The 72,089-nt window shown below is 38.1% G+C and overlaps 1 pseudogene; it reads left to right on the top strand.

The window, feature by feature from the left end:
- Positions 1 to 30,632: 30,632 nt before the first annotated feature.
- On the top strand, positions 30,633 to 58,924 carry LOC103718985 (annotated as a pseudogene).
- Positions 58,925 to 72,089: the final 13,165 nt, after the last annotated feature.

Here is a 72,089-nt window from a genome sequence, read left to right as displayed (position 1 = left end):
ATTTGATTTAGAACAAGCACCAAGAGCATGATATGAAAGACTAAGTAACTTTTTGATAGAAAGTAATAGTGATAAAACTATGTATCAAAAAAAAATTCTGATATCATAATTGCTCAAATATATATTGATGACATTATTTGTGGTGCTACTGATGAAGCTTTATGTAAAGTTTTTACTAAGCTCATGCAGGGTGAGTTCGAAATGAGTAAAATGGATGAACTAACCTTTCCTCTCGAACTCCAAACTAAGACAAATAAGAAAGGGGATCTTCATTGGCCAAAGTAAGTTCACAAGAATATTCTTACAGAAGTTTGGCATGAAGAAAGGTATATCTATGACCCCATATTGTAGAGTTTAAAAATGATGAGTAAGGTAATTTTATTGTTTGAAGCTGTATTACTATATCATACAGCTTGTAGGCCAAATTGTATACTCATTTTATGCTTATATGCAAAGATATCAAACTAATTCTAATGAATCATATTTAATTGATATCAAAAGACTCATAAAAATCTGTTAAGATAATAAAACTAAGTAAGTACTCCAATCTTAAGTAAAAGCAAAACAAGCATAATATATTCAGCACATTTGTAAGAATTATGTGAGCATTCCTTTGGAAGGGATAAAATCTGTAATAAACTATATTTAAATAGTGAGAGTTTGGAGTGAACATTTTTAAAGGGAACGGTTTAACCTTTCTATATTGCTCATCATAGGGATGGTGCCAATGGAGAGGCTGGTGGTAGTACCCGGTACTATTTGACCCAACTATTCGGTGTAGGACATATTAGGGACGGCACAAGAGGGAGGCTAGTAGTAGTACCTCGTGCCCCTTCCAACTCTACCGGATAGGGAGCAAATAGAGTATAGAGCATAGAAAAGTAAAACCAAAAAGAAATGAAGATCAGAATGTTACTGAGTGCTTAAAGGAAGAAATTCAAAAATGAGGAAATGAATGACAAGATAAATGAAAGTATATAAGAAGTTTGTGAAAAGCCAAATGAAGTTTCGATCACTTGAAAACACACCTTAAGGATAAAATCAGTGTAGAATTATATAAATAGGGAGAATTTATTTGAAAAGAATTAATTTTAATCGTTGACATACTTGTTCTTAATGCTTTAATGGTATGCATACTATATTTCACATGTAGCATGATGTTTTGAATTGTGAGTTTTCAATATTCAAAAAAAAAATGGAGGATTTTGTTCAAATATAATTTGTAATGCTCTATGCCTAGATAATTTGATTGAAACATGTTTCTATCAACAACAACATCATTTTATTTTAGTGAATATCTTTTGAAAAATAAAAGAAAAGAATAATCTGAATTTGCAAATTAGGCAGAATGAATTAATTCGGATTTATCTTCCATTTTGCCTAACATTGGTACATAATGTTCTGATACATGTTAAAATGTCCTCCAATTTGTACCAAAACTCAATATTAAAAATAAAGATTCTGAATGTGCTCTGATGTGCTTGAAATACGTATTTTCAGTCTTAATAACTTAAGATGAGCTACAATGTAGAAGATACATATCTCAAATTATGAATTTTGAAAGCCTCCTTGAAAATTCTTATGAAATTCAGAATATGACCTAGTATAAAAGTTTAAACTCCATATAAAATGCTTATATCTTTATATTTTTGTAATTTTTATTATATGCTTCAAAGATTGCATCATGCTGGAGAATAATTTACTATGATTCTTAGATAAAAACTACAGCTTAAGAAAAATAGAATTAATTTTGATACCTTAGTTGTTTGCTCCGATACGCATCTGAAACATATCATTTTTTATCTTATAAGTGTACTGGAATTGGTCTAAATGATGTGTTTTTCAATGATCTTGATTGCGAACAAATGTTTCTAAACATATGATGTTGTTTTGATATTAAAAAGATTTATCATGCTTCATATATACATTGCTGAAAAACTATGATTAAGAAATTAATATTTTGAATATACACTCCTGCATAATTAAATGCTTCTATCATTAAAAAGAAAAGCTATTTTTAAGAAGAGAGTTAATGATCCTAAAGCTTAAAATATTTCAACTTACTTCAATAATTCTTATAGGAAAGAAAATGTAATTACTTTTGAAAGAAATTTGAGCTTCAAAAGAATTATTTTCTGATTAATATTTCCATACATATTAAAAAAAATAAGAGAAAATATAATTTATTCTTGAAAGATTAAAAAGAGTGATTGCTATAAATTTTGAAAAATTCTGGATCACTCTACATGCTTGATATTATAGAAGAACAAAAAAAAGTTTGAAAGAAAATGCATCTTTTGAGGGGGAGCTTTAAATACTCAATCTCTTTATTGAAAATTGTCTTCAAACTCTAAACTCTTAAATGGAATGATTAATTAAGGGGGAGAAAGAAAATTTCAGAGGGAGAGATCATATAGAACTTAATCGTGTAAATTTACAACTAAAGATGAGAGAAAGAATACTAAATGTAAAGTGGTATTAAACTTTGTGCTTCATTGAATATCTTTTGAAAGTTGGATTTCCATCTATATTCATCGGTAAATCATTTGTTTCTGAAAATTAATTGAAAAGAATTCCATCTGTTTTAGTATCGAAAATTTATCTTGGAATCTACTTATGAGTTCTTATTGGGTTGCACTTTAGTGTTTCAATCCTGAACCAATTCATTTTAATTGATTTTGATGCTATGATCTTTAAAGGAGTAAAATAAAGTCTCTAAAAGAGTTCTAAAGGAACTTTCAAAGCCTTGAATTTTATGTATCCTACATTGCATAAATTCATGTTTTGGTATCTATGCCCCAATATTTTTATATCATGAAAGAACTTTGAAGTCATTAAGAATTAAGGATTCAACATAATCTTATGTTTTTCGAGTATATAAGTTTTGATCTTTATCTGCTCTTATACTATACTCTGAAAATTAATTAGATTGCTCTCATCTTGCTATATACTTAATATATTAAAAAAAAAGAGGTGTTGAATTTTCATTCGTGCCTTCTTTGAATATTATTCTTGATACTCCTTGAAATAACTTGAAAAAGTTTCCATCTACACTTAATTTGAAAACTATCTTAGGAATCTACATTTAGAGATCTCATCTGGCTCACATCTTAAATGTCTCATTTTTAAAGCCAAACTTTTCATCCTTGATTTTGATGTGATCCAATCATAATTTTAAAACTATCTTAATTGGCTCTGATCTATACTCATTATCTTGTCCTGACAGTATTGCCTTGAGTCACATAATTTATATTCTTGCAATAATTTGGCATGCATGAATGAAATATTGTCCTGTGCTTAATATTTCATTATTTTGCAATTTTTTTGATATTGTCAAAAAGAAAAAGAAATATCTGAGTATATGCTCATAATGCTTTATGTTTTGAATTGAATATCAATCAGCTTAGATTAAAATATGTTGATTATGTTAAAGCTGATTAACTCTAAAGCATTATCATGAAGTATGTTCTTAAAGTATCTCCCAGACTTTGTATTTGTTTTAACTTATATTTGCTCTTTGTGGTAGTTTGTATTTCTTCTCTAAAACATAGTGCTTTTGGCATAGACAATGTTTCTCTTGAGTTATGATCTTTGTGATTGTCATTACAATGCTATCCATTTCATTGTTATTCATTCTTTTTGATGATAACAAAAAGGGGGAGAAAATATAAGGGAGAAACTAGAAGCAAATTCTATATGAAAAACAGTATAGAGGAGAAAATATAATAGGGAAGAAAATATAAAAGGTATATATTGCATACTTAAGGGGGAGACATGTATTATACACTTAAGGGGGAGACATTTGACAAAGAGAAAATCTGAATCTGGCACATAATCATAGAGATTTTTTTTGCCTCGATACATAGCTTGAAACTCTTGCTTTAAGGGAGAGCAAAGCTAAAATTCATTAGGCATTCTACTTGGATAAGATAGGGGGAGCTTTTGGTTCATTAATACATTCTCTAAATTGGACTATTTGAAACTTTTACACCAAAAGCATTTTCTATACATTAAACTTTCTTCTCACATGAATATCAATTTGCTTACACTCAATATTTTGTAATCATCAAAAAGAAGGAGATTGAGGATCCTAGTGTTATTGTTGCCCAGATAGACAACCCAAGAGGGGGGGTGAATTGGGTTTTAAAATAATTTTACAATTAAAACTTTTGTAGATGACTAATTAATACTTTTGCAAGGTGATTAATTAGTTGCTATATGCTATGAGTGAAATGAAAATGAGAGAAAGAGAGAAAAGCAATCACAAATACGATGTTTATAGTGGTTCGGAGCTAACCCTTGCTCCTACGTCCATTCCCCAAGTCTCACTTGGGAATTCACTATAATCCCTTGGATTACAGCCGGTTGTTTTCCAAGCTCACAACCAAACTTGTTGTTTTACGAGCTCACAACGAACTCGGTCGGTTTTCCCAGGCTCACCGACTAGAACCAACCCCGATTGTTTTTCCGGGATCACAATCGAACCCTTACACGTTGGTTTTACACTCGGCTCACCAACCAACCTCTACACCCTTGATTCAATCCCCCGATTGAATCAAGCAAAGACAATATGGAAAGAATAAGAAACAAACAGAAAAACTGAGCTTCTTAAAAAGCAGATTTGCTACAATATAAACTAGAGAGAAGTTAAGAGCCCTCAAACACTTTTGCGTTGGAGTAGAATAAGGCTTCTTGAACTTTGAGTCTCCTCTGGAACGTCTGATCGACTTGAATGCAGGAGGAGACTTCTTTCAATGCTGGAAAGAGGTTGTTGGATGGAGTTAATGGTGCTCTTCCTTCTTTTTCGTTGAAAGCAAGTTTGCAGAGAATAAATACTTGATCTCTTTGAATGGAATGGTAGTTCTCTGCCTTGCTACAGTCCTCTGTGGCTATTTAAGCCATTCCCCACGGAAACTAGCCGTTAGACACCTTTTTCTGCCCGTTCTGCACACTCTGCACAACCTGACAATGTGTCCGTTGGGGTCGGAGTCGACTCGCACGATCAGGAGTCGACTCGGCTGTAGCGGGAGTCGACTCATGCTTTTCTGGAGTCGACTCGGCAACTGTTTCGGATTTGAATTAAAGTAGCTTCTTCGACTGGGAGTCGACTCGTCTTGACCCGGAGTCGACTCGCCAACTTCTGGAGCTGACTTGGCATTTTCGGAGTCGGCTCCTCCCATGAAATCCGTAGATCAACTTTTCAATTTGGTCCGCTCGAGTCGACTCGACAGTCCTGGGAGTCGACTCGGCGCTCAGAGCCCGAACTTCCGATCTTCTGTCTTTTGGCTCGTCCAGTCTTGGAGTCGACTCGAACTTCCCCGGAGTCGACTCGGCTCTCAGTTTCCGAAACTTAGTCTTCTGCCTTTTTGGTGTACCACTGCCTTGGAGTCGACTCGGCTCTCAGAGACAACAAATTGATCTTCTGTCTTTTTGGGTCGCGCTGTCTTGGAGTCGACTCGCGTATTGCGGGAGTCGACTCGAATCTCAAAGTCCGAAAACGGTTCTCTGACTTTTGCCTTGTGTTCCACTGAGAGTCGACTCTCACTTTCTTTGGAGTCGACCTGCCAACCATCGGAGTCGACTCGCGTTCCACAGGAGTCGACTCGAATCTCAGAGTCGAAAAAACGCTCTCTGACTTTTCTGTCTGTAGCTTCTTGGAGTCGACTCATATTACTCCGGAGTCGACTCGGTAAGCATCGGAGTCGACTCGCGCACTTCAGGAGTCGACTCGCTGACAGGTTTTGAGTTGATGCTTTCTGTTCGTCTGTCTGTTCTCAGTCGGAGTCGACTCGTACTGGTCTGGAGTCGACTCGAGCCCGTGCCAGTGATTCTGATACGCTTGGAGTCGACTCGTAATATCCTGGAGTCGACTCAAGTCTCAGACTTTGGTTCAAACTGACTTCATACCTTATCCAAAATATCTTGAACCAAGTCTAGAAACACTTAGACACGATTTTCACTGAAACACTTAATTGAATTCATTAGTAAACATAAGATATACTCAAATGTTTTGAGCTCATCAAAATCAAATAGGGGTTTTAATCAATCACTCCACAATCTCTCCCTTTTTGATGATGACAAAACTTTAAGTATATGTAAAGTGAATTGCTCAATAAACAAGGAAATAAAATCCATAAATGAATTCAAATGTCTGGTAATTTAATATATCCAAGCTTGAAAGGTGTGAAGCAATAAATTTTGGAGTTAAAGCTCCCCCTTTCATTTGGAATTATATAAGCCTTCATATTATGCAATCAATTGTTTGGCTTATATATATAATTAATGATTTAGCGTTCTTAAAAATTCAGATTCTCCCCCTCAACATATGCATTCTACTTTGTTTTGATTCTTTGAATTTTCTTTTAATGCATTGAAGTTTTTGAACTGAATTTTTGGTTTTTAGAGGAAAAATCTGTCAATTTGTTCTTGAGTTGGATTCAACTAATCTCCGAATATCCCTTGAATAGATTCTGGAGATTACTCCATTAGGAGCCCCAACAGAGAGATAATGAGCCTCGAGGTACCAAATCCACTAAGAACAAATTATATTTTAATTTTCATTTTGATTCCTTTTATGTTGATTCCATTTACATATCTATTAAATATTTCTCCCCCTTTTTGTCATCGTATCAAAAAGGAGGTAATCAGAACACACAATCAATCATAGATCAAATGGCACAGAATTGCAGAAAATATGGCTACTCATTGTATTGATTTGTATGTAAATACATTTGAGAATACAATAAGTAAAGCAAAACAATACATGTCAACACAAAAACAGCTAAGGTCTCCTCGAGGATGTAACTCCTCCTCTCGAGGATGTGTCTCCTCCTCTCGAGGATGTGGCTCCTCCTCTCAATCTGTTCTGCTCCATGAGGAGGGTGACCGCATCTGTAACATGCCCTAGCTGAGAGATAATGGACGAAGTGGCCCTGCTATGTGTAGTGGAGAGCTCGGTCACCGACTTCTGAAGTGCGTCCAGCTTGTCGATGAGCACATTCGACAAGCACTCGGCCCCCTGAGTAGTGGTGCTCATGTCCTTCCGGATGTCATCGCGCATCGTCCGAGTGGTGCTCGTGACCTCGCTCATACTGGAGAACTGGGCCTGGATCAAGCTTCGGACATTGTAGATCTCTTCCCGTACATGGGCCGTCATGTCTGTCACGGCTGTCAAGGAAGGGACCAACTCAGAAGATGTGGGTGCAGGAGAGGGAGCAGGCACTGAACCTCGGAGCTCCCTAAGCAGATCATCTCGCAGGTCTCGGACAATCTCCTGCCGCAACTCCAGGAGCTGCTCAGGAGCGATCCGGACCTCCATGGGTGGTGGAGCTGAGGAGGAGGGTCCGGCTGAGGTGGTAGGAGCAGAAGTGGAGGGAAAGTCAGGATAGTCAGAATCTGGCTCAGGACTAGGGGAATGTCTGGTGGTATGTGTGGAGGTGGAAGACTTCCTAACCCAGGTCCCCTCTACCTTCCGAAACCCCATCCTGTGTAGGGTCCCTGGACGCATGCGATCAGTCCATCGCAATGCCTTAGAGGGTTCCTTCTCAGGAATGGGAATCTCGGCCTCCCTAAACAAAAGAGTGAACATCATACCGTAGGGTAGGGTGAGCCTAGGTCTATCTAGTGGCTCACATAGATACCTATACATCATCTTGGGAAAGTTGATTGGGGTGTCCTGGAGGATGTAGAACATGAGAGCTAGGTCTCTCTCAGATACAAAATCAAATCTCCCGGTCTTAGGGAACAAGGACCTAGACAGGATGCTCAGGAGGATCCGCACCTCAACTGGAAGTGAGCTAGCGGATACCTCGTCTAAGGGGGACTGAGGAGGATATCCTAGTATGGCCGTAAGGGCCTCAGTCCTATCCTCGGGGTGTGTGGGAGCCACCCCTACTTGTGGAAGGTAGAGGATGTGGGCAATGATATCCTCCGAAATGAACAAAGGGACACCGGCTACCGTGCCCTCTATACCCCCATCTCCCCGATGGACGGTACCGTAAAACTCTCTAACTAATCCAGGGTAAGTGGGGAGATCTAATGTAAGGAAATACTCTAAGCCCTGGACACGCAATCTCTCACCTATGGTGAAGCCCTCCCGGGAGAGATAGTCGAAATCGACGTATCTTCCGGTGGAGACCGCCTTCCCGGCGCACGGCCTCGCGGGAACTGCCCTCGGCGGGGAACGAGCCGAAGGTTGTGACCTCGCGGGATCGTGCCGAGCCTTGGAGCGCCTCTCGGGACCGGCCTCGGGTTGGGACCTCTTCCGGACAACGGCTTTACGAGGCATAGTGACCTAGAATGGGAGGAAAAGCCCTAATGGACGGTGAAAAGGTCGACGGAAAAAGCTTGGGGACGACCGGGGACGATCTAGGAGTCGGCTCTAGGGCTTGTGAACAGTGGCGGCGGAGAATAAAAATGTTTTGAAAACGATGGAGTTAGGGTTAAAAAGTCGGATCCCGACTGCGAGTCGACTCCTCTGAGTCGCGAGTCGACTCGACCTCGAGTCGACTCCAAAGTATGTGCGAGTCGACTCTCCTTATGCGCCTATTGACCTTGAGTCGACTCCCGACTGTATGCGAGTCGACTCACCCTCTGCGGCCATTGATCTCGAGTCGACTCCCGTAAATGTCCGAGTCGACTCCCCCTTACGAGCCGACTCTAAAACTTACTCGAGTCGTCTCGAACTTTGGCACGCACCTAAAAATCATGCTATGTTCGTGCCGAATGAGGAAAAATCACTAAATTATGATCTGATTTGATGATCATTGAAAAGAAACTCTATTTTAACCACAATCTAATCATCAAAATCAATGAATCTAGTGGAAACTACCATTAGGATGGATCAATCACTCCTAATCCCCTCCTAAGCACACTAAATCTCTCTTCACTTAAGGGTTTTGTAAAAATGTCTGCTAATTGATCATCAGTACAAACAAATTGAAGTGTCACATCACCATTCAGTACATGATCTCTTATGAAGTGATGTCTTATCTCAATATGTTTAGTTCTTGAATGCTGAATTGGATTTTTAGTTAGATTAATGGCACTTGTATTATCACAATTAATGGGAATTTTGTCTTGTTTAATGCCATAATCTTCTAATTGTTGTTTGATCCACAAGATTTGAGCACAACAACTCCCGGCTGCAACATATTCAGCTTCAGCAGTAGATAAAGCAACCGAGTTTTGTTTCTTGCTAAACGATGAGATTAGGTTTTCTCCTAGAAATTGACAAGACCCGCTGGTACTTTTTCTATCAAGTTTACATCCAGCAAAGTCTGAATCTGTGTATCCTATTAATTTTAGGCTAGATTCTTTAGAATACCATAAACCTATATTCTTGGTTCCTATTAGGTATTTAAAGATTCTTTTGACTGCAATTAGATGAGATTCTTTAGGATTAGACTGATATCTTGCACACATGCAAACACTAAACATGATATCAGGTCTACTTGCAGTTAAATACAACAAAGATCCTATCATACCTCTATATAGCTTCTAATCTACAGATTTACCTGATTCATCTTGGTCTAATTTGCATGATGAGCTCATGGGGGTGCTGATTGATTTGTTTTCCTCCATATCAAACTTCTTGAGCATCTCCTTGATGTATTTGGCTTGACTGATGAAGATGCCTTCTTCAGATTGTTTGATTTGAAGTCCAAGGAAGTAATTCAGCTCTCCCATCATGCTCATTTCAAATTCACTCTGCATCAAATCAGCAAATTCTTCGCAGAGGCGATTGTTAGTAGCACCAAAAATAATATCATCAACATAAATCTGTACTAATAACATATCTTTGTTTTGCCTTTTCAGAAACAGTGTTGTATCTACATTACCCCTAGAGAACTCATGTTCTAATAGGAATTTGCTAAGTCTCTCATACCATGCTCTAGGTGCTTGTTTCAAACTATAAAGTGCTTTGTTCAATTTATAAACATGATTAGGGTATTGATAATTTTCAAAACCAGGAGATTGTTCTACATATACCTCCTCATTAATATACCCATTTAAAAATGCACTTTTTACATCCATTTGAAATAATTTAAAGTCCTTAGAGCATGCAAAAGCTAGTAAAAGTCTAATTGCTTCAAGTCTAGCTACCGGAGCAAATGTTTCATCAAAATCTATACCTTCTTCTTGATTATAACCCTTTGCTACTAGTCTAGCCTTATTCCTTATTACAATACCATTTTCATCAAATTTATTTTTATAAATCCATTTGGTACCTATAATTGAATATTCAGTAGGTCTTTCAACTAGATTCCATACTTTGTTTCTAGTAAATTGGTTTAATTCTTCTTGCATTGCATTTATCCAATTTACATCTTTTTCAGCTTCTTCTATGTGTTGGGGCTCAAAATGTGAAACGAAAGCTAGATGATTGTTTAAGTTCCTAAGGGATGCTCTAGTCCTAATAGGTTGAGATGGATCATCTAGAATTAATTCCTTAGGATGCCCGTGAGTATACCTCCAAGCTTTAGTTAGCCCATGATCCACAATAGCCTCTTGGCTTGATGATGCACCTTCAATTAATTTTTGATTATCATCTTGTAATGTCATCTCATCTATCTTTTCTTCAAGAATTTCAGCATCATCATCAAAATTAACTCTCTTGCTAGAAGAGATGTCACTAGAATCATCAAATACAACATGTATAGATTCTTTTATAACTAAGGTTCTTTTATTAAAGACTCTATAGGCTTTGCTAGTTGTAGAGTACCCCAAGAATATAGCCTCATCAGATTTTGAGTCAAATTTTCCTAGATTATCTTTCCCATTATTATGAACAAAACACCTACATCCAAAGACATGAAAACAGTTTACCTTTGGTTTTCTGTTTTTTCAAAGTTCATAAGGTGTTTTCTTTATAATAGGTCTCAATAAAACTCTATTTAGTATATGACAGGAAGTATTAATGGCTTCTCCCCATAAGTACTTAGGGAGGTTACTTTCACATAACATAGTTCTAGCCATTTCCTCTAGAGTTCTATTTTTCCTCTCCACAACTCCATTTTGTTGTGGTGTCCTAGGTGCAGAAAAGTTGTGTGTTATCCCCTTTTTACTACAAAATTCTTCAAATAAATAATTTTCAAATTTGGTACCATGGTCATTTCTAATAGCTATTACTGAAGTATCCCTAGCATTGGTTACTTCTTTATGAAATTTCTTGAAAACTGAAAAAGCTTGATCCTTATGAGTTAAGAACATGACCCAAGTGTATCTAGAATAATCATCTACAATAACTAGACCATATTTATTTCCACCTAGGCTTGTGGTTCTAGTTGGTCCGAATAGGTCCATGTGTAGTAGTTCTAGAGGTCTAGAAGTTGAGACACAATTTATAGATTTAAAGGAGTTCTTTGATTGTTTGCCAAATTGACATGCTTCACAAATTTTATTCTTTTCAAACTTTAATTTTGGCAAACCTATCACAGAATCTCTTTTAACTAGTTTGGATATTGTGTCCATGCTTGCATGACCTAACTTACGGTGCCATAACCAACTAGCATCATTGTCTTTAGTTTCATTAACAACTAAGCATGGGTTGTGTTTGGCAAGATCCTCAAGGTCTACAACATACACATTCCCACGTCTTATTCCTTTAAAAACTAAACTATTGTCATTTGGGTTTGTTACGATGCATAGTGATGGTTTAAACATAACATCATAGCCTCTATCACATAATTGACTAATGCTTAATAAATTATGCTTAAGACCATCAACATATCGAACATTATCAATAAAAGTAGAAGGGGTAATTTGTATTTTACCTATACTAATGATGTGACCTTGGTTGTTGTCTCCAAAAGTCACAGCACCTCCCTTCTTAGCTTCAAGGGTGAAGAATTGATCCTTGTCACCCGTCATGTGTCTTGAGCAGCCACTGTCCAAATACCAGCAATTTTTGTTGACCTTGGCTGCAAGACACTCCTACACAAGCAGATCATATAATCTTAGGTACCCAAGTTTTCTTGGGTCCTTCATGGTTAGTCATATTGGTTCCTTTTGGAACCCATACCCTTTTAATTTTTCTTTTAGTTTTCCCTTTCCTATAGTCACATATGTTTGCTTTATGTCCTACAGTTCCACAACAAAAGCAGGTTACTTTCTTAGTTTTGCTTTCTCCAGCTTTAACAAAGAAGTTACTAAGAAGTTTTTGCTTATTTTTAGGTTTATATCCTAAACCCGCTCTATTAAATACGGCTCGTTGACTATTAAGTATCATATTCAGTTTTTCTGAACTATATGTAAATTTTTCAACCAAAGGTTTGTACTTTTCAAGTTCTTTAGTTAGAGTTTGTTTTTCGGTTTTTAGAATGTTTAAATCTTTTATGACATTCTCGTTTAAGATTTGTTTATTGTTTTTAAGTTCTGAAATTTTCTTAGTTAGTTTTTCAATATCTTTACTCAAGGTATTAGTCTTTTGAGTTAAGAGTTGATTGCTTGTCTTAAGTTCTAAATTTTCTTTGGTGATAGAGTCCTTATCCTTAACTAATTTATCGTATTTATGTAAGTAAGATTGATTAGCTAGCTTTAGCTCTTTGTTCTTAAGGTTTATAGCCTTATATTCTATCATTAATTCATTAAATGCATCATACAATTCATCAAATGTAAAATCTAGATGCGTTTCGGACGTTACCTCATTTTCATTGGCCATGAAGCAGAAATTGGCCTTTTCTTCTTGTTCTTCATCCGATGATGAAGATGATGCGTCGGAGTCCGATAAGGTGGTGACAAGGGCTTTCTTCTTCTTGTACTTGCTGCTCTTCTTTAGTAAGGGACACTCAGCTCTGATGTGTCCCGGCTTTTTGCACTCATAGCAACCAATCCCCTCATTTTTCCTTTTCTTACCTTTATCCTTGCGATAGGAATTTGAGGGGCCTCTCCTTTGATGATAGGACTTCTTGTGGTTGATGAATTTTCTGAATTTGCGCACAAGAAGAGCCTCATCATCATCTCCCTCATGATCCTCTTCTTCACTGCTGCTACTGCAAGATAAGTCCTTGTTAGATGATGTAGATTTAAGAGCTATTATCTTTTTCTTATGGGAGGACTCTTCTTCGCTGTGCTGCTTCATTGTTAGCTCGTGAGTCATTAGGGATCCAAGGAGCTCTTCAAGTGGAAGTTTGTTCAAGTCCTTAGCTTCTTGGATTGCCGTCACCTTGGCTTCCCATGACCTTGGTAGACAGCGAAGAATTTTTCTGACAAGATCACTGTTAGTATAGTTTTTGCCAAGGCTTTTTAGGCCATTGACAATGTCAGTAAACCTAGTGAACATGCTAGTGATTGTCTCATTAGAGTCCATCTTAAATAGTTCATACTTATGAACTAATATATTTATTTTGGATTCTTTGACTTGATTCGTGCCCTCATGGGTCACTTCAAGTCTGTTCCAAATCTCTTTTGCAGAATTACAAATAGAGACTCTATTGAATTCATTCCTATCTAATGCACAGTAAAGCACATTCATTGCTTTAGAATTGAGTTGTGCCTTTCTCATGTCATGTTCATCCCAATCCTTTTCTAGTTTGGGTACAGTGACCCCCTCTACATAGATGGATGGGATGTATGGTCCATTTGATACAATGGTCCACATCTCATAGTCTTGGGCTTGGATGAATATTCTCATCCTAGCCTTCCAATATGAGTAATCGGATCCATTAAAGAATGGGGGTCTTTGGGTGGACTGACCCTCAATGTGGGAAGATCCAAATGGGGTTGTCATTTCGATCTTTTACTCTTAGGGTAGAAGAGTTTAGGCTCTGATACCACTTATTGCCCAGATAGACAACCCAAGAGGGGGGGTGAATTGGGTTTTAAAATAATTTTACAATTAAAACTTTTGTAGATGACTAATTAATACTTTTGCAAGGTGATTAATTAGTTGCTATGTGCTGTGAGTGAAATGAGAATGAGAGAAAGAGAGACAAGCAATCACAAACACGATGTTTATAGTGGTTCGGAGCTAACCCTTGCTCCTACGTCCACTCCCCAAGTCTCACTTGGGAATTCACTATAACCCCTTGGATTACAGCCGGTTGTTTTCCAAGCTCACAACCAAACTTGTTGTTTTACGAGCTCACAACGAACTCGGTCGGTTTTCCCAGGCTCACCGACTAGAACCAACCCCGATTGTTTTCCCGGGATCACAATCGAACCCTTACACGTTGGTTTTACACTCGGCTCACCAACCAACCTCTACACCCTTGATTCAATCCCCCGATTGAATCAAGCAAAGACAATATGGAAAGAATAAGAAACAAACAGAAAAACTGAGCTTCTTAAAAAGCAGATTTGCTACAATATAAACTAGAGAGAAGTTAAGAGCCCTCAAACACTTTTGCGTTGGAGTAGAATAAGGCTTCTTGAACTTTGAGTCTCCTCTGGAACGTCTGATCGACTTGAATGCAGGAGGAGACTTCTTTCAATGCTAGGAAGAGGTTGTTGGATGGAGTTAATGGCGCTCTTCCTTCTTTTTCGTTGAAAGCAAGTTTGCAGAGAATAAATGCTTGATCTCTTTGAATGGAATGGTAGTTCTCTGCCTTGCTACAGTCCTCTGTGGCTATTTAAGCCATCCCCCACGGAAACTAGCCGTTAGACACCTTTTTCTGCCCGTTCTGCACACTCTGCACAACCTGACAATGTGTCCGTTGGGGTCGGAGTCGACTCGCGCGATCAGGAGTCGACTCGGCTGTAGCGGGAGTCGACTCATGCTTTTCTAGAGTCGACTCGGCAACTGTTCCGGATTTGAATTAAAGTAGCTTCTTCGACTGGGAGTCGACTCGTCTTGACCCGGAGTCGACTCGCCAACTTCTAGAGCTGACTTGGCATTTTCGGAGTCGGCTCCTCCCATGAAATCCGTAGATCAACTTTTCAATTTGGTCCGCTCGAGTCGACTCGACAGTCCTGGGAGTCGACTCGGCGCTCAGAGCCCGAACTCCCGATCTTCTGTCTTTTGGCTCGTCCAGTCTTGGAGTCGACTCGAACTTTCCCGGAGTCGACTCGGCTCTCAGTTTCCGAAACTTAGTCTTCTGCCTTTTTGGTGTACCGCTGCCTTGGAGTCGACTCGAGCTGTCTGGGAGTCGACTCGGCTCTCAGAGACAACAAATTGATCTTCTGTCTTTTTGGGTCGCGCTGTCTTGGAGTCGACTCGCGTATTGCGGAAGTCGACTTGAATCTCAGAGTCCGAAAACGGTTCTCTGACTTTTGCCTTGTGTTCCACTGAGAGTCGACTCTCACTTTCTTTGGAGTCGACCTGCCAACCATCGGAGTTGACTCGCGTTCCACAGGAGTCGACTCGAATCTCAGGGTCGAAAAAACGCTCTCTGACTTTTCTGTCTGTAGCTTCTTGGAGTCGACTCATATTACTCCGGAGTCGACTCGGTAAGCATCGGAGTCGACTCGCGCACTTCAGGAGTCGACTCGCTGACAGGTTTTGAGTTGATGCTTTCTGTTCGTCTGTCTGTTCTCAGTCGGAGTCGACTCGTACTGGTCTGGAGTCGACTCGAGCCCGTGCCAGTGATTCTGATACGCTTGGAGTCGACTCGTAATATCCTGGAGTCGACTCAAGTCTCAGACTTTGGTTCAAACTGACTTCATACCTTATCCAAAATATCTTGAACCAAGTCTAGAAACACTTAGACACGATTTTCACTGAAACACTTAATTGAATTCATTAGTAAACATAAGATATACTCAAATGCTTTGAGCTCATCAAAATCAAATAGGGATTTTAATCAATCACTCCACAGTTATTTTGATGCTTACAAAGCCATTGAGGCCATATGGAAGTGCTAATGTTATTAACTCAATTAATCCAGTACAAAAGTGAGTAAGGAAGAAAGATTTGATACATCCTTGATACGTTTTGCTTGATACATTTAAAAGAACCTTCAAGAACACATCTAAAACAAATTATATTGGAAGAACTTGAGGAAAGAACTAATGTAGAGTTTAATATACCTTAGAGTCAAGTTCTTTTAATTGAAGCTTAACTCTATCATTTACATGCTTAATGAGCTTAAACTTTAATGTGCCAAGCATCCTAAGGAGAAAGAAATGATTTGCAATGTTGTTACTTCTTTTATATGTTAATGTGCAAATCTAACATAAAGATGCAGAAAAACAGGGTTAGAGTCGACCCCATAAGAGATGGAGTCGACCTTGGCACAATTTGGCACACTTTGGTACATTCTGGCACAAATGGCACAAATGACACAGATCTTGGGTCGACCCCAGAAAAAGCTTGAGCCGACCCCAATGGAACTTGAGTCGACCCCAAAAAGTGTTGAGTCGACCCCAGTGAAAAACGGCTGAAATATAAGGTTCCGTGTTTTCTGAGAGGGTCGACCCCAATGTACCAGGAGTCAACCCCAGTGAGAGTTGGGTCGACCCCAGTGAAAGTTGAGTCGACCCCAATGATGAGAGCACAAAAGTGCGATCTACACATCACTCAAATTAGTATTATTGCTAACAAATGATGATAGAAATGCTATATTAATATTATATTTTTGTGGGGTGCAGGTGATCGTAAATCAAAGTTAAAATACGCATTGGGTCCAAAAAGATGCAGTTAACTGAATGGGTTCAACCCTAGTTGCACACTAGAAGGAACCTAAGTTCAGCCAGCCAGTTCACTGCAACCAATTCCCAGAAGCCCGTGCATCTCAGCCCGATGGAGCCCACCGTGAGTGATCCACAGCATCCAAAGCCATGCTATCAGCTCCCATCCGAGTCCAAAGCCACGCATCCCATGCTTCCGAATTGGCTCTTCAAATGCCCTGCCACCAGCTCTACCGTGATCCCAGGACCCGTGAATCTTCCGCGTATTTCTCACATTCCTCGCATCCATCTGAGTCCCGGCCGTTCGTGAAGCCTTCCAGCGTCCGTGAAGCATCCTCCCACGCGTTCCAGCTCCAGCTTCGGTTCACAGCGCCTCCCAGCTTCGTGTTCGTGCGATCGAATCCCTCATCCAGCGTCCGAGATCAATCCAAGCATCCAGTTTCTCCTAGATTCGGCCTCATCCGCGAATCTCCCATCGCGTCCGCGTGCGAACCTTCCGCGTCCCAGCTTCCGTGATCTAAGCGCCAGCGTCCCAGCTCATCATCCCGCGAGCTTCCCGCATCCTAGTGTCCAACGCCCTGCGATCATTCCGTGCGTATCATCCGAATCTCATGGCGCCTCTCAGCATCCCGCATTCACAGCCTCATCCAGCCGTCCGCGTCCAGCATTTTCGCCCGAGGATGCATCTCGTCCGGCCATCTCCACCGCGTGCGAGAAAGGTGGAGGAGCAGGGCTGGTTATCTTGGCCATTCGGGGAGAAACGGGGGATAGTTCATTCGGAAACAGAGCCTCATTCTTTCCCATTCGGCAGGAAAACAGAGGAGCCCTCTGTCAAAAAAAAAAAAAAGAAAGGGAAACAGGGCCTCCCCTGTTTCCGAAAAAGAAAAAGAAAAAGAAAAAAATGAAAGGGGGATTAATGTTTTCAATGAGTGGCTGATTTCTTAGGGAGGGAGATGGATGAACCTTTGATGTATTGCTCTTTGAAGTAAACTCTAAACTTTTGCTTTGAATGACTTATATTTATTGATATGTTCTTGATGCATGCATAGTTATTTCGTAGATAGCTTTTTAATGGATTATGATTATTGATATATGGATTGCTTTAGTATTTGATTCGTCGTAGACGTAGAAAGCACGATGAATGCTTAGAAATTGAGTTCATATGTTCATGAAACATATACCACGATTAGATCTATCCTACAATTAATTTTTAATCAAGAATCTTAGAGTTTATTTCTTGGATGCAATATCATCAAGGGGGATTCCAGATCCCAACCATCTTTATTTCATTGAACTTTGTTTATTTGCATATCATCTTTGTTTTTAATTTCTGAAAATCAAAACATCATCTTAATCCACATATTTATTCAACTAAAGTACTAATTATATCTAAAAATTACGCTAATAATCTATAGATCGTTCCCTGAGGATTCGACCTCGGACTCCCGAGATTTTACTACTTGTGCGATTCTCCTGCACTTGGGAGAACAATTTTATTTTTGCATCACCCAAGTCTGATGAACAGTGGTTTGAGTCGACCCCAGAAAAGTTTGAGTCGACCCCAGTACGGGCAGAGGTATAACGGCTAGTTCTGCAGAAGTACTTTTTGAGCTCCCAACGGCTATAAACGGCTAGTTTCTCCATTCCAACGGCTAGGAAGTCATCTTTGGAGGTTGGAGAAGTATTTAAGAGTCACTATTCATCAAAGGAAATGATCTTGGTGGGAATCTAAGTGTGCATTCAAGAGAAAGAGGAAATCCAAGAAAGTTAAGGTTATTGCTTCAAGTTCAAACCCAAAAGAAGTGTGTTGAGCAGAATTCAAGTGCCTTCAAGAGATCAACCAATTCATTGAAGAGTGAAGCAACCTTGGGAAAGAAGAGAAGAGCAATCTACAAAGCGATAATTATTTTCTACTCTCTTTTTTTGTGCATATTTGTTATATTTGCTCAATTAGGAGCTTTATACCTTTGATTTCTTATTCATTGTAAGGTTTGTTGGTGAGCCCGTAAAACCAACGGTGAAGGTTTGTTGGTGAGCCCGTAAAACCAACTATGTAGGTTGTTGGTAAGCCCGTAAAACCAACATAGGTTATTGGTAAGCCCGTAAAACCAACGTAGGTTGTTGGTAAGCCCGTAAAACCATCGTAGGTTGTTGGTGAGCCCGTAAAACCATCGTAGGTTGTTGGTGAGCCCGTAAAACCAATAATTAGGTTTATTGTTGATCCCGGAAAACCAATTGTAAGAGTTTTGGATTGTGAGCCCGAAAGACAATCCTACTGTAATCCGAGGAATTATAGTAAAATTCCCAAGGGGACGCTTGGGGAGTGGACGTAGGTGCCTTGGGGTGCACCGAACCACTATACATCGTAGTGTTTGTGTTGTGGCTTCACTTGTGATTATTCTTGCATTATCTTTCATCTTTGCTATAGTTTAATTCATTAAAGTAATTTAAGAAAGCATCCACCGCACTCAACTAAGGAAGTTTTTTAAAGCACCAAAAATTAGGAAAAATCCAATTCACCCCCCTCTTGGGTTGTCACCTTGGGCAAACACTTCCCGAATCCGCGCCCATCCGCCCTCTCCTTCCTCGCATCTGCCATCATTCACGCCCGAGTCATCAGGATCCATCGCCGGCTGCAAGGGGTGGGGGCGATCTATAAAAGAGGAAGAGGAGGAGGGGAGCTGGAAGGGGTGGTGGCTGGCGGGTCCTAGAAAGAAACAAGGGAGCTTTGCCATAGGGAGAGCAATCAAAAAGAAATGCTCTGTTTTGGGGAGAGAAGAGAGAAAGAAATGCTCTATTTTGGGGAGAGAGAAAGAATAAAAAAATAGAGGAGGGAAGAAAGAGGAGTTTTCTAATTTCGTTTATTCCTTCCTTTGATTTTTATGTTTTATTTTGTAGAAGGAGGAGGCACTAGGCTTTCAAACTTCATTTTATTTCTTTTGTAATTGTTCTTTTTATGCAATCAATAAATTTTCTTTTATGCAATTCTTGTTCTAGGTTCAAGTTAATTTCTGCTTTTTATGCAATCTTTTAATTTCTTTTATGCAATACATGTCTAAGTTTTAATTTAATATTCTACAATTTATTATATGCATTCTAAAATTCTTAACCTTGGAATGAATCTTTGCAGTTCGATTGACGATTTTGATTTATATTCTGTCTTTCGAAATCGAATCCTACTCTGCATCAAATTTCAATTGCAAGTTTTCTTTCTTTTCTTTGTTTATTTTCAAATAGAAACCATTCTCTAATAGACTTGAGAATCATTCCACATCCCCGAAATAATGTTTTTCCTTTATCATTCAAAAATCGATTTTGAATCCGAGTGAATGTTCTAATTTTTATGCTACTCCAACCGTCTCCCTGTGGATCGACCTCGTACAACCACTATTCTTCAAGTAGGAAAGGTAAGAGTAAAATTAAATTAAACTTTGTTTGTCGGTTCTAACAACGATCTGTTTAGCATATTTTTAGGTAAATAGGAATCGGACGAACAAAAGCCATGATGAGAGGGAGATAAGATTAACACAGGGATCAGTGGAGAGAAGCAAGGGCATGAGAATAAGGTAGTTTGTGCTCTTAATAATTATTGTTTGAAGAAGTTCAACTATTAAAATCTTTAGTTCTTAACTTGTTTATTTAACTATTCATACTATATTGAAAGATTTAATGCAAGTTAAGGTGCATTTAGCACTTCCTCAACTAGTAGACTCTAATTGGATGTGTGGGTCTTTGGACTATTTACCGCAAATGTATTGCTATACTTAGCTTGACCAGTCATGTTGTACGTATGTTGAACACATTTTGAACCTGATAACTTAGGTTAGCCACGCAAATGCAGAGACATTTTTGTTCTTTTTGACTTTTAATATAATTATTTCAAGTTTTAAACTGGGCGTAGTGCCGGAATTATTGAGCTAGCTATTAGAGAGGCTTTTATATCTAGTCGTTAGGGTGGCTTTATTAACCCCCAATGACTAGCAAGCCTAAGCGTTTCTCGCATCCTTTATTTTATAGGCATGGTAACTAGTCATTGGAGATGTTACTAGATTGGCCATAATATGATGATTAAAGTCTAGGTACTCCATAAATCTCATAGATCAAAGCTCTTTTCCTCATTGTTTACAATTTCCATCACCTTCTTGCTATTTTTTTATGTGCCAGGGTGGAGGTAGGCTAAGCCAAGAATCAATTGTACTTTTAGAGTATCAGATCCATATATCCTTTACGAGATAGAAGATAATGGTATTAAGGCAGTGCCTAGCACATATCCAATCTAAGTTTAGCTAATTTTATTTGAGTTAAAAAATTGTTTCAACAAAATCTATAGATACCCCTAGAAAATGGGTCATGGCATCATATATCGACGATTTGGAGTTGCCACTGCTTCTTTAAGTCAAGAAAAACCAAAAAACCTAGAAAAAAGATAAGGATACTATAAAGAAAGGCTTGAAGTTTGGGGCATCCCCATTAGACTTAGGTACGAGGACCTAGGTCCCTACATGGTATGGGCCTATGGTGCACTGACCATGCACCTAGTAGATAGGTAGGGCATGGTCGAGGTCTAGAAATAGCAAGTTGTAGTCCCCAAGCACATTCTAGGATGCTATGATATAAGGCCTTTGATGGTGATAGGGCTTTTTAGGGGGATAGATCAATGGATCTTGGACCTTTTTATCTATCAAATATGCAAAAATTAAGCTAAAATGGCAAAAGAAAAGAGATACTGGTTAGATCATTATCAAGCACCCGAAGAATTTGATCATGGAGAAGGAAGGTTTTCCTTCAACCTAGTCAACTTGAATCACTTAAAAAAAATTAGCAAAAGGGGATCTAGATCTCCTTTTTTATTAATCACTATAAAATTGAATTAAAATTTAAAATAGTTACAGCTTTCCAAAAACGACATCAATAGTGTAAATAATTGTGCAAAGCTAAAATCTTATTGGAGGTAGATTTTGACTTTTACATCACTTTGTCTTCAACCGCCTTGCCTAATTCTTCACCAATTGCAAGATATTCCTGACTAAAAAATTTTAACTAAAAAAATTGTTTTAATCTATTTGTTTCAAGCTTCAAATGATAGAATTCAACCTCTGCTTGGTACCCTTTACTTTTATGAGGGCCGCCACATTGTAGAGCTCAAAAAGTTATCGATTAAAAAAAAAAAAAGAAAACTTGAATCTAATAACGTATGAGCAAATTAAGATATTCAAAAGTTTAGTACATGATTCATTTTTGGATATTATGTATCTTGCTCTCAATTCCTATCCAATCCTTTCCATAGTGGTCACAATAGGAGCATCGAGATTGGTAATCCTTTTGGATCATAGAATTTTCATTGGTCCAAGAGCAATCATATGTATGTATCAGAGATGAAAGATAAATAGAAAAGAAAAAAGAGATGCCTCTCCAATAATGTCTCAACTTGGTTTCTACATGCCTCCTCCTCCTTAAAAAAAATGCCTAAAGAGATCTCTCCGAGCTTGAACTCCTATTAGTTTTTAGGCCTCTTGGATCTGAAGCAGACACTTTTCCTTGGGTTGGAAGGATGCAGATATATGAGAACTAGGAAAGAAGATGAGGAAGAGAAGAGAGCTAAAGGAGCCTAATTTTAAGGCAAGAGAACTAAAGAACCAAAGGAGTAAAAGATCCAAGAAAAGGATCTAACTCTTATCATGGGGGTTATTTGTAGATAGCGAAAAGATGTATCAATGGCTAAACTTGAAATTTTTCAATTGGAGAAGAGTTGAGATAATGTCAAGTAGCACCTATTCATTAGTTTAAGAAGAGACCCATGGATTAAGAATTCAAGTTTTCATCATTCGATAGTGTGGATGCTTGATGGCTAGGAATTTTCCTCTCTTTTATCATGGAATGGAAAATTAGAGAAAAAATATTTGATCTATTTGATATTCTCACCCTTTATTCATTGTTTTGATATTTTTTGGATGGATTTTTAGGCATTGTTGGGGTTATTTTAATTGATTGGGATAGATATGACCAAAAAATATGAAATTTTGATTATGATACCTCGATTAGGAAGGAGGACGGTTCAAATTTTAGCCGAATCTAAGAATATTTGATATGATTTCAAAAATTATCAAATTTAGACCCAAAATTAAATTGTTGGGTCTAATGAACTTGAACGTGTGGAATTTAGTCAATTTGAGCAAGCATTACCCCTAATTGCCCCCATAAAATACTAATTACAGCAAAGAGAAGTTATAATTTGAATAGAATTGGATTGAGTTAGTGAATTGTGCTAGATCGGGTGAGTCAAGTTATCTAGTTCAACTAAAATTAGTGAAACTAGGATAGGTTTTGCTCAATAAGCTTAAAATTGGTTAATTAAATGTAGAATTAAGTTGGGGAGTGAATGATTACGTTCAGAATGGAGATGAGGTCAATTAGATTGAAATGGGGTAATTAATATTTAAAATTGGGGAAATTAATCAATTGATGTAATTGGTTGTAATTGGACTCAATTAAACATACAACTGATCAATTAAAGGTGGATACATGTGAGATGTTTACAAATCTAGGGTTAAATTGAAGCATGAAAGAGAGTTTAGTGGAATTAAAATCCAACAAAACCAAAGAGCTTAGTTTAAAAGCTTGATCACATTGATTTTCAGACCAAAAAGTTTGAGAGAGGATGCCCAGGATGTCTACAAAATTAATTTTGAATTTACACATAATTTTAGTCATGTAATTTTTTGTTTCTCCTATTTATTGTGTTTTACTCCAACTATTTCTCTAAACATTAAATAGTAAGTGTATAGAGAGGAGGTGAAATCAATGTGGAGAATATAGAATGACAATTACCTTTTATTAAAGGAAAAGAAAAAATAGATTGGCGTGCTGCCCTTAGAGCCATACGAATTTGCATTAAAAACATACTCTCAAACTATAATTTTTACTAATTTTAGTAGTACCAAACCTTCTACTCCAACAAAACTCCAGTCTAGTAAGCTATAGTGTGAGGCTTTAATTGAATAGCGAACTATAATACAATCTAACTTTGGAGAATGTATAAATAAAGTGACGTAGTTGGCCGGACTTGCCGGGCCTTTCTTTGGTAGCATGGTTGAATGTAACTCAAGGTAGATAGGTTCAAATTAAGCAAGGAGAGGGTGATGAATGATGAATATCTAATTTTCCACTCAAATAGGATGGAAATGGGGGTTTTTGTTTTGCAAAGTTTTAGATCATATAAGAGAAGGAAACCTCATATTAGTATAGTTCTCTTACGAGTAGGATAAGCTCATATGAGATATATTCTTGGCTCGATTAGAAAAATGAGACGAGAATTCTAAGTTAACTTTCTTTTAATCCTAAATAGGCATAATTAGTTTTAAATGTAATGCAAGTCCTTATTTGCATTTAGACAATATGATCTTATCCCTATCTAATAATTACATTGCATCTTATTACAACCGAATATATATTGGTCATTTTTAGGTTAGAAATATAAGTATTTCAACACTTTTTTAATTTTTAATATAGGTAGTGGCCTATGTCATTGCAAATTATGAGAAACTTGACATCCATAATAATGTATGACACCACATGTAACAAACTTGATTAAAGACCAAAATTTTAATAGAGATGTTTGAACAAAATTGAACTCCATATTGACTTGCATAATGATGTTGGAGCTTCATCAAATGTGTTGAAGCTTTAAATTATATTTTTGAATTTTAAATTATTTGTGAATCAAATCTTATATTACTTTATAATTTATTTTATGTTATATTGTTCTTGGGGGATGTATCTAAGAGATGCATCTCTTACAAATATGGTTGTTATACTCCATAAGAAACATCCTTTCTTCTTGAGATAACTCTTGCTGAAAAGGCATATTCTTTCATTATTAAAAAACTAAATAGAGGGGTTTACAGGGCTACCTAAGTGACATAAATAAGATGTGAAGATTGTGAAAATGCCTATTATTTTCATCCTTCAAACTTAGCTTAGATTAGTTTAGCTTCATCCTAAGGTGGAGCAAACCTTAAAACAATCATGAGGAATATATTGTGTGTTAGGATAAACCATAGTCAACCATTTGTATTAGGATTAAGTGAAATTCTACTCTAAAAGAAACACCATCTATAGTATGTCTTGAACCAAGCTACATTTTATTATTTTTTTTATATTTATATTGATTATTTTTTATATATGATAACAAAAATGAATTTTTAAGAATTTAAAGCTAGAATTTCCTGCAATATTCATGTTAGCATGGTCATAATGTCATATGAATATTTATTGATGATAAGGTCTATAGTTTATGAGGAGGTAATTTATTTCTTGAATTACTTTATCTATTTATATATAGTGATTTATATCATATTCTATATTATTTTAGCTAAGAATTGGTATTGCTGGTTGATTTTATCGGGTTGCCCCTACACGCGTTGCGACAATCGCAGTGAAAATAGACGCACAAGGTCGTTCATCACATGAACATCCTAGAGAAGGTAGATTTTAAAAAAATTCTGAGTTCTCTAACTCAAAAAATTATGAAATCTAAGAAAAGATTAAAATTAATTACTTGATTAATTTCAGATTTACAATTAAAATTGTAAAGATCAAATCTTTATCTTTGAGTGGGTAGATCTTCACCGCTATCTGATGATCGTAGAAATTAGGTTCGCTTGAAGCCGCATAAGTGTCCGGCCTCTACAGGTATCCACACGAAGATATGGATCGATCAAGGTCGTGATTTCACCGGGGTGCTACCTCCCTTGCAGAGATCCCGTTTGATGGTTGAAATTCCTCTAAGCGATCAACTCTTGATTGCTTCCAAGAGGAGGAAGAAGGAGAAGGAGGGAAACGCTTTCTTCTTTTCTTGGAGGAAGAAGGAGGGAAGAGAGAAACACCTTCCACTCTATGTTTTCTTCCATGCAGCTGATGAAAAGGAGGAAGAAGACTCCAACTTGCTGCCCTTTCTTTTCCCTCGCGGATGGATGAAGGAAGAGAGGGATGGAGGCCGCCAACACCAAGAAAAGAACCATGAAACCCCAGGGGGGCCGGCCCCGTTTTATTTCCTCTTTTCACGAAGCCCTAGGCGTGGGCCTCCTCCTTAAAATTAGGAGGAGCCATGCCCCAAAATGGGTCTCACGTCCCGGAATAGCCGGGACGCGCGTCCCCGAAAGTATCCAGGGAAAAGGAGGGACTCTTGCCCCTCCCTTCTAATTTTAAACAAATTAGGATTTATGTAGCCCTTGGTTCATTGAATCCTAATCTAATTAGGACCTAATTAGTCTCCCTATTTGTTTCAAGATCCTTATCCATAAGATTAAATCAATTATGACTCTTGGAGTCCTAATCGAATTAGGATCTAATTGGATCATGACTCAATTGAACTCTTTAATCCTAATCCAATTAGGAGTCATCCTCATCTATTAGACTAATAATTAATTAGGATTCTAAAAGTCCTAATCCAATTAGGACTCATATAATTTTAGTCCTAATCCAATTAGGACTTTAGGAATCCTACTTCAAGTAGGACTCTAATAATTTGAAGTCCTAATCCAATTAGAACTCTAGGAGTCCTACTCCAAGTACGAACTCTTGAACCTTATCAAATAAGATCGAGCCCAATTAATTAAGTCCAATTTGATCAATCAAATTGCAAACCAATTGCAATTAATTTCTTCTTCAACTCACAAACTCTTAGTGGGTTAAACCAATTGGCAATTTCAAACTATTGTGATTCCAAATCACAATCCAACCATCAGATCGATTAGATCCTCTATTGTGTGTGATCCCATTAGTTCTATTATGTCTGGTAGTGAGATATATTGTAATCCCTATCACAATATCATTGAAACTCCTTTTAATGGATTGGAACAATTCCAACTCTTCTCATTTGGGTTCAATCATCAAGTGAATGCCTTTAAGTCTCACAATCCACTAGGACAGCATAGCAGCATGTAGTGGCTATCTAGCAGAATGGAATAGAATGAACCTCCTATGTGCAGTTAGCGTATGATACAATCCCTCTATCGTGGATTCCTGGACAAGATGGAGGTCATGGATAACTCGTCAAACTCCATCATCTGTCATATGTCAAGATTTATTCGACTCTAGTTCGAGATTGAAAAACTCTTTTCCAAAAACTATCTTGGCCAAGGATTTACGAACTCAGTCTCATAAATCACATAGGATCTCTCCTAATCTATCAAGGCCGATAGATTTCATCTAGATGCACCCCTACTTCTACAATGAACCTACTGCAGCCAATCTGCACCACAAGGATCAAATGGATAGGGGCCCATATTACGTGCTCGTCAAACTACAGTAATCTCACTATGAATAGCCGAGGTATCGCAGGTCAAAGGACCAGTCATACAACTGCAGCATCAAGTAAGTTACTGACGAGTGGGATAGACATCCAAGTGGACTACTTACTATGATCACGCTTAGTATTCTTGTTCTCTAACAAGCACTTGCACAATCACTCAGTGTCCCCACACTGTTGGACTCAAGACCTCGTCCCATCAAAGATAGTAATCTATGAACTAATCTCAGCGGGATTGTGATGACCGTCCTGCGGTGATTGAATCCATCGAATCAGGAGCAATTTAGGAATTAATCACCAAGGACACATATCTCAAATTCTCAACTCTTGAGAAAACGCGTCATCATCTTATTAATTTCTTGAACGATTCATGGATACATAAGAACATGAATGAAAAGAATGCCCAACTTAATAAATTCATAATTAGGTCAAGTATAAATTTATATCCCAGACTAAATAATGCGTCAGCCAAATTAGCTTCTAGGGCATACTTCTAACATATTTATATTATACATTGTTTTTCATGAACCATCACTTTTAAAGAGACATTTTCTAATAGTCTTTTTTGGAGATAAAACTCTACATATATTTCATACTTTATTTAATGAAGAGACACTTTTAAAGAGATATCATTTCGACTCTAATCAAAACCATGACTTGAGGATCTCTAATTAGTGTCCATTGGTGATCTTACATGAGCAGTGTCCATTGGCTATCAAATCACTATTTCCAATATTTTACAATGTTTTATCAAACCCCTATTTCTCATATTGTATGGACTATATAAATTTTCATGTTTCTTCTCTTAATGAAAGGGATTGAGATTCTATGTTTATACTTTCTTCCTTGCTATTTATGGGACACTAATTTTAGAGATAGAAATCATTTCTAATTTTTTGATTTCTACTTGCTATTTTTCTTACTATAGTATAATAAAATTTTTATGTAGATGAGGGTGGTCTAACCTATTCTTTGTCACATTATTTTGTGATACATAAAGATTTTTAAAAGCAATATCATTTAATTAGATATTAGAGAGATTTGAATCTTGGTCTATTATATATATATATATATATATATTTAATATTTTAATTCTTTATGTTAAGTTGATGATTTTATTGAATTTAATATTCAAAAATTATTTTATATTTCTTGTAATGCTTCTGTGATAAATAAAGGATAGCTAGTGTTTATATATAATCCAATTTAGTTTGCTTTGTGTCTATGCACTTTATTTTACTACAAGAAATATTATGAATCCAAGATTAGGCTATCTTTAGAGCATTTATGAAATCCCAAGCTACTAGTGCAAGGTTGTGACTTGCTTACCTAAATGAATCCGATGAAATCTATATCATGTGAAATATGCAGCAAAAAGCCTAGTTTAAGATTTGCTCACTGCAGACTTTGGAGATGGTAATGTTTAAAGCTATATGTACATTTACCTGTTCGTATATTATAGCCCAAATACATACAAGTATTTTATTATAGTTTTTAAATTTTTAATCATATGAGGAATTGTTAAAGTTTTAAATTATATTTTTATTTTTAAATTTTGTTAGAATTCAAAATTTTGTATTACTTTACTTTGTTTATATTTTTAAGGGATGTCCCGAAAAGCTGCGTTCTTTGGGAAATATTGTAATTATATTTAAAAAGAAATTCCTTTCTTCTTAAGACACTCTAGGTGTACTTTCATTAAAGAGTTGAACAAAAGGATTGCTTCTAAAACATCACCTCAATGGATTTGTACCATTTAAAATTTCATAAGGCTATCGAAGTACAAATAGTAAGAGATGACAAGATTGTAAGAAATCCTATTTTTCCATCTCTCCCAAATTTAGAGTTTTGCACCATGCATTTCCATCAAACATTTGGGCTTAGACTAGTTCAGATTCACTCTTGTATTGTTCTTATTTAGGGGTGCATTTTAAAACGATTATAAATTGTTTCATTTGTATCTTGAAAGTGGCTTTGTCATCGGTATTTGCATCAAGATAGGATGAATTCTATTCTAAAGAGAGTGCCATCAATTAATTTGCCTCAAGTATGCTTTCTAACTTATCTTCATATTTTATATTAATTAATTTATTTTATGTGATAAATACATAATGCTTATTATGGTGGCAATATTTTCCAAAATATGACATGAATTCTTTATAAATAAAGACTCCTTTTGTTATATATATATATATATATTATATATATATTATATATATAATATATATATATTATATATATATATATATATGAATATAATGGTTTGATATCCAATATATGGTTTGAATCTAAGATCTCGTTCTTGATGAGGGAAGGAACCAACCAGAGGATTTTATGGACTATACCCCAACAATAATGAGTTTGGCATCAACGGAGCTCAATTAAATATATCATTGAGTGCACCCAAAATATTAAATTTATAAGTTGGAAACCCCAAATTTGGTTTGCCTGTAGGGCATGATAGTTGTTTGAAGAGCTCGAGCATGTTGAAAGCAATCTTAAATCTAGCTTAAATTGAATGAACTGTAATTCAATTTTAAACTTAGTTCATAGGCTCAAAATCAATTTAAAACCAAGCTTAGAAAAATCTAGCTCTATCGGAGCTTGGGTGACAAGGGCTCAAAAGTAATAATACATTATGATATATGTTAATGAATATATAATTAAATAGTAGATTCATCCCATGGTTCACTCTTGGTATAGTCAGCATTAACTATCAATTCAATCTTGAATCAAGTTTGAAGTGAGCTTGTATCAAGCTTAAATTGGAGTTTCTTGAATCTTAAATTAGATTTTAACAACAATCCATGTTCAATATCGTTGCCGCTGAAATCCAGCCCGACCACTTGGCACTGAGACGACAATTTGTTGATGCTTGATGAAGCTTCTGATGAACTCAGAGAAACAAAAAAGATCTGAGAGCGTTGTGGATCAGGCATCAGATTGGCGTATCTAGAGGTCCCTTGGCCAATTTGTATTTATAGATGGAATTTGTTGAATCCGTTGAGAGTTGGAGAATTTTCAACTAACCTCAGATCTTAATCTGTTTAACTTCAAATCTAATGCTAAAATCGTTGAGAAGTGGGCCGAGCTACAACATTCTTCTATTTGGCAATTTTAGACCACCTATGGAGTGGTGGGCCATGTGATGAGCTTTGGTAGGTCGGTTCCGACCAAGTTAGTTAGACTCGCATGATTTGGGGTGAAGTAGTGGCTACATGGGTGAACTTTTATTGGGTCGGCTTTGTAACAGCTGAAGTAGTTAGCCACATAATGATTATTATGTGGTCGACCTCTAAATTAGGCATAACAAATATAAGCTTTGAGTTGACCTCAACTTAGATGAATCTGTATCGCGCTACCAAAAATAGGCTCAGATTTAGCTTCGGTTCAAATTTAAACTGGAATCCACTCAAATAAAATAATAAACAAGCCAAGCTTCATTCTTAATTTTTTAAAACTCAAATTAATTTTAAATCAAGATTAACTAAATCTAAGCTTGATCAAGTCTGGTTTAGTTGCACCCCTACTTGATTTTGATTTTGATAAAGTGCGTAAGCTTGCAATAGTACTAGCACTAATACATCAAGATCCCATGCACGGCCAACTCTTAGGAAGTCCTGCGGGTACAGGTAATTCCTTCCTCCTCCTCCCCTCGCACACGCAGGAAAAAAAAAAAAAAAAAGTTGAGAGACCGAAATCCGCATTGACTTACAAACCCGACTATTTCAGACGGGTTTGGATCCGTTAGCAGGTCCCGCCCGACCTTCTTTGCATTCCTTCGCCAAAAAGAAACCCTTCTTGGCATTCGTTCTCCCTCAGAGCCCGATGGGTGGTTCTATATACACCCCCCCTATTGCTAAGGACACCCCCCAAAAACCAAAAAAAATATACCCAAACTAACCTTTAGTGTAATTACCATATTGCCCTTGAAATTTTCTCAGTACACCCCCCCCTTCCTCCTCCTCCGTTTCGTTTTGAAAAGAAAAAGAAAAAACACCCCTCAAACCCCCCTTAAACCCCTCGATCCATTTACATCGTTTAGGCGATCTTTGAAGGAGATTTAAGCCCCATTCGAAGCATGGACAAGCAACTAGTGATTTGGAACGAAGAATCGGCCGCAAAGGTACGTGTTCCACCTTGTTTCGAAATTTTTTTTTTTTCACGGTTCGTGCTCCGTTCGGCACTGGATCGCCAAACAAAAGCCTTCTGTTCGGCTGAACAGTGCCGAACAGAAGCCTTCTGTTCGGCAACCCTCAACCGAACAGAAGCCTTCTGTTCGGCTGCACAGTGCCGGACAGAAGGCTTCTGTCCGGCACTGTGCAGCCGAACAGAAGGGCCGAAGACCTGCCGTCTCTTCTTCTCCAATTCCCTGCTTTCCCACTACGCAGTCTCTCTCTCTCTCTCTCCCCATCCGCATCTTTCTTCCTCTGGGTCGCTTTCTGATCAGTGAAGAGAAGCTATAGAAGCGGCAAAATCGGATTTTTTTTTTTCGCCACCCGTTTCTTCTTCTCAGTGCTCCTCTTTGGAGATTGGAGAGTTCTCGGATGGGTCTCTGATTTTTTCGGCGGAGGCGGCCATGGGCAATTGCTTGGTCTCGCCGTCGTCGCGAGTGGAGAACGCTCACATCACTCAGCACGCTTCCTGTGAGTGTTTCTTCTGAGCTTTTGATGGGTTTTGTTGCTTAAAGGTTTCATCTTGCTGCGGTTCCTGTTTGGGTTTCGGATTGGGTTCGGGTTTTTTTTCCTTTTGTTCCTTTCGGGGTTTCTTTAGTTCTGGGTGTTTGGTGGTGGTAGTAAGTTTAAAGCTTTGAGGCGAGGTTTTTTGGGCGGAAGGGAGAAGCCGGCGGGTGTTTTGGAGGGGAAGAGCGGGGTGGGGGGGTTTGGGGGGTGTAGAGAGCAATTTAGGTGAGGGGGTGGGGAGGGTGGGGGGTAATTTAGGAATTTTTAATTTTTTAGGGGTGTCCTTAGCAAATGGGGGGGTGTAGAGAGTATTTAATTTTTTTTTAATTTTTGGGGGGTGTCCTGAGCAATAGGGGGGGTGTATATAGAACCGCCCGAGCCCGATCAGCGTCTTTCCCGATCTCTACTCGTCCCAAACTATTTCGTGCTGCAAGGTTGTGACGATGAAGCTCGATACCAGCGGTTTCGAATCATTTGCCCCTCGAAGCGGGCTGATCGACGACGTCTGCTCTGATCTCTCCGCGCAACAATTTTTCGATCTCCCCAACTGTTCCGATGTGATTTCTTGAACATTTTTTACTTGTTTTAACTTTTTTTTAATAGAACAGTTTTGAGTGGAAGATGCTAAGAATTTGTTCTTTCTTGGTTGCTTTTGGCTTCAGTTTGATGGGTTTCAGAAGAACGCGATTCAGATGGTGAAGCCGGCGAAAGGGACGACTACTCTTGCTTTCATCTTCAAGGAAGGAGTCATCGTCGCAGCCGATTCTCGAGCTAGCATGGGTGGATATATCTGTGAGTATTACTTTTTTGTAGGCTTTCCTCTTCGTTTTTTTTTCTTTTTTCTTTTTTTACTTTTTGGTGCATAATATTCTTAGTTTTATATTGTTGGTGGATGAAACTGAATATTGTGTGTTATCATAGAAAGTTTAATAAAACATTTTAAATGGTTTGGAGTGGCATCCAGAAACTGAAGATGAATGTTTTCTTCAAATTATTGTCAGGAGATGAGGAACTTAAAATTCAGCTGTAATGTCAACAAGAATGGATAATGTTAGTTTATTGTTCAAAATTTCAGGAGAAATTGTGTGTTCAGATGGAAGGATTAATAGGACATGGAGAGCATATGATGAATAGATAATTTTTCTTGGCGTGGAAAAAGGAGTTCTTCATATTGGGTTTTAATATCATCCAAAATAAAATCATTATCTTGCTAATTGGATTATTCTTTTTTTTAAGATACTGCAGAAAGTATAAGCAGATATTTGCCTTCTGCATGCTGTTGCTTATTATTGAATGGATTTCTGTTTGTTGTCCTTGCTTCTCCTGTCTTGATCTTGTAAAATCTGTTAATCTTACTTGATTTCTCGTTTCTTGTTCTATTTGTCTTCAAATGGGGCTGCAATATGGTTGTGGGCCTTGTGACATTAAAATGTGATGGAACTTGGGATAGGGGGCATTAAAGGAGATGATTGTGGGGTCTGTGATGGAGAGTAGGCTAGATCATGGTGCTGATTTGCTTGGTTCAATTAGGAAGAGGCTGGGGCGCAGAGAATAAGCAGCAAGAATATATTGTTTTCTGAAATGTGAGGAGGAAAAACCTTAGTTTGTGTGTGGTTGGAGGTGTGAGGGCTAATATGGTTTCTGAAGAACAGATACTTGCAAGGTAGTGGTCAGTCATTGTTACTGTCAAACTAAAGATGCAAGGTAAAGTTGAGAGATCATCGTAAAGGGCACTTGGCTTGCCAAAAAGTGTTAAAATTTTCCTTTGTTATTTGATAGGAAAGAGCCAAGAATATCTTTAGTACCAATGGGGTGCAAGAGGTGATTTGTTTCAGTGCAAGCAAGATACGTTAATTATAGTTGGTAATGGTAAAGGACACATCGATGGAACTGGAAAAACATTTCTTATGGAGATTATTTTTTGGATAAACATAATGAGAAAAATATGGTGTACATTAATGAAGAAAACTGACTAGATATAATTTGTTAACAATTTCAAATATGGGGATAGTTAGATATAGGTATTAAAATAAATGAAATTTTCTGTTCAGGCGGTCTTGTCATTTTTACAGTAACAGATCATGAGGGAGGAATTATCACCAATATTGGTAGGCATTCCCTACATAGGTATAATAAACTATTCGTTTGTCTATCAAGGCATGATGGAGTAGTAGTCAAAACCAAGCATGGTAGCTTATTTTTTATAATGATGTGGTACTGACTCAGAGTCAAATGTTATAAGTTGAATGGTATTTATAAAGGGGTGCAATCTGCAAAAGACTTTAACAGGTCTTGATAGCATTATATCCAAGTATGGGGTAAGGGGTAATGGTATGCTGAATGACTATCAATAGGAGGAACTTGTATGGCTATCTCACTTGTCATCAACCTCAAAGTCAACTACAACATGTTATTTAACCAGTATGTATATACACCAAGGTTCAAGCATTAATTTGTTTGAAGCCGTGCATTTTCCTTGTTAAGATTCTCGTAGGTTAGTGAAAGTCTCCATGTTTGGTTGATTGGTGGGCTCAAACTTTGTGAAAATTTGTCACATGCCTATCTTCTCTTGCAATATGTAATTGGATGAGCTAGGAAGGAAACTCCAACAACTCCCAAATGTCTAGCACAAATGGACCTCTCAACATGAGAGTGCAACCCCTTTGACCATAGAACTCCTCAAAGAAAGACAGAAATCATCATCCGAGTCATATAGAATATGAAAGCTATTGGCAGCCATCAACGTTCATGACTGACATTTAAAATGTTCGCAATGCTTCCAACTGCGTGAGGTACTCTATAATTTTTAACACTTTTAAGCAACTCTTTGGCACAATAATGTTCTAGAGCTCTTTGCGATATAAATTGTTGCCATCAAATCTAGGAGATATACTACTACATGGAAGGTCTCGAATATGTAAAGCTAAAAATTTGGTGTAATGGTCCCCATGGGCGCATGCAACTTGCTATTGAAAGGTCTTAAATATAATCAAACAGCCATACATGGTGGATTCTAGAATGCTCGCACATTTATATGGATGGTGAAAGTGCTACTAGGACCTTTCAACATAAAAGTAGTCTAAAGGACAAGTGGAGGATGGAATTTAGCTCTCTAACAATGAAGATATATGATGTAGAAATTCACAAAGTTGATAAGGTCCATCTCCTAGTTATCAAGAGCAAAATATAGATAAAAATTTTGTACAGATTGAACTGGAAGCCATGTTTCAACAGTCTGGAATTTGCTACTTAATGAGCTCCTTCTCTGTTCTCTCCCAGTGTAGGATATTCAACATTTCAAAGGAAGTTAGCTTACATAATATGTCCAAGAGAACATCACAGGGAGCTACAAAAGCTGCTGAATGATTGCATAGTTTAGGGGAGGTCAAAAAAGTATGGGGATGTGTGCATTTCAACTCTTGTAGCAGACATGTCTATATGCACATGGAAGGAGCTATTAAATCAAATTGCTACAAAGTACTAATTTCATATCCATGCCTTGACGAGATGCTTGATCAATTGTTGGTTTCTCAAGTCTTTTCCAAGCTAAATTAGAGAATTGGATGCCATCAAACTTGGGTATGGCTTAAAATGAATGCCAAGCTGCACTAAAAGTGCAAGATGATCTTTGTGAGTAGCTTGTTACAAGACATTATGTAGGTCAGGAGTTAAGTGTTCAAGTCCTTTAATTTAATACCAGTTGTGGTAGATTATTTTGATAACATGCTACTCTTTGGCCACAATCATGGGCGAGCTAACGATCACCTCCGCCAATAGTGAATTTGTGAGGGAAATCCATGTCCTGTCTTGCTATATTATCTTATTTGAAGGCATCAAAGTTGCTCAAGAGAAAGTAGAAGCTATCTCCAGTTGGCTATAAAGAAAAGATAATTTGTCAGAAGTTCACGTTATCACTGGTCAGCTAATAAAAAGATATACGTTATGTCATCAATTTTCATGGATCCGCAAACTTCTTTTGTATGTCTATAAAGCAGAATAGCTACCTCTTATCTCCACATTCTGATTGCTTTGAGGGTAGGAGCAGTAATATAGAGTTTGAAGTTTATTAAGAGTGATCAAATCACTTGGTATTCCATCATGCAACTTTGAGCGGGTCTTTGAGGACAATTTTGATCCTTTTAATACCAAAATTTAATGCTGTCTATTGAAAAACAAAACTCTCTGTAATCATCTAATGTGTGGAGACTTTGACAACACTATCTCATAGATTAGTTTGTTTATTTCCTTGATCCAGAACCATTGAAACATTTAATGACACAGTAATTAGAGCCACGTTAATGAGTTATTTCCTTAAGCTTTTCGCTAGCACTATTATTGCCACAAAGTGGGAATCATCAAGCAAGTGGCAGCAGATGCTTCTGTAAAAAGGCCATTATTTGGCACAAGACTACTTGGGGATGGCCGGCGATAATGGTGATATCTATACTATATAGAGGCATCAATGATTTCTATCCATAATCATTCTAGACCCTTGAATCTAATAAAACAAAGTTTGTACATCTAAAAGATTGTCTCTTCTTAACAATAAACAAAAATAGTTCAATTTTCAAAAGGATTCCCTGATGTAGACTGCCAAATTGTAGCTTATCTTTTACGATAAGACCTTGGTTTTTGTCAACTTAATCTTGGTTGAAGCCCCACTATATAGTCTTCAAATTTAACAAATCTTTGTTGAAAAGTGTTTTTGACCTTTAGATTGAATTAGAAGTATCACGACCATCCAAGGCTATCCCATTTCTCCTCTCACAAGTTGTCTAACCTCCTTTTAGAGTTGCAATCCACTCAACAAGTGCTTTTCCATAGAAATCTCTCTCTCAATCATGGGGCTGTTTATGCTAGGTGATAAAGAAACCTAAAGTTTAGAGTCAGAAGTATCATTTCCATTTAAAGTGAATCCAATTTTACCACCACAAGCTGTGAAATTTCCTTTCTGAACTCTGATGCTTTACCTCTTAATATCCAATTTCCCTTCCTCCCTCCCTCTTTTAATCATGGTTTTGTCTTGTTTTTGCCTCCCATGATAAACCAAGCTAAGACAATGAAAACAGGGACTTGAAAGGATCTTGGAAACACGTAGGTTTTTATGGCTCTTAAATATCAACTGAGCATGGTATTGGTGGATAAGATGTATAATGATTATTACCAAAAAAAAATGTATGATAGAATACTGCAAAGTCTATCTAAAAGAGAATCTTTAGATAGGCATGATATGATTTGGCCTATTTGTTTGCTAATTGTATTAGAGGCCGACCGTCATGCAGCCGATCATCAGGTTTTCTTTTGCCCCCCTCATGCATAGGAAAGCCTTCGTGGCTAGAGATACGATTTGGCCCTTGGCTTATGGAGTTCAATATTTTTCATGGAGTTTTTTTTAGATAGTAGAACAAAGAACAAGAATGATTCTTTTTTTCTCTTTCCCTCCATCTTTTTGACATAAATGCTTGATTGGTGGGATGAATTGGTGTGCAAATTTTATCATTATTACAAGTCCAAGATCATTATTATTCAACATGATTGATATAATTATATATCAAACTTTCATTTTCAAAAGTACAAAATCAACATAAACATCTCAAGTAATATAATATAATTTTGATGAATTTCATAATTTAGTGATTGATTAATTATAGTTTTTGATTTAGTTTCTCTCTTTTATATGTGCATTTGCAAGTGCACTTTTACTAGTATCTAGAAAACTAGGATATCAAGATTTTGTTCAATCTATTGTCTCATTATCTTATTATTGAGAACAAGGCAGAAAAAATGTCTTTCGATGTTTGTTAGCAAAATAAATGATTCAAAAAAATGTATTTTTGATTTAGATGATGAATAATGATTCCTAAGAAGTGGTTTTGTCAGATTTGTTAGGTCATAAAAAGAGGCCCTTTGCTGACCTGTAAACAAGTAACAGGCAATAGCATGGCTGAGTTCAGCATAAAATGACATTATACTATATTATTCAAATAATTGTAGAGTTTTATATGAGATCTAGCATTGATTCTTGATTTAGATGGCTCCTGCAGTCAAGGTAAGTGTGGTCTTAGATCCATATGCTCATTAAATATCTTGAATTATATAAATAGACAACAAGGATTAGAAAAATGGAACATAATGCTCATGAAAGAGAGCTAAAATATAGAAGACTAAGTGAGTAGAAGAGTAAGAACTAGAGTGGAAGAAAGGGCAGCAATAGAGCAGCTGAACCTAGTCTTATTCTCTTTTTTCCCTTTTGTTTCCTTCCATGTCAGATATAGCTTGAGCGGGCGTCCCTTTAAAGGTGGTCCAACCTCCCTTCTTTTTATGAGCCTGCTTGGCAAATAATGGTACCTGATTGGAATCCTCAATATTCAAAATCAAAACTATATTGTATCTCATCTCTGCTGAAGCTCATTACTTAATATCTCCAGTTATTGAGTTGAAAAAGGACTCTTTGCATGCAAGAAAAAGGGGCTTTATTGGATGTCCAAATCCATGATATTACCAGGTCAAAACTTCCCATCTGTCTCTCATTGCAAAATAAAGAGTGAGATGGAGAGAATATGGGGCTGGCCTAACACTAAATTAGGCTATTTATTACCCCTTTTTTCTTGTAAAGATTAGACCATTACTGGCTCAAATTTTTTATATAATCTGAGCTGTTCCTTGAGTTTTATGCTATAACTGGCTTTTGGGATGCGCAGATCAACTGGATAAGGTCCTAATACTATTTCTAGCCTTTATAGTCCATTGTGTAGGGATGTTTCTTGCTTAGGGACTTCACTCAGATGCTTCATCTGCTGATTCATATGCCCATGAAATAACAACTTTTGCGCCACTGAGGTGGTAGCCTAGTGGGAGTGTGGCCTTACTTCCAACTAAGTGGTTCCGAGTTCGAAACGCACGGGCGTCGATTAAATTGTGGAGACTGGATGCTTTTGCTCGGACACGGGGTCTGGAAGGGCATATCGCTCTGCTAGTAGCCTCGGTGGTGCCAGATGTGACGTACTCACACATGGTATTCGTGCCGGAGCCCAGAAGGGTAATCGAGCCGAGTCCACGGGTGGGGAGGGTATGAGTAAAAACCGGCCGAGGTGCCCAATACACGGTCATTCTGCCCGCATCGAACATTCTCCTGGCGGGATGGGGGCCCAGTGGGTTGCTACGCGGGGGTGGGCTTGTCCCTTCCTTCCCCTTCCCCTTTCCCCTTTCCCTTTTCCCTAAGCAAAAAAATACAAAAATAAAAAAAAAAAATAACAACTTTTGCTTTGTATTAAATGTTCTCTAACTGATAACTTGACTTCATCAATGTTGATAGGGGCCTAAAATGCCATCTCCACTATATATGATATAGTGCAAGAGGGAAGTCTCTTTTCATGGTTGTAGTCGTTTTGGTTGGCATATCATCACAGTGCCCTTATGCTGAAATAAGCAGCATTATTGTAGTTGTTGTGCTACACATTTGCTAAATAATTGGAGGCACTCGAGAAGAATGTAGCACACTTTGATTGGAAGGACATGATATGGTACCTTATCTAATGACCTATCAATGGTTGTTAAACATATCTTATGTACCTTGTAGGTCCATGTTGTTTTTGCCCACGCCACTTTGCAGGGTTTCGTTGCCAAACTCAGGTGCCATTGGCTTGTAAATTTGAGCTTGTTGATGGCATAGAGATGTCAGTCTAATTGTTGGACTTGATAACCATGGCACATGGTTAGCTGACTCAAAGTTGGAAGTTGCCTCTATGCCTCCAATCTTCTGTACTAGCCCCTCAATATGATAAAAGGAGGTTCAAAAACAATACCTCATTATCTTCTTTGTTATTAGTATTCTTGTTATCATCACTCTCTTTAGTCTCCAAGATAACTACTTTTGTCCTCTGTTTGAGGCTATGATTTATTGGTGTCTATTGGCTGAGAAGTAGCCAATTCCTTTTCATTTGTTTTATTGGAATTTAGCCTTATTCTTGGACTTTGCTTCCATCTTGCTTCGTCCGCTATATATGCAGACAAGCTTACGGTTGGTGTCTACTGAGACTGTTTTTTGGTCAGCAAGGCTGTTGATGACCTTGATCTGCTCTCATCAAGCATATGACAGTCCATTCGAGAAAAATCTATTCGAAGAGGTCTTTATGACAGGCTTTTTTTTCTCAATATTGATAATTTAGTAGGCAATCTGCATTGCAGCTACAATGGTGTGTAATCTATGAGCTAATAAAACTGAACGAGATCGAAGGAACCAGTCCTTTGCTATATATCAATATCATGACATCTTCATTCGACATAGAGTCTGAAAAATACAACTAGTCTGTCCATACAGCTTACAATCAAGCTCCCTTGCAGAAGTTGCATAAATTGCAGCTCTGCTTATTGGTTTGGTTGATACAACTGTGAGTTTATCATTGTCTTTATTCTTTTCTTGATATCTATGGTGGCGTAGTAAGTTTGTGTATATTTTGTTCGCAACTTGTCACCGTTTCTTTGCATTTGTCCTCTGCAAACATGCAAGCTTCTTATCCGAAAGCTTACACCTACATGAATTAGTCTTCAAGCTTATTTTAAATCCAGGATGACCTTTGGTTCATATTTCCATGGAAGTCAACTGCTTTAGTTTAATGCTTGATTCATATCATTAATCTGTAGTTTTTAATCATGCAAAACATGGGTTGTCGATGGGGCATTAGGTTGTGGATCTGAGTAGGACATGTGGCAAAGGAAGACAACCCAATCTCCATGGGTCTTTCAACCCCAAGGCTTTCACCTTTTAGAGCCGTTGTTGCAAGTTCTGCATGTTAAAATGGTCTCGAGTGTTCATAATGGATGATAGCTTGATTGCTATGGACGTTTTCACTGACATCATTTCCTCTTGTAAGTGGACAATGTCTTGCTTGCTGCCCTTACAATCATGAAGGAACTTTTCAAGTTGATTATTGAGTTTAGCATCAATGACCAGTGTGGAACTTGGAGGGAAGAAATTAAAGGAAAGGAAAAAGATGAGTTGATAATAAAGCTATAACTTTTGCTTTTATATTATTAGGAAACTTCTATCTAGCTTGCTGCTGCTTCAGAATTGCATTCGAAGCTTATTCCAGAACTTCTTGAGAGGACGATTTCTTTCACAAGAAGTACTAGCTGATGTAGGACTACTTGGGGATGCCATGCTATAACATCGACGGACCTAATAATAGAAATTCAGGATTTTCTATCAATCTATTATCTTGCTTTCTTGTTGCATTCCAAAAGGCAACAATTTTGGTGGTTCGGAGAAAAATGAATGATTTTCAGTTTAGTGAATAGGTCCTATGCTGAGTTGTAACAAATCAGGTTACTAGGACTGATTTCAACAGAAGATGACACATAACTGACATTCTAGAGAGCTGTAGTATGAGACAAAGGTTGATTCTCAGTTTAGATGTTGGGTAAAACCAAGGTTGGTCTCATCAGTCTTAAGATCAAGTAACTAATCAAAGTATCATATATCGAAATTAGTGTCAATAAAAAGGGCATCCTAATGCATGAGACTCCTGCCACTACAGGGTCTAAAGAGGGTTAGGTGCACACAACCTTACTCCTGAAGGGTTCTAGCATGCTATAATGGGCAGCGGAAGCTAGGAATTTTAAAAATTTCTTGATAAAGTTCCTTAACATAAAACCCTTATAAGCCAAGATCACCTTAATGGAAGCAATCAAATAATATAATATAAATGCAGAAATAGAAGAATACCTCTAACGCTAATCCAATGTGCAGAATTTTCACTAGGTGCCCAAGTGTTCACCCTCCAACGTTAATCCACACGAAAACTTGATTTAAGTCTTAAGCTCCAAAGACTTTGATCCTTAATGCAGAATTCTTCTAAAGAACTCTAATGGCTTGCTTTTTATTTTTCTTTCTATTTTTCTTTAACCTTCTAAAATCACTTCTAATCCTTTTGTCCTAAAAGAAGACCACCTTGTCTTGGCTTAGGACACACTAGAAGCAATGCTAGAAAGAAAGAAACTAATGTAAGAAAGAAAGAAGAGAGGAGTGGGGTGGAGTTGGAATGATGAAACCTATGGAGTGCTAGCCTATTTATAATAGGTGTAGGGATGCATCTCCAAGGGATGCATCCCATCCACACATCTTCTCATGAAAGGGCATCATCTAAAGGGCCATATCAAATAAGAGGAGGTGCAGATCAAGTGAGGAGGTGTATCAAATGATATGTCCTTTCATGTGGTGCCATATTTTGACCAAGTCAACATCACATGCTAATCACATGTCCATCACGCCTCACCTCTTGATCTTTCATGATGATGATCCAAGGGCTCCAATGCAAGGCGCCATTCACTTGACCCATTATGTCTTCATCCAATGGTGGGATTAAGATCCAATGGTCAATTATGTAGCCATCCTCTAACCCAATCCAATTGGGTTAAACCAACTCTCCATTATGTCTTCATCCAACGGTAGATCAAGATCTAACGGTCTAGATTGAATGATTTATTAAATCTAATCCAATTAGACTCAAACCAAGCCAATTAGGTGCCAACTCTTGGCTAACCCATATTAGAATATGATCTAATCAAATTAGATCAATTAAGAATCAGATTCGAATCCAATTCGAATCAAGAGCTAAGGGTTTGCAACACCTGCTAGGATGTCTATCTTGCAAACATGATCTAATCCAATTAGACCCTTAATAAGTTTTCTTGTGTGTGACCCATTGGGTTCCATACTTAGCCAGCAATAGGTGTGAGTGCGAGTTGACCCAACTTGATTAGAACTCTTCTAATCGATTTAAGTCCAAACTGCGCGAACCCGAACTTAACAATTAGAATCCTTTCTAATTGGTGATCGAATTAAACTCTTTAATTCGATCAAACCTATAAGACAAGATTGACGTCTAGCAACGTGTCATGTCTACCCGAAAAATATGGAATTTGTGGAAATACCAAAAATACCCTTCAGTGGCAAGTTACCATGCAATTCAATCCTTTAATCAAACTGCATCCCAAATATGTATATGAGTATGAATATATGTCAAACTCAATTTCATATTCATATTTTCTCAATCTTTTAATGATAATTCAAATAATGAAACATTAGAAACTCTTTCTAATTTTCATTCTGCTTTGATCAAAGGCTTTCCTGAATTATCATATGATTAGAATAAATAGGATGCTATCTTCTCTTACTAGAAGTGATTAATTCCTTGTTGACCTACTCATAATCTTCGTACACAATTCACCATATCCAGAAGACCTCGTACATAACTTATTGTCATGAATGAGTGAAACCAAAATATGGTTCATGTGCACAAGATACATGGTGATCTCAGGTCAAGGATCAGTTGCACAACTCCCACTAAGAGAATCATCTTTTGACATGTAAGTAAGACTTCATAAGATTTCTCTTTGTAGGTCAATTCAGTGAACTCATTCTCTAATGAGCACCCACATCTTTGTATTAGTGTCTCCACACAATGATTGTGAGATCAATCATCCTCTGCATCGAGCATACATAAGATGCCAGTCTTTCCGGTAACATTGATCCCCGACTCAATGTACCAATGACTGGGAATATTTAAGATTAGGATTTTAGGATTTTAGTCTCACTAGTATGATCTCATCATAGTCAAAACCATTGCCCTTAATCTAAGGGTTATCACAAATATAATCAACAGCATATGATGAAACACAATGCCTTTATTCATATTTAAATGTCATGTACATGATTTGGAAAATCAAAAGAAAACCTTCACAATACATATTGCGATTGGCTTGTAGGGCATCTACTCTTTCAATCTCCCACTTGCACTAAAGCCAATCGCTCTATATTTCATCCCCATACAATCGAGGTGGCGATCGAACTGCTGTTGTGGTAGAGCTTTAGTGAACGGGTCTGCTAAGTTGTTCTTTGTGTCTACTCGTTCAATGACTATGTCTTGTCTCTCGACGATCTCTCGAACGAGGTGGAAGCGTCTTAGAATGTGCTTGGATTTGTGATGAGATCTTGGTTCCTTTGCTTGAGCAACAGCTCCAGTGTTGTCACAATAAACTGAAACTGGTCCAGCAATCTCAGGAACTACTCCCAACTCAGAGATGAACTTCTTCATCCAGACAGCTTCCTTAGCGGCTTCACTTACAGCGATGTATTCTGCCTCAGTAGTTGAGTCAGCTACAGTTTGCTGCTTGGAACTCTTCCAGCTCACTGCACCACCATTTAGGGTAAAGACATACCCTGAAGTGGACTTGCTATCATCTGGATCTGATTGAAAACTAGAATCAGAAAATCCTTCTAGTTTCAACTCAGATCCTCCATAAACTAGAAAAATATCTTTAGTCCTTCTTAAGTACTTAAGAATATTTTTCACAGCTATCCAATGATTTCTCCTGGATCAGCCTGGAATCTGCTTGTTATGCCTAAGGCATAAGCAACATCAGGCCTAGTACATAGCATAGCATACATAATTGATCCTACTGCCGAAGCATAGGGAATAGAATTCATTCTATTCCTCTCTTCAGATGTCTTAGGAGACATCTTCTTAGAGAGACGTATGCCATGACTCATAGGTAAGTAACCTCTTTTACTTCCTTCCATGCTGAATCTTTTCAGCACACGATCTATGTACTTAGACTGGGACAAGCCTAGCATCCTTTTAGATCTATCCCTATAGATCTTTATACCAAGTATATAGGATGCTTCTCCCAAGTCTTTCATGGAAAAGCTTTTTGATAGCCAAGTCTTGACCGATTGTAACATTGGAATATCATTTCCAATGATTAGTATGTCATCTACATACAATATTAAGAAGACAACGGCACTCCCACTAGTCTTCTTGTACACACATGGTTCATCCACATTTTTGATAAAACCAAACTCTTTGACTGTTGTATCAAAACGGATGTTCCAACTCCTCGATGCTTGCTTTAATCCATAAATGGATCTCTTAAGCTTGCATACTTGATTTGCTCTCCCACTTGAGACAAATCCTTCTGGCTGTGTCATGTAAACCTCTTCCTCAAGATAACCATTAAGGAAGGCGGTTTTGACATCCATCTGCCAAATTTCATAATCATAGTATGCAGCTATTGCAAGCAAAATCCGAATAGATTTAAGCATGGCAACTGGTGAAAAAGTTTCATCATAGTCAATTCCTTGCTTTTGCCTGAAACCTTTTGCCACCAATCTAGCCTTGTAGGTTTCTACTTGGCCATCTGCTCCAATCTTCTTCTTATAGACCCATTTGCAACCTATAGGGTTTACACCTTCTGGTGCATCAACCAAAGTCCATACTTGGTTGGTATACATAGAGTCTATTTCGGATTTCATAGCTTCTAACCATTTGTTAGAGTCATTACTCATGATAGCTTCCGAATAGGTCAGAGGATCATCATTTTCGACGATGTGGGCTTCATCATTCTCAATGATAAACCCATACCTCTTAGGTGCATTTCGCACTCTATCTGACCTTTGGAGAGGAGATGTGTGTTGTGGTTGTACTTCATCAATGGGTACATCTGGTTGAAGAATTCTTGTGTTTCATTTGTAGGTCTTGAACTTCATTAAGTTCAATTCTTCTTTCCTTGCCTTTTCTAAGATAAACTCTTTCTAAGAAAGTGGCATGCTACTACAAATACCTTTTGTTCAGTAGGATGATAGAAGAGTATCCAATACTTCTTTGGAATAACCTAAAATACATTTATCTGATCTAGCACTTAGCTTATGTCCAAAATTTCTTTTGACATAGCTTACAGCCCCATATTTAAATATTTAAGATTGGGCTTCTTTTCCTCTCCATATCTCATATGGAGTACTAGATACAGATTTTGAAGGTATCCTTTAATATGTAGCAGTTTCTAAGGCAAACCCCAGAAGGAAATAGGAAGATCTGTAAAGCACATCATGGACCTTACCATATCTAATAGAGTACGATTCCTCCGTTCAGCTACACCATTTATTGTGGCGTATACGGAGGTGTCCATTCAGAGAGAATGCCCTTTTCTTTAAGATGATTTAAAAATTCACTAGAAAGGTATTCACCTCCTCGATCAGATCGAAGGATTTTAATACACTTTCCGGTTTGTTTTTCAACCATACTTTGATACTCTTTAAACTTATCAAAGGCTTCGATTTATGTTTCATAAGATACACAATCCGAACCTTGATAAATCATCAGTGAATGTGATGAAGTAAAGTATCCACCTCTAGCTGGAGTTGTCATAGGACCACATACATCTGTATGCATAAGTCCTAATAACTCACTTGCCCTTTCTCCATGTCCATGAATGGAGACTTGGTCATTTTTCCCATAAGACAAGATTCACAAGTTCCTAATGATTCATAATCATAAGGATCAAAGAACTCTTCTTTGTATAACTTGTTGATTCTTGATTCACTTATGTGACCAAGTCGGCAATGCCAAAGAAGGGTGTTATTTACTTCTCTCTCTTTCTTTTATTGCTTTTATTAATATGAAAGACATTGTCATTAAGTAATAAAACTAGAAGACCATTTTCCATAATGCCATTGCAAAGATTTATTAGAAAAATAAATAGAGCAACCATTGCCCTTTATATTAATTTCAACCTTTCTTTAACAACAAAGGAATGGAAATTACATTTCTAATAATTTTGGGCATATAATAACAATCTTCTAATTTAGGAGCTTTCCCGAAGGCAATTCCAAGGTAGGTTCCAACAGCTTCAGCCTGGATGGACTCTCCTCCAGCGCCATACAGCTCGAAGTCACCTTTCTTCAAAATTTAATTTTCTGTAGTCCATGCAAAGATTTGCAAATATGAAACCACAGCCGGTATCCAATACCCATGAATTTGAATTTGAAGAACTTAATGACAAGTTGGCATGTAACATAAACATACCTTTGATGCAACTCTTGCATCGGTCTTCATACTTGCAAGAAAACTCTTGCAATTCTTTCCAGTGGCCCTTTGCCGCAATGAAAACAGGTACTTTGGAGTTTTTCTTTCCTTTCTTCTTTTGATGCTACTTAGGGTTCAATTTTCTTAAACCCTTATTTTGATTTTCCTTGAGCCTATCAAAAGAAGGATGGACCTTTTCCTTTTAATATGTTTCAGCTTTTGAGCATATTTAACAGCTCAGGCAGGAGTGTTCAGCTTGTTCATGTGAAATTCACAACAAACTGAGAGAATGAATCAGGCAGTGATTGCAGGATCAAATCCTGACTGAGCTCACTATCCATAGCAAAACCTAATTGACTTAATCTGGTGATCAAGTCTATAACCATAAGACATGGTTTTGCACTGGAGTTCCTTCATTCATTCTAGCACGGAACAACTGCTTAGATATCTCATACCTAGCAGTTCTACTTGTTCTCCATACAACTCTTTTAAATTGAGAAGTATGGATTGAGTGTCCATGTTCTTCATGTTGCCTCTGTAATTCATTGCTCATAGAGGCAAGTATGATACATTTGACAGTAAACTGTCATTTTCCACATCTTATGTGTGGCAACCTCCTCTTCTGTAGCATCATCCCCTAGATCTCCAAGATCAGGGGTTTCAAGTATAGGAAATTTTCTCCTGAGTGAGTACTATCTTTAAATTCCTCAACCAGTCCACATAGTTTGGTCCGGTCAACTTGTTGGCATCTAAGATGCCTCTTAGTGAAAGTGAAGAGCCATTTTAATAATTCTACATATGCAAGAACAAAACTATATAAGCAACCAATCATGATGACATTTGCAACTAGATAAGGACTTTAATCTAATTGTCTCCACTATTTTATCGAATATCATAGCCCTCTCCTATGATAAACGAAAATATAATTTTTCTTAGTAGGGTTGAGATCCTAATTCATCATAAAAAGCCTTGTGTTACACAACAAACTCTTATGAGTTCAAAGGTAGGAAACTCTTTCCAATTGCATCTCATGCAATTCTCAACTTTATCTGTCCTCTTAAAATACTTATTGCCTTGTGTTGCACAACAAACAATAATTTTAGTTAAGTCAAACCCTTCATTTCCATATAGTCATATTCAAATAATATTGCCCTTGTGGTTGCACAACAAAGCAACATATATAAAATATGCCATAAGCATCTCTTATGCACCAAGACAGTATAACATCAGTCCCATTGCAAGTTTGGTTGCACAACAAACTAGCATGGATCTTGACATAATAATGTCGAGGCATGAAGGAAGGATATCATAGTGTTTATCAACATTAAGCTTATCCATAATAGGCAATCAAACAATTGGCCAGGTAAGCAGGTGGGAGGCTCCCCTTACTCAGAGAGTAAGGTCCTAATTAAGTAACCACCTTTAGTGCTTTCCTTAGACACCAATTAGATTAATTGTTCTAGAATGGGTCAGCTCAAAGTTTTTCAACACTATGACTTAATATAATGTTATTGAGGGCTTACTGGTCTCATGCACATTCTATAATTATAACATATTGAACATATGTCTTTGTATATGCTATAACAAATTATATATCTATCTCATAGCATATATAAATCATAACCAACTATCATGCATCATAGCTATCTCATAGCATGTATAAATTATTACCAATTAACTAAATCAATTAACATATCTTCATATGAAAATTCATATCATGAAATTTATAACATAATACTATCTCATAGCATATATACATCATGGCTATCTCATAGCATGTACAAATTATTACCAATTGATTGGATCAATTAATATGCTTCAACATATCTTCTTATAAAAAATTCATATCATGACATTTTATTATATATCATATCATATATGAATCATATAATTCAGCATTCCTCTAAACATATGACATTACTATCTCATAGTAATTTAACAATCATACATCATGCATAATCACCTGATTGAACCAATTAAGGGTGGCTCTGATACCACTGAAGGGTTCTAGCATGCTATAATGGGCAGCGGAAGCTAGAATTTTAAAAATTTCTTGATAAAGTTCTTAACATAAAACCCTTATAAGCCAAGATCACCTTAATGGAAGCAATCAAATAATATAATATAAATGCAGAAATAGAAGAATACCTCTAACGCTAATCCAATGTGCAGAATTTCCACTAGGTGCCCAAGTGTTCACCCTCCAACGTTGATCCACACGAAAACTTGATTTAAGTCTTAAGCTCCAAAGACTTTGATCCTTAATGCAGAATTCTTCTAAAGAACTCTAATGGCTTGCTTTCCTTTCTTTCTATTTTTCTTTAACCTTCTAAAATCACTTCTAATCCTTTTGTCCTAAAGAAGACCACCTTGTCTTGGCTTAGGACACACTAGAAGCAATGCTAGAAAGAAAGAAACTAATGTAAGAAAGAAAGAAGAGAGGAGTGGGGTGGAGTTGGAATGATGAAACCCATGGAGTGCTAGCCTATTTATAATAGGTGTAGGGATGCATCTCCAAGGGATGCATCCCATCCACACATCCTCTCATGAAAGGGCATCATCTAAAGGGCCATATCAAATAAGAGGAGGTGCAGATCAAGTGAGGAGGTGTATCAAATGATATGTCCTTTCATGTGGTGCCATATTTTGACCAAGTCAACATCACATGCTAATCACATGTCCATCACGCCTCACCTCTTGATCTTTCATGATGATGATCCAAGGGCTCCAATGCAAGGCGCCATTCACTTGACCCATTATGTCTTCATCCAATGGGGGATTAAGATCCAATGGTCAATTATGATAGCCATCCTCTAACCCAATCCAATTGGGTTAAACCAACTCTCCATTATGTCTTCATCCAACGGTAGATCAAGATCTAACGGTCTAGATTGAATGATTTATTAAATCTAATCCAATTAGACTCAAACCAAGCCAATTAGGTGCCAACTCTTGGCTAACCCATATTAGAACATGATCTAATCAAATTAGATCAATTAAGAATGGATTCGAATCCAATTCGAATCAAGAGCTAAGGGTTTGCAACACCTGCTAGGATGTCTATCTTGCAAACATGATCTAATCCAATTAGACCCTTAATAAGTTTTCTTGTGTGTGACCCATTGGGTTCCATACTTAGCCAGCAATAGGTGTGAGTGCGAGTTGACCCAACTTGATTAGAACTCTTCTAATCGATTTAAGTCCAAACTGCGCGAACCCGAACTTAACAATTAGAATCCTTTCTAATTGGTGATCGAATTAAACTCTTTAATTCGATCAAACCTATAAGACAAGATTGACGTCTAGCAACGTGTCATGTCTACCCGAAAAATATGGAATTTGGTGAAATACCAAAAATACCCTTCAGTGGCAAGTTACCGTGCAATTCAATCCTTTAAACAAACTGCATCCCGAATATGTATATGAGTATGAATATATGTCAAACTCAATTTCATATTCATATATTTCTCAATCTTCTAATGATAATTCGAATAATGAAACATTAGAAACTCTTTCTAATTTTCATTGTGCTTTGATCAAAGGCTTCCTGAATTATCATATGATTAGAATAAATAGGATGCGATCTTCTCTTACTAGAAGTGATTAATTCCTTGTTGACCTACTCATAACCTTCGTACACAATCCACCATATCCAGAAGACCTCGTACATAACTTATTGTCATGAATGAGTGGAAACCAAAATATGGATTTATGTGCACAAGATACTATGGTGATCTCAGGTCAAAGGATCAGTTGCACAACTCCCACTAAGAGAATCATCTTTTGACATGTAAGTAAGACTTCATAAGATTTCTCTTTGTAGGTCAATTCAGTGAACTCATTTCTCTAATGAGCACCCACATCTTTGTATTAGTGTCTCCACACAAGTGATTGTGAGATCAATCACCCTCTGCATCGAGCATACATAAGATGTGCCAGTCTTTCCGGTAAACATTGATCCCCGACTCAATGTACCAATGACTGGGAATATTTAAGATTAGGTTTTAGGATTTTAGGTCTCACTAGTATGATCTCATCATAGCCTCAAAAAAAAATCATTGTCTTAATCTAAGAGGTTTCATCAACAATATAATCAACAGCATATGATGAAACACAATGCCTTTATTTATGTTAAATGTCATGTACATGATTTGGAAAATCAAAAGAAAATCCTTCACAATACATATTGCGATTGGCTTGTAGGGCATCTACTCTTTCAACTCCGGCATGTGGAGAGGCTATTTTCATGTTTCGAACTTGTGACGCTTAGGTCACAATAGAGCAACCTTACCTTTGCGCTAAGGCCTGTAAGTTCTAATTAATCCCAAATAGATAGTGGATGTTAAAGAAGAAAAGATGTTATGCTCAAAAGGACATAGGTACACAACAAAGGTTTAGGAGAACAGAGGGAGCATGGGAAGAAATACATTCTAAAAAAAAGAGGAAAAGAAGAGCAGCTGAACCTTGCTTGGTTTGTTTTCTTTACCTTGTTGCTGAACTTGATATAGCTCCAATAACCATCTCCTTGGCCTAAAAGCAACATCAACAAATAAACTAAGACGTGGGGCCCATAAGGAGGACCATTAGTGAGAAGTAGTAGAAGAAGACAAAGGCATAAGCGTCGTGTCTCTCTCCCCTCTGGGGCATTTGCATGCCTTAGCTTCCAAGCCGTCTCTTTCCAAGGGATGTTCTCTCCTGTGGGGCTATTGGGTGATCTAAGAATCTGGTTTAGGATTTTTTTTATTTAAGGCTTTTATGATGCATTTAACTTACAAATGCATGGTTTTCTTCTTTGGCCATCCTTAGCATCCCTCTTCCTCTTTCCCCTAATTTTTTTTCATGTCTTTTTTCATGTCTATTTATTTATGTCTTTTCTATCATTGCATTGATTTACTAGAACAGTTATTTAAATCTATTTTATGAACACTCTAGTATACAAATCTCACTCTTATTTTTCTTAATTTTTCCATCCTATGATGTTAACCTTTAACAAGTAGTATCTTGTGAATTCTGCATTATAGTAAGAATGGAACCAAGATTTGTTATATGAATCTGTATCACCTTGTACAGATTGTGTCATGGGGTGAAAGTGGATCGGATAAAATCCGTCCGAATCCGTTTTCATATCTGAATCTATCCTGATATGATAGAAATTCGAGCATCCGATTAATATCTATATCCGTATCCGTATCGATATCTATCAAAGAAAAATGGATATGGATGGATAAACTATCCAATCATATTCGAATATCTGATTCTATTTGTAACCATATTTATTTATATAGCACTCATGATTTTTTTAAAAAAATAAATTACTACATTAATATGTTTTTAATTTTATTTATTACTACTTAGTAATATCTTTGATTCTGTGATCATAAAATCTAATTACTCGAATTATATCTATATCTATATCCATGCCTCTATATCTAATCTGTATCCATATCCGTTTAAAATAAATATAAATATGAATTTTGCATCCGAATATTTGTATCTGTATCTGTATTTGTGAAACAAAATAGATATAGAAATGAAATATTCTAGTATCTGATATAATTTCAACCCTATCGTGTCGTATGGTACGGATAAGGTACTAGCATGTACGAAAGTTCAGTTTTGCTATATGACTTGAACTAGTCCGTATGGTTTTAGCTTAGTAGAATTGTCTGGTGTTGACTCGTACTGCTAGTTTCAGGCGTACCTACTTTGGGAGTGAAAAAAAATGTTGGAAGCTTGTCTTGGCATGGGGTGTATCATACTATATCCTACCATACCATACTGAATCAATAACGTACCAGTAGGTTCTCGATATCTGTTTTGCAGACCTTGATAAAAATGAAGATAATTTTCTGATTGAGATTGATAGACAAGAGATACTACAAAGCAATTTGTTCCATTATTTTAAGTTCTATTATGCAAAATAATGGGGTGATGTAGATTAAGATACAGGTAAAAGAATTAGAGCTAGTTGGATGAAGTGGAGAGGTGCATCTAAAGCATTATGTAGTCAATGTATACCTCAGAGATGAAGAAAAAAAATCTATAGAACAATAATGCCTATAATGCTTTACAACTTTGAGTGTTGGGTAATAAAAGGGAGTTCATGAAAGCAAGTTGAGTACGGCATATATGAGGATGTAAGATGGCTGTGTATTAAACCCAGAAACAATAAATTGAAAAAATATAGCAGAAAATTTGCCCAAATTAAGGACAAAGTGATGGAAATTGATTAAGATGGTTTGGGCACATGTAATGAGATTGAAGGAGGGTCCAATAAGGAGAGATACTTTAGTTTGTTGTGGAAGGTTGTGAAAAAGTAGAGAAAGACATAAGGTAATATCGATTGAGGTTGTGAGAAGGATATGGAAAAGCTTGGAATAACATCAAAGGTGGCCCTCAATGGGAATACTTGGCAAACGAAGATCCATAAACTGACCTTGAATAGTTGGAAAAGATTGATGGTTATGATTATGGTTAAGGTACGCCGTATCGGTCCGAATCGAGCGGTACAGGCGAAATTACTAGTTTGGTACCGGTATCCTGTATGGGTGGCGTACCAACACTCGGTACGCCAAAAAACTCCGTATCGAACTGTACCGACACTGTGCTAGTGAGGCACTGGTACGAGGTTCGGTATCAAGATGGCAAATCTTGGTTATGCTGTTATGATAATCTTGTGATTTATGCATGAAATTCTTGCTTTTTTCTGTTAAAGTTTTTGACGATTTCATATCTAAGATTTACATCTATTCAGTCCTCGAATCTAACTTCTAAAATCTTAGTTAACCTAAATTCACCCAATTCTAGTTTCTAATTGCCGGAATATCTGGGCACAGCATGCAGGTTCTAGTTTAGTCTTCCTTTGCACTATATCTGGGAGTTTTCTAGACCTACTGGTCAGACAAGTCCTAAGCTTGCATTGCATCACCATGCTACCCACCATACATCTTGAGGTGTTTGTCTTTATAAAGCACCACTCCAAGTAAATCCTAATTTGAAAAAGGCATGAGCTCAGCTTTATAAGGGTCCTTGACTCCTTGCATAGACTTTATCCTCCAAGATGCATAATGTACTATGCATTCCCTGTTGTTCTGTTTGAGAGGAATCAGTAAGGAAACACATGTTGCTTTCCTTGGTTTTGAAAAGCCTCATTGAGGAAGTTGGATCAGAGCTTCAATTTAGCTCATTATATCACCCTCAAATACATTGGTAAATGGAAGTCTGTTGGCCACTTATTGCAACGAGCTTGGTGAGGATGGATCTAACAGATAGGCATTTCAAATTTTCTACCTTGTCTTGATTTTTGATGCAATAGTGAACCGGTTTATATCAGATCTGCCCATGCTTGTCTTCGAGTATCACCTATATGCCTTGAATCCTTACCAAAAGCTTCTGGAGATTTCTTTAAATATTATCTCCTTTAGAATAACATCTTTAAATATTATTTCCTTTAAAATGACATCTAATATCCTGTAAGGGACTTATGACCCTTCTACTATTCAGCCACACCATCATGATGCTTGTCTTTGACAACAATGCCATGTCACTAGAACATTAAGCCTAGTTTATTGCTGATAAACTTAGTGAGGAATAAGCCTTGCTTATTGCTGATAAACTTAGTGAGGAATAAATTTATAATTTTGGAGATTCCGCTAGCAAACTGAGAATGTGCTTTCAACAAGATGGATTGAGATTTCATTTTACAGGGAAAGCTTGTTGTGAAGGAGAGGATCATAATCCACATAAGTATCTGGTATTTGTTTTGGACTTTATAAACAGAGGCCTGCCTTTAGCGAGGATGCTGTCATGACAAAATTATATTATTTATATCAATACATAGATAATCACATGCATTTCTTTCGTTGAATCAGTGAGGATGATTTGTACCTATTTGCTCACGTTCTAGTTGATTCTTTTATTTTCTTATTTTGCATAATAAGGGCTTTCTTTTTTCTTTCTTTTTTTTGGAAGAGGGAGAGGAGAGAGAAGGGGGGTTGGTGGCGAGTGGGTGCTTTGCAGACGGCACAGAGTTACCTTTGCTCTCGGTAACAAAGTGACCTAGTTGATCAAATTAACATGATTAATTTTTTAAACTTATTTTTCTCATGACTTGAGGCAAGTCTCTCATAAACCCTAATCCCCAAAATGCCTTGAGTCTTATTGTAATGCTTCATAAACAGAGGCTCTCACATTAGGGTTTAATATGACATGTATAACTTGGACCTTTAAGTCGCTTTTTGCAGAGGAGGCGAGGCATTCAATGCTTACCTGATTATTTCTATAACCTTTAAGTACATAAAATGAAAGTGGGTGTGGGGAAGCAGGTCTCTCTAAAAGAAAAAGAATAGGAAGCACCTACAAAGTGGGTAGGGAGCGGTTAGAAGGAATTAGCTGTATCTCTTTCATTTTTGCATGACATTTAGACATATTTCAAATGTAGGTGTATTATGATATCCTAAACTAACCATTAGGATTCGTCCGTATTTGACATGTGGGAAATGTGATCCAGACCAAATTATGTGGTTATGTAAAAGATTGATATCCACAATATTTATGTATTTGGAATTGTTTTTCTTTTTTTTTAAACCTTTTAGGAGTATTGTAGGTTTAAAACCTTATTCTCCTATAACTTATCCTGTTGAGAATGCATCACACCTCACCTTATGATGCCATCTTTTTTCCCTTTAACATTTGTGGTACATAAGACTAACTTCCAGTATATTCCCCCACTCCAGGTGGGAGAAGGGAAAAAATATTGGGATGATGTTGACTTAAGTAGACAACATGACTATGACCCAGGGTTTGAACAATAATTTACCTCCCCCCCCCCCCCCCCCCCCCCCCCCCCCCCCCCCCCCCCCCCCCCCCCCCCCCCCCCCCCCCCCCCCCCACCAAAAAAAAAAGCTCTCTAAACGCATACTCTATATTGATGTTTATGAGATACTGTAATGAGATCTGTTTGATAGATATGTTGGCGCAACCTAGAAGCACAACATGAAACATTTGTTTGGTAAACTAAATTGCTTTAACTGAATATCCAACCAGTTAAGAAATTTACCTGGCATATGGGAGAATATCCATCAAGAATAGAGGAGCTTAATGAATCTTCCTAGAGTTCTTAGTGTGGAATGAACAAGGGCAGTTATAATAGTTGGAACTAAGTGATTGCCCCCCAAGGAATTGTGGGACTTCTGTACAGCCAGACAATTTAGTCAGTTTAAATGTTGATTTTTTTTTTTTTTGTAGTTACTTGCACGCTTTCTTATATACAAGAAAGTGGAGAAGTTAGTTGCGGAAACAAATACGAGGATATCTGATGGTAGAATAAAGAGGTCATGAAGGTGACTAATCGAGTAATTATTGGAAATTTAAAAGCACCCAGTTTTTGGATATATGAGAACAATTCACATTATATTGGCAATTTGGCACCAAGTACTGTAGCATAGTAAAATGCTCTGGTGAAGAGGTCTTGTTTTTTAGATTTATTGGTTGAAATGTTGGGAAAGGAGCTTAGGGCGTTTCAAATAACACTTTGATAACAGTACTAATATATCTAGTTTTCATTTCAAAGGTCTTGACTATTGATTAAGAACTAATGATGAAGTAATGTGAGCCATTAAACTGATGCAATATACATGGTTTTCGTGTTTCTGCGTATGTTTTCCAAATAACGTTATTGTTTGCACTCACCATAAAAGACATTGCATGCTGTCATTAGGCAGGGGAGAGGATGTGAATTCCTTGTTCTTGTTGATTAGAGCCAACTTCCTATGTTCATCCAACAATGGATGTCTGTGAATACAAATTAGTAAATGATACAAAAGTTAAGGACATCTAAATGTGATCTAATGAGCAGGTTACCCCAATTTTATTGGTAAGACTTGTAGTCTTTCATGTTTTTTAGACCCCTAATCCACCTGATTCAATAATGATTGTCTAGCTGATTTGTTTCTGTATCAATGCTTGGCTGGTTGTCTTGCCCAATGTTTAACAAACCGGAGCAGACCAGCATGTTGAACCAGTTGAACATCAAGCAGTCAGGCTTCTGGTTCAAATAACCTCCTAAACCCAATTGCCTAACAAAACTGCATATTTTGTGAGAACCACTTGAACCAGTTAACTGCTGAACCATTCCGACTTGGGAAGTACCAACTAGTTCTTAAACTATGTAAATTCATAATTTCTCCAGTGCCAATCTTGAACTTATTAGGGTTTTGCTTCCCCCCTCATTTTTGAGCAAGAGTGAGGACCAGCTCTCTTAGGGCCGATTAAGGTGACATAGGCCAGAGCTCTCCTTCAAGCCCTCAACCACGCCCCGCCACCTCCCCCCGTCTCTAAAATTGAAATTGGCTAGGGGATGAAAGAATATTTCTTTCAATCTTTCATTAGAGTTGGGACTCAAAAAGGAGATGGGAGGGGACCCAGAAGGGAGCTGGGAGGAAAAAGCTAGTGGATATAGGTTTCTTTCTTCCTTCTGGGTTGGTTTAGAGTCAACTTTTTTCTTCTCAGAAAAGCATGTAGGTCGTTAAGATTCTAAGTGCTTGATGTTATTTATTAATTTTCAGTTTTTATTTTTTTGCTGCCATAGTTCCAATTCAAATGTGTTTGCATTTTGACTTAGTCTGGAATGAATGTTTAATGTAATGTATGCATGTGTAGTAGCTCAATAAAGGGTTTCTTGACATGTTAAAAAACTTTTAAATGTTTGTTATTAGAATCTCAAAATTTAGACATACCATGAAGCATGTTTTATTTCCTTTTTTCATTTCTATTTGATGATACAATTGTGAATTGATTGATGCTTTGCAATTATAAAAGAATGTTGAAAAGTGCAAATAACATACTTAAAAAAATTTAAAATTTTACATATATTTTTTATTTTATAATTTATTTAAGATTTATTTCATGATGGTGTTATGGTTCATTTTGCGGTTGACTGAATGGTCATATCAGTGACCTAGAACCTGGTCACCATTCCAGTTTGTTCCATGATCTGGTTTAAAACATTGGTCTTACCACTGGACACCTAACTTTTTTTTCAGCTTCTCAAACTGTCAAAAAAATCATTGAGATAAATCCATACATGATTGGAACAATGGCTGGAGGTGCTGCAGACTGCCAGTTTGGCATAGGAATTTGGGCATCAAGGCAAGAAATATGCTGCTCTTGGATCTTTCACCTTGTTTTAGTATAGAGCTAATTCTTTTGTTCTCACTTGCAAATTCTTAAGTCTTTGCCAGCCAAATTAATGGTCTCAAGTTTAAATTCATTTAGCCTTACAAGTTGGTTTGATTTTGGTTATGGCTAGTGCCGCCTACATGAGTTGGCAAACAAGCGAAGGATATCAGTGGCAGGTGCTTCAAAGCTGTTGGCCAATATTCTATACTCATATCGTGGAATGGGCCTTTCAGTTGGGACCATGATCGCTGGATGGGATGAGACAGTATGGTTCTGTGTCTATCTATAAACACTGCCTAATCCTGCTCCAATGCTTGACATTTTTGTGCTCTGTTGCATGCCTTCAGGGACCTGGTTTGTATTATGTTGACAGTGAAGGAGGAAGACTTAAAGGTACACGTTTTTCTGTTGGATCTGGATCGCCATATGCATATGCGATGTACTGGGATAACGGGTAAGTATCTGAACATCCTTTGCATTATTACGGTACAAAGTTTAGCTTTGTGCATTAAATATTTACTATTATTAAATCAGGTATCGGTTATGACATGTCAATTGAGGAAGCTGCGGAACTGGCTCGTCGAGCCATCTATCATGCAACCTTTCGTGATGGGGCTAGTGGCGGCGTAGCCAGTGGTGTGTACTCTTAATCATTATTCTAAACCCTAGCTTCTTAAGCAGTGATATGTGAATACTAGTTGTAGTTTAGAGTTTTATGTATGCTGTAGGCAGATTCTCTTACCTCTTGAAGACTTTTAATTGCAGCTTGTTCAGTTTGTTGGATTTGATAAACTTAACAATAATCAAACTAGTATTATTGTTTAAAAGCTTTCTGCAATTAGTTGCTAACTAGATACACTCGAATTGGTTCCCTCAGTATCTCTACGTATTACACATCTCTACATTTGGAAGCTGCAGGTTTGTGTGGTTTATCTTAATGGCAGTTTTCCTCATTTTAATATTGTATTTCAGTGTATTATGTTGGACGTGATGGCTGGAAAAAACTCTCAGGAGATGATGTTGGGGAGCTTCATTACACATACTACCCAGTTGCTCCAAGTCCTGTTGAGCATGAGATGGCTGAGGTCCCACCAACTTGAGGGCATTATCCATTAGACTGCCCTGCCTTTGATAACCTGCATATCCTTTTTTTTTTAAAAAAAAAACCTGGAAGAGAAGATCTTATTGCAGTAAATTATAATCACGCAGCTTTTAGTGCTCAATCTGAGGATTTGTTTGCAAGGTTAAATATTTGAATACTAAGTTTTAGTTTGATTGTTATGATATATGCTGCTTCTGCATTCCAATGCATTTCATTTCAAAATCAAGCAGATTGTGAGCATTTTTCATAAGCATATTTGCTTTGCTGCTGGATATGTCTTAGGTTTTTATGGAAGCAGCAAAATTGGAATCCAAGCCCCTAGGGCTTGATGGTTTATGTCTCTTGTAACCTCTTTGATCGTGTGGTAAAATTGGTTGCAGATCATACAAAGGTAGTTTTTAGTTGATCAATCAAATCTGACAAAATGGAATAAACTATAGGTCATGTCCCTATGGTTACAGAAAATGGCGACACTGCCATATGATCTGTTTGTGAGGTGGTGGTGAAGGGTTATTGTAGAACAGAGTAGAAAGAAGATTCCTAGAAAGAGAATGCCTGGAATGTAGTTTTGGCATGTTTGGTTAAATATGGAAAAGTGACAGATTTTTAGAGTGCTTATGTTTGGTTGATCATCCACTTTTCTGAAAAAGTTATGTTTAATTTTTATTATACCCTTAATAAAATTAGGTCTTTAATGCCTCTTTAATGCTGAAGGGCCTTTTTGGGAAAAAAAAATAAAGATGGAGTGATTTCCGCCTCATGGAAAAGTAACTTTTTCATGTTTCTTATGGGAAGGACTTTTTCATGAAATGTGGGGATCATATTTCCATGAGAATACAACTTTTCCATCTTTCTCCTTTGAAAACTTCAACCAAACAAGAGGCATCTCATTAGTTTTTCGTTGACCATACTTTTTTTCCTTCTTTTCCCGCGAACCAAACGAGCCCTTAGTCTTTACCTCTATTCCTACATACTTCATATCTATCTTTAAACTACCCTTGTGGGTTGTCAAAAGAATTGATAAACTTGGAATAGCTTTCCTTAGGAAAGGGGAGCAGAATGTACATGGAGTCTTAACTAAAATACTGTTTTCCTTAGTAAAGAAGAGGGGGGATTGGGCGTGAAGGACATTTCCCAGTTTAACCTTTTCTTGCTAGCAAAATGGGATTGGAGATATCTAAGTAATGATCAGGGCCTTTGGAGATCTCAGGTGCATTTAAGGTCAAGCTCTCTTGGAGCTGGAAGCCTAATAAGAGATGCTCAAAATTGTGGGAAGATGTAGTTAGTTTCATTCCTAAGTTTTGGAACGAAGCTAAGTGTCAAATTTGTGATGGAAAACACACTCTTTTGGAAGGATAATTGGATATCCGCTGTTCTCCTCCAAACCATTTTCTCCAAACTATATGCAATCGATCCAAAAGAAAAATGGGCTGGTGGCAGAGTTCTACAAATTCCTTGTCTTGGAGGTTCAAAAGGCCCCACATCCATCTCTTAGAATTTGATTGTTTACTCATGCTCCTTGCTCATGTGTCCCCACCTCTGGATATAGACAAAGTGATCTGGAAATTGGATCGCAAGGGCTCCTTCTCAACTGTGTCATTCTATTATTTCATCAATACAAAAGGTATCAAATATAACATTGCAAGCTCCCCTTTGGAAAACTTTGTTGTGCCACTCAAAGTTAGATGTTTTCTTTGGTTGTGCTAGAAGAAGTGATTAAATACTAGAGACCTTGAAAAAAGACTGAAAAAAATCTTGGATGTTATGTTCTATGTGGAGATGCAGATGAATCCATACATCATCTATTTTGCTACTTTCCTATTACTTCTCTTCAGCTTGGAAAGCTATCTGCTCTTCTCTTGGTGTGCTCCATCCTCAATCTTCTTTTAGGACTTGTGCCTTGCATGGAGACGGAAGGACCATTTCCAGATCCTTGCAACCTATTGTTCTAATGCTCTACACTGCTATGGCTTAGATAAGCAGGTCTGAAAGAAATTTTGGAGTTTTCTAGAAACAAGAAGCTTCATCTCCTTGACAGCTAGGAAAGGTCTTGCTCTTCAATGACTAGTCGTTCCTTTGATGTCAAAAATTGCTTCCTCAATTTGGAAAGATTTGGAAGAAAATCAGGAATTTTTCATCTCTACTGCGAGATGACTAGACAATTTTTCCTTTGCCATTTGAAGCTTTAGCTGCTAGGTGTTTACAGATGAAGATATTTTATACATCATCCATGCCACTTAGGCCTTATTGTTACTGTTTCAACCGTAATTGTCTAAGAGTTTCTACTTTTGCAATTTCTCTGTTAGGTTCACCATGCAGTTCATCCCCTGTTTCAATTTTTTTCTCTGCTAGTAATTGAGAACTCCTTTCTTGTACTACCCTTGTGGTAAAATGAGCAATTCAGCAGCCACATATCGGCCACTGTAAACAACTATTGCCACCTCCTACCAGTGCAGACTTCAGCTTGTAAGCTGTCCTCTTCTTCATTCCAATAAATTTTTAGGTGGCTATTTTAGCCTCCCATCCAATAAAAAAAAGACTTTAAAAAATTGCCTCTTTATAGAATTTCAATTATGTTGGATGAATGGACTAATACCAAAAGTCAACCTCTTATCAATATCTTGACATCAAAACAATTTGGATCAACATTATTGTATTCCCATGACTTCTCAACAATGGAGAAATTTGGAAAAGAAAATTTCTGATTAATTGTTGGAGGCAATTGAAAAGGTAAGACGATACAATGTAGTTCAATTGATTCCACATAATGTAGTTAATTGTAGAGTTGCAGGAGAAGAAATTGCTAAAAGCATATCATCACATATTTTGGTTCATGTGTTGTGCATATATTGAATCCACTATAAGAATATAAGATTTAGCAAAGGTCAACACCATTGGTAAAGGTATAGAAAACAGTCAGGAATACTTTTCCCAGTGATTTTGCCAACCATTGCTTAGGTATCACCAAATGTCTTATCATTGTTTCAATGGCGATGTATTATCTAACAACTGAGGATACCGTACTTCCAACAATGGTTTTCTAAGGATTTAGAACATTTTTTTTTTATTGCAAAAAACTTTACCCAGCAGTTTAACCTATTCGAAAAACTTGTTCATCATCATTTGCATTCAATTTTTTGATGTTTTCAGTTGTATTTTCTAGCTGTACTTTAGAGTTTTAGCAGTGGTTCTAACTGCCACTAAACTTGTTTCTCACTGTGGTGCTTTAGCCTTTAGTAGCAGTTGTGATATTGGGAATATTATATTTTTAATAGTTGGACTACCTGGTAATTTTGGTGCGATCATAGCACATTAATCACTTTTTCATTGGCATTTTGAAACTGCCTTATGTATTGATGTGCATATAGGCCAACTACAACTTACCAGAAGGAACGATCAATTAGAATTTGCCAAGACGCCAGTGCGGGGTTGGCCAAGAGCTGCTACCTAGCAAGCCTGATGCCGTGCGATAGGGTTTTATCTTGAGAGCTCCCCACGATTGGCAACAGCCTAGCTGAGGGCTTTGGTGATCACCGAAATCCTACCGATGTGACAAACAGAACGTCATCCGCATGTGAGATGTTTGTGCTTGATATTCGGGCCGTATTGAGGCTAGTTATTCTTGGCCGGCTCACGTGTCCTAATTCTTTGGAGGTAGATAAGCTCCTCCACCTATATAATCATCAAAAAAGAGAAAAACTGGAGGGTAAGTGCTTAGATGCCCTGACGGACTGCTAGAGAGACTCCTTCTGTTCCATGAGCATCATTCTAACTTAGGCATCAGAGGGTCCTTCGCCGGATGCACTCCGACAAGAGGACTTCTTCATTTGTGCTGTTTCAAGTTAGAGCGTGGCCATACAGCTAGGATCTCTATAGTGGCCGCCCGCTGCGAGTCCTCATCCTTGAGTAGTAAATTGTTGAGTTCTCCAGCATCACCAAATCTCTCATACGGTGCGTAGGATGGGGTAGTTCTCAATAATAATAGAGAGGTGCTAGAGGAAGGGTCTCGAAGCCCGCCCAGGAGGTTCCGTCTCCATACCATTATGAAGTCTTGAATGGCGTAGCCAGCACCTTCCAATCCTCAGCTGAATGCACTGGAGGAGTTTGGTGGCTCTTTATTGATCCCACGAAGGGCTCTGCCCCCAGCAGAACCACAGATGGTCTCGGTGGTGACTCTTGAATAATTTCACGTACTCCTTCAATAGGTTGAAACACTGATCACTAAGATCCAACTCGTGCAGCAGTTTGCCTCCTCTCAATAGCAGCAGCAGCAAGAGGCCTATGAACAGGGCCGTCATGAAGACCTGGAGCACCCAGGTCATCGCTTCCCACCTCAGAGTGGGGGCTAGCCACCGTTCGGTCAGCCTTCCCTCCATTACATTCTTGGCAAGGCTCCGCACAGCTACCACACTCAGCCATGGAGTTAGATGAAGGAAGGCCAATCTCGATCTATCAACTCCCTCTGTTGGGAGGAGTCAGCATCCAGCCATTCTTCCTCACACCAACCGAATAAGGCTTCTAGGAGGAAAGCCAACCTCGACCACAAGCTCGAGAAGATGCGCTTGCGCCTTGAAGATCTGAGGCAGCATCAAGCCAGTTAAGGTTGAGATGTGGAGTTCACTACCAAACCCCCATTCTCAACAAAGATAACGGGAGAGCCTGTTCCTCCCTGTTTCAAGATGCCACAGTTGAAGACATATGATGGCACCTCATACCCTCTTGATCACTTAGAGGCCTTCAAAGCTCTCTTAATGCTCTAGGGGGGCACCGATGCAGTGCTGTGTAGAGCTTTTTCAGCTATCATTTGGAAGATGACTTGGTTGTAGTATACTATGCTGCAGCCGAGCTCGGTCCACTCGTTCGAGTAGCTCGACTGGATGTTTGCCTTCCATTTCATGAGAAGTAAGAGGCTGAGGAGGAGTTCAGACACCCTCTTCACCATCAAACAATAGGAGGACAAGTCCTTTTGGGATTACGTCAGCCGCTTTAATATGGCCACACTAGAAGTATGTGAGCTGAATCATTCGGTCGCGACGTCCGCCATGAGAAGAGGACTGAAGATTTCTTTGTTCCTTTTCTCCTTAGAAAAAAGGTTTTCGAGAGACTATGCTGACTTATTAGCCAGGGCAGATAAGTATATCAACGCTAAGGAGACCATGACAACACGACAAGAGTTAGCTAGGGGCAGACTCAACATGAAGAAGAACAATAAGTGGGCTTGTAATAACTCGACAACCCCTGCTAAGAAATTGAGGAGGGATGAAGAAGCTCCTCGTCAATCGAGAAGCCCTGCTCGGAAGTTCGAGAGGTACATGCCTCTGAACACCCTGCAGTGGCAGATGAAGTCGATAGCTCCTAAGGACATGACATGATACTGCCAGTTCCATCGTGACTATGGACATGGCACTGAAGACTGCTTCTAACTGAAGAATGAGATCAAGGCCTTAATTCAACAGGGCTACGGTGCCTACGTCCAAAACTCGCAAGACCAGGCAGACCCTGGTCAGAAGCAACTCTCTCTAGAGGCGCAGATTGACAACCAGCCAATGACTAGGATAATTAGCACCATAGCTGGGGGAATAGATGCTGGAGAAACTAGTTCCTCTATCCGAAGAGCCTACGCAGAAGTTGCTCACACAGGAAGCTTGTCGGTGAAAAGACCAAGGACATATGAGGTCATTTCCTTCTCGGATACTGATATGGAAGGGGTACAAACCCCCTAAAACGATGCCATTGTAGTTTTTCTTACTGTTGCCAACTATGATGTAAAAAAAAAATAGTAGATAATCGAAGCTCGGCGGACATCTTATGTTACGAGGCCTTCTCTAAAATGAGCTTACCACCGATATGCTTCAGAGGATCACCTTCCTTATGGTTGGCTATTTTGACAATCCAGTCCCCATGGAAGGAGTCGTCACCCTGCCTATCACAACAAGGCAAGCCCCACCGTAAACCATCGTCATGATGGATTTCTTGGCCATCAAAGTTCCATTAGCTTACAACGCCATTTTGGTATGACTAGGGATCCATTTTGGAGAGCTTTTGGAAAGCCAAAAAGCACTTTATAACCCTCCAAAAGTACTTTTGGATAAAAAAAGATGTTTGGTAAAAATTTTGGAAAGCTGTTTTTAGGGGTGGCAATCGGGTTGGGTCAGACTAGGGATCCATTTTGGAGAGCTTTTGGAAAGCCAAAAAGCACTTTATAACCCTTCAAAAGTACTTTTGGATAAAAAAAGATGTTTGGTAAAAATTTTGGAAAGCTGTTTTTAGGGGTGGCAATCGGGTCGGGTCAGATGCAGGTCGAGTTAGAAAATCATAAACCTGAACCCGAACTGTTTATTAAATAAGTTAAAAAATTACAACCTGAACCTGTAATGTTTAATAAACATGTAACCTGATCCGATCCGTTTAATTAAAAAAAAATTTAATCGTAAACCTCTCATTTCTTTCATTCAGAAAATCATCTCCTTTTCCACCGCCTATTCAAAATTTCAAATCCCTCTCATCTCTTCCTCGGTTCCTCTCATCCTTCCGCAAACCCCCACTCAGGCACTCTCCATGGAAGAAGACGACGATCTCTCATCTCTGGCAGCGGTACCTCGAGCTTGATGACGACAACTCCGACGGAGGGCCCAACTCCCAGCATTTTTCCTTCTCCCCCTCCTCCTAAGGGTTGGGCTTTGAGGGATTCAATGGATCCGAAGACTTAAACCGAAGGAGGAGAATGAAAACCTAATGGAGGTGGAGACAACGTACCTTCTCATCGCCGCCGTCGTCGATGCCGGAACCCTAACCTAAAGCTGCTAGGGTGGGCTCGGGATCTTGTGGGGCGAAGAAGGAGAACTGAGAGAGGGGAGGGCCCGAAACCTTAATCCTAGCCTCCATCACCGCCCTCGTGCTATCGGATTCTCCCTCCGGAGGTCGTCAAACTTCCAGTACCCTTCGTCTCCAGCGTCCTCCCCGCCGCTCAATTTTAGGTCGGTAACGTCCAGGGGCGTTGCGGGGGTCATCAGGCCTGAGGATGGTGAGGCGACGGGTCTTGGAGGGGGCTTCTGGGAGTCCTTGGGTGGCAGGGAGTGGCGGGGTGATCGCCGACTAAGCAGCAGGAGATCTTCCACTGCTTGCGGTGGAGGTGGGGCTCGGAGGGGGTGGAGATCTTCCGCCATGGAGCTTCGATAGAGAGGAAGAGGGAAATGGCCAAATGGGGAAACAAAAAAAAAAAAAACTGAGGAACTGATGATCTGTGGACCTGTGGATTGTGGTATCATGGGAGTTCACAGTCCCTCAGCTATTATAAATGGGTTGGCAGGTTATAAACGGGTATGTGGTCCTAGCAAACAAAACAAAAAAAAAAAACTGTGCGCACCAAATTATAAATGGGTTAAACGGGTCAAACATTTAAAATCCATATCCGACCCAATTAATAAACAGGTTAAACATGTAGTCCTGTTGACGATCCAAACCTGTTTAGGCCAAATCTGAACCTGTTTATGGCGGGTCGAACACGGGTCGGGTTGGCGGGTCGGGTCATATTTTGCCACCCCTGACTGTTTTAGCTTTTTCAGAAAGCTAAAAATAGTTTTTTGATAGAAGCTCCATTTTAGAGCTTTCCGAAAAAGCTGTTTTGAGCTTTGTTGAAAACCTATTTTTTTGACCAAAATATCCATAATAAAATATAACAATTACATACTTTGTCCCCTTATAAATTTTAAAATCTGCTGGAGCCCTAACAAAGAACTCTAGTCGTGGATCAAACTCCCTTCCGTGCAAAAAAAGATATTCTTATTTTCTATTATTATTTTATACCTTTATTATTGTATTATACTATAAATATAATATAATATTACATTATATCATAATACATTAATATGTTATGTTAAATAATTTAATATTATGTTATATTATGAAAAATTAATTTATGCTAATGATTATAATATTTTATATCTTTATTATTGTATTATAATATAAAATAATATTATATTACATTATATCATAATACATTAATATGTTATGTTAAATAATTTAATATTATGTTATATTATGAAAAATTAATGTACATTAATAATTATAATATTTTGTACCTTTATTATTGTATTATACTATAAATATAATATAATATTATATTATATCATAATATATTGATATGTTATGTTAAATAATTTAATCTTATATTAAATTATTATGCTATAGTATACAATGATATATTACTATATTATAATAATATTATATTACATTATAGTAATATTATATTATATTATATATTTATATATAAATGTATGTTATATTTTATTATGCTCTGTTGTATAATACTATGCAATGTTCTTTATGGTAATTTTTATATAAAAGTACTTTCTCAGTTTGTTTACCAAACACATGTTAAAGTGTCACAACACTTTAGAAATGTATTAACCAAACATCAAACAACTTTTTATAAAAGCTCTATTTCAGAAAGCTCTGCTTCCAAAAGCTCTACTGCCAACAGCTCTCCCAAACATGGCCTAGGTTTAAATGCTTTGCATGCCATAGTCTCCACCTACCATCTGCTAATGAAGTTCCTGATCAAAAATAGTATGGGAAAGGTCCAAGGTAACCAAGCACTTGCTCGACGATGCTACATGGCTATGCTCAAAGAAAAGAAGCCGAGGAAGACGCTTTCCATCAAAAGCTTTAATACCCAAGACGACTAGAGGCAACAGCATAGGGAGCCAGCCGGGGAGCTTTGTTCAATGCCTCTCGATGAGATAGAGCCAAACCAAATGGTGCAAATTGGTGCCCATCTCGATGGCCCCCATCAGAATCTAGCTTCTAGAGTTCCTCTGCGCTCTTCATCTAGTGTGGACTTTGCTCACCGACCGATTCGGCAGAAGAAAAGGAGTTTCACCTTGGAAGGTCAGAGGGCGATCAAGGAGGAGGTAGAAAAGCTTCTCTGTGATGGTTTCATCCGAGAAGTAGACTACCTCGACTAGCTGAACAATATTGTACTAGTCAAGAAGTCGAATGAGAAATAGCGAATATGCATCAACTTCATTGATCTCAATAAAGTCTGCCCGAAGGACATCTTCTCTTTGCCAAGAATTGATCGGTTGGTCGACGCCACCTCGGGTCATCAGCTTCTTAGCTTTATGGGTGCATTCTCGAGTTACAACCAGATCCGGATGGCACCTGAAGATGAGGAGAAAACCTTGTTCATTGCAAACTAGGGGCTCTATTCCTCTAGGATCATGCCCTTTGGATTGATGAGTGTCAGAGCTGCATACCAACACCTATCAATAAGATGTTTAGAAATAGGTAGGTAGCAACATGAAGGTCTACGTTGATGATATACTGGTGAAGAGTAGACGGACCAGCACTATGTTGCTGATCTGGACACGACCTTCTGAATCCTAAGAAGATACCACATGAAGCTCAACCTGAGCAAGTGCGCATTTGGGGTCTCTTTTGAAAATTCTTTAGGTTCATGGTGAGTCAGTTAGAAATAGAAGCGAATCCTAAGAAGATCCGCACCATACTAGAGATGACGCCCCCAAAGAAAAAAAAAGGAGGTAAAACACCTTGCTGAAAGTATGGCGGCATTCATCAGATTCGTCGCAAGGTAAATAAAGAAGAGCCTACTTTTCTTCAATGTTTTGAGGCAACCACAAGGATTCTTTTGGATGAGTATGCCAGGTTGCATTCAAAGAGCTACGAGGTTATCTCAGCCCCCCATGCTCCTCTCCAAACCGGTCCTTGGCAAGGTGCTCTACCTCTGTCTTGCTATTTCTTTAGTGGTTGTAAGCTCAGTTCTTGTTCGCGAGTGGGCTGGAGTCCAGAAGCCCATATACTATACAAGCAGGGATGCGGCAATCCGGTATTCCAAGTTGGAAAAAGTAGCGTATTCACTTATCATCTCGGCGAGGAAGCTCCACTGCCATATTTTCAAGCTTATTCAATCACCCTCCTATCTGATCAGCCGTTGAAGCAAGTCTTGCAAAGGCTAGATTCATTAGGGAGGTTGGCTAAGTGGGTGGTAGAGCTTAGTGAATTTGACATATGTTATCAGCCTCGACCTGCTATCAAGGCACAGGAGTTGGTAGATTTCATTAGGAGTGCACAGTCCCTGAGCCTTCTAAGAGCCTAGCATGGATGGGGTTGCATGAGTTGGAGGATATATGGACGCTTCATGTGGATAGAAGTGGGGCTGGGTTGATCTTAACCAGCCCGGAAGGGGTTGTAGCTGATTACGTCCTGTGTTTTAGTTTTAGGGCTTTAAATAATGAGGTGAAGTTTGAGGCTCTCCAGATCGGATTAAAGCTCGCCCAAGAGCTTCGAGTCTAGTGCCTAAAGGTCTTCACTGATTTTAAATTAGTAGTAGGGCAGCTTAAAGAAGATTTTGAAGCAAGGTCCCCAATCATCATAAGGTACCTGCAGAAAGTCAAAGAAGCTCCTCGACCTTCGAGAAGCTTGAGATTCTGCAAGTTTCGAGGTTGGAAAATGCTAGGAGCAATTTGTTATCAAAGCTGGCTACTTGAGACTACTTTGACCTTCATCAAGTAGCCTATCTCGAGGTGCTCGATTGGCCTAGCATAGAAGAAGAACCAACTCATGTACTACAGGCAAATGCAGAGCCTAGTTGGATGGACACAATCATAGAGTATGTTCAAGAGGGAAAACTCCCTGGGGAATGGAGGGAGGCTCAGCGGCTGAAGAATTAGGCTACACACTATATCTTGCTAGAGGGAAAGCTCTATAAGAGGTTGTTTACTCTTCCCATCCTTCGATGTCTCCGTCTCACTAAAGCCAAATATACATTGTGCGAGGTTCATGAAGAAATCTATGGAAGCCACCTGGGCGGCAGAACACTAGACTATGAAGTTCTACGACAAGGCTATTATTGTTTGAGCATTCAAAATGGCGCTGCTGACTTCATGAAGAAGTGTGACTAATTCTAGAGGTGTGCTAACATCCAATGACAACTAGACATGCCCCTCTCCCCAGTCAGCGGGCCATGTTCATTTGCCTAGTGGGGCATGCATATTCTAGGATCATTCCCTCAGGTAGCTGGGCAGAGAGTTTTTGATACTGGCCATCGAATACTTCACCAAGTGGGTCGAGGCCGAACCTCTAGCCTACATCACTACTTTGGTCTTCCCTGTTCCAACATCACTAACAATGAAAAGTAATTTGACAATGGCCGCTTCAAAGTGTTCTGCACCAACCTTCAATTTGGGATCCATCTCACTTCGGTTGAACATCCCTAGTCAAACGGAGATGCAGAAGTGACTAATCGAACAATAGGCTTGAAAATGTAGCATGACAGGATGAAAGGGCTCTGGGTGGACAAGCTCTACATTATCCTTTAGGCCTACGAGCCACACCTCAAACCTCAATAGGAGAGACACCTTTTGCTCTTGCATACGGGGTCGAGGTGGTGATCATGGTGGAGATTGGATTATCCTCACTCCGGGTTGACTTCCTAAATGAGCGGGGGAACTCAGAACACCTGTGAGCTAGCCTTGACCTACTGGAAGAAACTAGGGAGCGGGCTCGAATCCGCATGACTGCCTACAGCGCAAGTGGAGATATGGCCCCTATACCAAAGGCTTGGCATGCCAACCGACCTCTTTAGGTCTAAACGGCCCAAGCAGAGGTCCGTCCCCTATGCTAAAGGCTCAGCGTACCAACTAACTTCTCTCAGCTGGGGCAACCTGAACAAAGCTGCCAATTCCCATAGAAAGTCCTATGAAGTTATTGGAACTGCGGTGCTGACCCTGTGGGCAGTTCTCCTTCTAGCTGGCTTGATGCCCTCACCGACAAGGGTAGCATGCAAAAATAGCTGGAGCCACCTAATAGTGGGCACGACTACTAATGCACAGAAGCATCATGATCATAAGGAGTAGAAATAGTAAAGAGGGATGAATCGAGAAAGATAATTTTTATTCATTACTCTGATTATAGCAGAACGACAAACTAGCTGGGTATGTGTTTACACAAGAAAGACACAATGGTTCTCAACCAAATCTCCTCTACAAGGACCCAATCTTTTTGCGTCCCACGACAATAGAAGACTTGTGCCCTAAGAAAGGGGCGAGCAGTCTTGTCCTCGTTCTCCATGGCGCACAGGGATATGTTTCCTTGTCTCAATGCTGATTTGGTGAATTTGAGATGCATCTCTCCATCTTGGGCAGCTCCCACTCTCGGCTTCACCTCCATCTTCATTGGCCTGATGACCATCAGCTCGTGGAAGACTTCTATGAGCTGCACTGTGGCCTCTCTAGAGCTCGGCAAAGGCAGATAGCAAGACACTTGCTACAATGAAGAGTTAAAAGAGGGTTCCTGTCCTATTTATAAGAGATCCTCCGTGGTTGGAATCAAAGTGCCCAAGCTCAAGTCAGCGGATATGTGTCTAATTTGTTGGCCCGGAGGGGCAAACCCAAGAGGGGGGGGGGGTGAATTGGATTTTATAAAATTTTGTGGAAATAAAATTAAATCCCCTCAAGTTTTTAAATCTAATGAAATAAACTAAATGCAACAAGTATAGTAGATAATAATCACAAATATGCAACTAAAATATGAAAATAAATAGTGAAAAAAGTACTATGCGACGATTTATAGTGGTTCGGTCTTCTTGTGAGCCTACATCTACTCTCCGGGACTTCTTCTCGAGATTTAATCTACTATGCTTATCCAAAACTTTACAAAATACTTGTCTTCAGGGTGCAAGCAACCTTTTTACACTTAGTGATATCCGAGCTAACCCTTGGTTTATCTACTCTCTCAAATACTCTCTTGTTTATCTAGAGTATGATCCTTCCAAGCAATCCTCTCTATCACTCAAGCTAACAAAAGCTCCACAACTCTCTTACAATATTGTAAACACAATACAATCTTGATTTCCCTTCAATTCTTCTTGCAAATGTTGATGAAGATACTCTGATTTATAAGCTTCAAGAGTTCATAGCCGTTCGTGTTGAGAAAAGACCAAATACCCTTGAATTGGGCTCCAAAATTTGAATTTCAAATTTGAAAATTCTAAGTTTTAACTTTCTGATTTGATATGATAGATTGGAGACTCTATTTCTCCCTTCAAATGATTTTTTTTTATATAGGCCATAAATGATGAAAAGTAGATCTATGAGTTATCTACTTGTTAGATCTTTTTCAGATTTTTTCTCCATATGGTTTGGGAGATGTATAGTCCAAATACCAAAGCTAGTTTTGAAAAGGTGTCTGCTGTAATTACTCCATTTATAGCCTCTGTTTTTCCTTTCAAATGATTTTTTCTGCATAAGCCATAGAAGGATGAAAAGTAGACCTATGAGTTGTCTACTTGCTATATTTTTTTTCCAATTTTTTCCTCCATGTGGTTTAGAAGATGTAATCAAATATCAAAGCTGGTTCTGAAAAGTTGTCTA

This window comes from Phoenix dactylifera, unplaced genomic scaffold (genome assembly GCF_009389715.1).
Source record: "Phoenix dactylifera cultivar Barhee BC4 unplaced genomic scaffold, palm_55x_up_171113_PBpolish2nd_filt_p 000342F, whole genome shotgun sequence".
NCBI lineage: Eukaryota > Viridiplantae > Streptophyta > Magnoliopsida > Arecales > Arecaceae > Phoenix > Phoenix dactylifera.
The sequence above is the reverse complement of the archived record's forward strand: the minus strand, read 5'-3'. Positions and strand labels throughout refer to the sequence as shown.